The 72,089-nt window shown below is 39.8% G+C and overlaps 2 protein-coding genes and 1 pseudogene across 2 annotated transcripts; 1 reads left to right on the top strand and 2 right to left on the bottom strand.

The window, feature by feature from the left end:
- The first annotated feature begins 28,456 nt into the window (after positions 1-28,456).
- On the top strand, positions 28,457-48,153 carry DR1 (down-regulator of transcription 1). Its single transcript, XM_045897171.2, has 3 exons — positions 28,457-29,411; positions 37,620-37,783; positions 46,111-48,153. Exons 1-3 carry the CDS (start codon positions 29,192-29,194, stop codon positions 46,252-46,254), a joined length of 528 nt encoding a protein of 175 aa, XP_045753127.1. The 5' UTR covers positions 28,457-29,191; the 3' UTR covers positions 46,255-48,153.
- An 822-nt stretch (positions 48,154-48,975) lies between these two features.
- On the bottom strand, positions 48,976-51,380 carry LOC123860312 (eukaryotic translation initiation factor 2-alpha kinase 1-like; annotated as a pseudogene).
- Positions 51,381-58,761: 7,381 nt separating this feature from the next.
- Positions 58,762-59,604, bottom strand: LOC123860311 (small ribosomal subunit protein uS2-like). The gene has a single exon (XM_064587533.1). It carries the CDS (start codon positions 59,602-59,604, stop codon positions 58,762-58,764), a length of 843 nt encoding a protein of 280 aa, XP_064443603.1.
- Between the last annotated feature and the right edge of the window lie 12,485 nt (positions 59,605-72,089).

Genomic DNA, 72,089 nt, shown 5'->3' with positions numbered 1-72,089 from the left:
TATCTGGTCCTGACAACAGAAGATCAAACTCAGGGTCAATGCTTTCTTTTCCTTATGGCCTTTCATTATAGCCTTAAGTGATTCCATTCATGCACCCATACCCACACTTCTATCTCTGTTTCCTGTCAATAAAGTCTAGGTGTTCTGCAAGAATTAAATACATAGTTTAATATGCTTCTATCCAGGGGCGCCTGGGTGGCTCAGTTGGTTAAGCGACTGCCTTCGGCTCAGGTCATGATCCTGGAGTCCCTGGATCGAGTCCCACATCTGGCTCCCTGCTCGGCAGGGAGTCTGCTTCTCCCTCTGACCCTCCCCCCTCTCATGTGCTCTCTCTCTCATTCTGTCAAATAAATAAATAAAATCTTAAAAAAAAAAAAAACTCTGCCTCTCTCTCTCTCTCTCTCAAAAAAATAAATAAATCTTTAAAAAATAATAATAATAATATGCTTCTATCTGCCCTTCCCATCAGCAGTCTATATCTTTTGCAAGAATTAAATATGTGCTTGTCAGGGGCGCCAGGGTGGTTCAGTCGGTTGATTTCACTTAGGTCATGATTTCAGGATCCTGTGTCTGGTTCCCTGCTCAGCATGGAGTCCGCTTGTCCCTCTCCCTCTGCTCCTACCCCCACTCGTGCGCGCTCACTCTCTCTCTCTAATAAATAAAATCTTTTAAAATAAATAAATAGATAAATATGTCTTTGTAATTTTCTATATTTGAACAAAAAGTTCTATTCGAGGTATATCTGGGCTGCAAAATTTATTTTCTTACTCAACTTTTTAATGATGTTTCCTTAAAATGGCTTTTATGACACTTTTTCATTAGTTCATTTTTTTTTTTTTTAATTTCACAGAGAGAGACACAGCGAGAGAGGGAACACAAGCAGAGGGAGTGGGAGGGAGAAGCAGGCTTCCCGCGGAGCAGGGAGCCCGATGTGGGGCTCAATCCCAGGACCCTGGGACCATGACCTGAGCTGAAGGCAGACGCTTAACGACTGAGCCACCCAGGCGGCCCTCGTTAGTTCATTTTTGTTAGCGCCCATATACCACTCCTCTAGAATGTTGTGGTGAACTAGAGCTGAATTTATGAAGGTGACGAAAAGAGTAATTAAACAAAGAACTACTTCTGACGGATGAAAGCACTGTTCATTATTTTCCTTAGAGAAATGCACATCCATACACAGCACTACAGCTTTTGGAAACCAGATCAACCTGCTGGACACGCTGAACTAGTTCTAGACTATTCCCCAAGTGGAAAGCAACATGTGTGATTCATTTCTGAGACCTCTCAGAAAGCCAAATGTGTTCCATGTGATATCGCATGTCAATTACTTCATTCTGGTTTGTGAATTCCTTGCCTTTTTGTGGTTCACGCGTGTGGCGAAAAAACCAGAACAGACACGGACAAGCACCAGTCAGCGGCCAGGCGCCCTGCAGGGCCCTCGAAGGGCGCCTCGCACCTAGCCCAGACAAGGCCTTTCAGGAACAAGCCTCTACTCATCTGTGTGTCTCCAGACCAAGAGCTCTAAGAAATGAATCATTGCTCAAACGTCTTTTAGCCTCTGCCTGATCTGGAATCTTGATTAGGGAAAGCTTATTTTTAGAGTTGTCCATATTTGGTCAACCACGTGTGCAGGAGGAAAGAACACAAAATCACTCTGCATGCGGGTCTGTGATTGTTCTCTCTTGCTGAACAGCAGGTGGGGGCTGGGACTTTCCCTGATCTACTTCCTTACCTCCAAGCAGATCTGGATGTAAACTATTCCTAGATTAAATAAATAATAGTTTAACTAATTCTTGCGAATCTCCAAAGAAGATTCCGTGGTTTGTAGCAGTTCTTACTCCAACCTGCCAAATATAACCTTCATTTTCCCAGGCCATACTTGGGGGCTTTTGAGTATGTTGATGACAAGATGGGTGGTGTTTGGCTCTAAGTTCCCACTCTGGTGTTCTTATAAGAACACCTGACTTCCTCTCATTTTCTTGGCCCTCAAGTGGTCTCTTGGGCCCTGGGAGCTTTTTCCTTGCTGCTCCAGGATCAGCCTCCTGCCAAGGCTGCAGCCAGAACTCTGCCAGTCTTTCCCTACCCCTGCTGGGGTCCGCTCAACCCTGATGGGGGAGGGGTGGGGACTCCTACCCCTTTCCTTCTGGTGATCAATGCAGATCTTTCAGCACAAAACTAGCCCTCGGGCTAATGCAGTTTAAGCCCCTCAGAGGCAGCTTTCTCTTCAGACTCGCTGTTCTTTTTGTTAAGGACTTGAAACAAGTTTTCTCAGACACTAGGCCAGAAAAGCATTAATTTGTGTCATAATAAGCAATTCACAGGCAGACAGCTATATCTCTTGGGTTCCTGATGAATCTTAAGGAGAATTTCCTGCCTTCTGAAGCAACCCCATCCTTTCCCCCCCAAAGATTGTTAGAAAAGGCCTCTTTCTTCTTATTTGGTTTAGGAAATAGAATGAGGGTATTTTGGGGACTGGCCATCGATCCCAAATTCTTGTATCGTTTCCTCCGGAAGGCTTTGAGGCTTTGAGACGCTTATGCAAATAATACTCTCTTACTCTGACATCTTAGACTTTACCAAGTGAACTTATAAATTACACATCTTTCTATCCCCTATTTGACCAAGGTGGGCCTTGTCTACACAGCATCTCCAACACTTCCCAAGTGTGATGGAATTCCCAGGGAGCTACGGTATATGCCTCTGCCTCATTCCACACAGTGATGCTTGGCACCAGCTTCTCCTTTCCACCAGTTTCAACTTACTCCAGTCCTTCCATCCTCCAAGCAACTCCTACACATCGTGATTACAAAGCTCTGAGATATTAAAAAGAACCACCACCACTTCACTGAAAACACACACACACACACACACAGGTTTTGAGCTCTTGGATTTAAATTATTCCAAAGATGGGAAAATGTTTGCATGTTTGCTTTGGAGACAAAATAGGCAACACTTTCAAGTCAATGTTCAGAACTACTTTCCTATTGTGTATGAACTGCATACAAAACAGGCTTTTAGAGTTTGCCACCACCATAATCCAAGCCACCATCATCTCTTGCCTGGACTCCCAAAACAATTTCCCTACTTCCGCTGTTCCCCCCCTCCAACGTTCTCCACACAATCTCCAGTGCTGTTTTAAAATCAGGTCCTGTCACTTCCTTGTTTAAATCCCTTTGATGCTGCCCATTTGACAAAGAATAGAATCCAAACTCCAAACGCTGGCCTCCAGGGCCCCGAGGGGCCTACCTCTCCAAACTCACCTCCTGCACTCCCCATCCCACCCCCGGCCCCACTCTGCTCCAGTCATACAATGCTCTCTCCCTTCCAATGCCCCCAACAAGCTCTTTCCTGAATTAGGACCTTGTACTTGCAGCTCCACTGCCTGGAAAGGCTACTTTCCTGGTTCAGTCCACAGCTGGCTCCTTCCCACTCTTTAGGTTTCAGATTAAATGTCGCCTTCCCGGATGGGCCTTCCCTGCCCATCCTATTATGATAATGATAATTATTATATTGCTACTACTTCTGTGGTCATAGCAGCCGTAGTGTGATTAACACTGACAATAGATAAGAAGAATAGTACGTCGTCCTTATTATTCTCTATCATTGACCTTTGTTATTTCCTTCAAGACTTTCTTGTCCTTCATGACTTTCTATTTGTTTGTTGGCTTCTCAACAGGATCAGCATTGTTTGCCTTGTTCACTGCTAGGTCCCTATCTCCTGGTAGAGTGACGGGCATATATACTAGGCGATTAGTAAATACGTGTTGAAGCAATGAAGTTTGAGGATTAGAAAGTAATTTAGGGGGCGCCTGGGTGGCTCAGTTGGTTAAGCGATTGCCTTTGCTCAGGTCATGATCCTGGAGTCCCTGGTTCGAGTCCCGCATCGGGCTCCCTGCTCAGCGAGGAGCCTGCTTCTCCCTCTAACCCTCCCCCCGTCATGTACTCTCTCTCTCTCTCTCTCTCATTCTCACTCTCTCAAATAAATAAATAAATCTTTTAAAAAAAAAGAAAGAAAGAAAGAAAGTAATTTAGAAGTCATTTTATCCATCTAGTCCCTAACCCTAGTCCAGGGCTTTATTTTCAGCCCTCTGTCATGCAGAAGTTACTTTAATTGTGGTGTTTACGCCAGGGGAGAACAAAAAGAGAACAGGGAGGAACTGTTTCCCTTTCCCTAATTGATTTTACCTTACTTGTTCTGACATCAGCTTGGTGCTTTTTACCACATAGACAAATAGTCATATGAGTCATTTATTCTTAGCTAAACAGCTAATCATGTGGCCACTCCTTTGTTGGGGGGGCGGGGGTTGTTATACTCGAGTGGGTCCTAGACTAATTGTCATCTAGTTGTTCATGGAATCTTAAAGAGTTTGTCTATTAAAAAAAAATATCTCTAATTAGCCCTTAATGAAATATTTTCCAAACCATGGGCTTAGACTCATTAGTGAGTAATGATACCTATTTATTACATCACAACTGGCACTTGAAAAATAAAATAAAAAATACAGGAGTGATGGGGCGCCTGGGTGACTCAGTCGTTAAGCGTCTGCCTTTGGCTCAGGTCATGAGCCCAGGGTCCTGGGATCGAGCCCCGCATCGGGCTCCCTGCTCTGCGGGAAACCTGCTTCTCCCTCTCCCACTCCCCCTGCTTGTGTTCCCTCTCTCACTGTCTCTCTCTGTCAAATAAATAAAATCTCTAAAAAAAAAAAATACAGGCGTGCTTGGCATATTGTTAAGATAAGTACTGACTGGTGAAACTTTTGTTTCAATCATACATATGATCGTGTATACGTGTGTGTACTACGTCTTGAAGTAAAAGAGATTTCTTATCGTGGGAAATAAACAGCAACAACAAAGCCTGAAGGCCACTGCTGACATGAACACTCAGTGTCTTATGGTAGAAAGGGAGCTATCTGGCAGTCCTAGGATGGCATTTGGGTTGACCTTCTGGGCCCTCTTCCGCCAGAGCACTGAGACTGTTCAGGACTGAGGGGGATGAGAGTGATAATTCTGCCCTACTTCTAAATGAAAGCACTACCTTATAGCCTGGAAACAGAAAAATGTCATAGCAATGCGGGGACCACATCAGCTATTTGAAATAAACTATAAATACAACAAATACAGTACTATTTTCCTTATTAGTTCTTCAGTACTTTTCTTCTGTATTCCTGTATCAGCATAACTTTGTCTTAACAGATTATGGCAAAAATGGCCAGAAATCTGGTAAGAGTTGGGTTGGGAGGGAAATGAATGAAGAGACTCAGGAGTTAGGCCTCAAAAGAACATTGTGAGTTCTCCTTTTTGTGCCAATTTTCTTCTGATGGTTTCTCCGTTTACAAAGAAGCAGGAAGCAAGATCATCCACTGAGATTGAGGATGGAGGTTAGAGGAGAGGAGAAGGCAGAAAGCAGTGGGACCATGAATGCATTAAAGAAACATAACATGATTATGAGCAGCACTAAGGGATGTGTATTTAAAGTGGGTCTAGGGGCGCCTGGGTGGCTCAGTCAGTTACGCTTCTGACTCTTGGTTTTGGCTCAGGTCATGATCTCAGGGTGGTGAGATCCAGCTCTGTGTCAGGCTCTGCACCAGCGGGTGGTCTGCTTGGATTCTCTCTCTCCCTCTCCCTCTGTCCCCCCACCCCACCCCGCTCTCTTTCTCTCTCAAATAAATAAATAAATCTTTAAAAAAAATTAAAGTGGGTCTAGCGAGGACAGTACATGTTCAGCTGGGGGATGCAAGCATGAGGCAGTCAGAGAGTTGAATTTAACCACGGATGAAAGATTAAGTTTTGTTTAGGGAGATTGAATAGCATAAACAAAGTTTGAGTGCCTAGAATTATATGATGTGTAAATATACTTAAAAAAAAAAAGCTTCTAGGAATCAGTAGCAATTCATTTGGCTCCAATGTCCACCCAGAAAGCTGAGAAACAGCCTGGCACTCTCTTCCTGCAAATGAAACAGGTAGCACCCCACACTGAATTAAAGAGGCTTACTGGAGGTCTCCCCAGGTCTTCTGACTTAGCTGTGAATCTCCACTACAAGGATCATTCCGGTATCTAATTGAGCCACCTGTTTTCATGTTTTACAATGTCAGGAGGGCCTTTTATTACCACCATGGCCAGAAGTAGCTGAAAAAGACTGAGTCCCCACTATGAAGTGAGAACCATAAACAGTTCACTAGACAGTTAATTTCAGCAAAATTCCAGAATATGTCAACAAACCATAATTAATATTCAGTGGGGGATTTCTATTTCTCTGCAGTGAGAAGGCAGTAAAGCTATGGATTTATCTCTAGTCTAATATGATGTCTTCTTTTCTTGCATTAATCAAATCCAGACTCAATTAATCCTCTTCTGTGTAATCCCCTCTGTTTTTATCTTAAGACATCCCACCTTAAGATGTGTACCTTGTTGAATCTGTCTTTATAACCATCTACAAAAAATGCTCAGTCTCTACTTCGTATTCATTTACAATAACTTTTGTCTTTCATTCAACGAATCCTTATCAAACGTATGTTATACGACCAGACTGTATCTGGCCCTGGAGATGAAAAGTAAACCGGGTAAAATTGTCTCAGCCCTTCCAGAGCTTTCTCTCTTAAAGAAGCAGTCACAGTGGGTTGTGATGAAATATAGAGTTGTCAGATAAAATACAGATGTTCAGTTAAATTTGAATTTCAGAGAGATAATAATGTATTGGTGTAAGTATATCCCATGGAATCTGCAACCCTATAGAAGTTCAGGACAGAAGTTTTTAACCTAGTCTAAGGGGATGAGAAAATGCTTCCTGAAGAAAGGGACATTTAAACTGGAACCTAACTTGTATTTTATGTACCAAGTCCTTATCAGTGCTAAAGTAGGATCCATTTCTCTCCGCAAAATGCCTTGCCAATTCTTGGGGTGTGGCCATTGTCTCTCTCTCTCTCTCCAAAGTGTTTTTCCCATAATGTGAGGAGAAGGTCTTTTAAACTCTTCTCTTTTATGTAAAAAGAACAACTTTCAAATTGGAGTCTAAGTTGAAAATTCTTTGTCCTCATTTGACAGAAAATGGCTGCCCTGTAACTTCCTGTGTGATGCTATTAAGTACTCTTCTGGGTTACAGTGGCTCAAGGTCTTAAGGTTTTATCACTTATTCCCATACCCATTTAGGAAACACAACCTATTTATTGATGGTATAATTTTCAAAATGAATTATTTATGTATATTCTTCAAATAGAGTACTTTTTGGATTTAAATAAAGAGGACTTTAAAAAAACATATATATATATAATGGGAAAAATATATATATAGGTGAGCCTGCGTGGCTCGGTCAGTTGAGCGTCTAATTCTTGATTTCAGCTCAGGTCATGGTATCAGGTCATGAGATTGAGCCCAGCATCAGTCTCCGAGCTGGGTGTGGAGCCTGCTTAGGATTCTCTCTCTCTCAAAAAATAAAGGATTCTCTCGGGCGCCTGGGTGGCTCAGATGGTTAAGCGTCTGCCTTTGGCTCAGATCATGATCTCAGGGTCCTGGGATCAAGTCCCGCATCGGGCTCCCTGCTCCTTGGGAGCCTGCTTCTCCCTCTGCCTCTCTCTCTCTCATGAATAAATAAATAAAATCTTTAAAAAAAAAAAAAAAAAAAGCTTAAATTAAAAAAAAAAAAAAAGGATTCTCTCTCCCCCTCTCCCTCTGCCTCTCCCTACCCCTGCTCTCCCTCTCTCTCTCTCTCTCTGAATAAATAAATAAATAAATAAATAAATAAATAAATAAATAAATAAAATATATATGTGTGTGTATAGACACACACATATTTTTTTTTAAAGATTTTATTTATTTATTTGACAGAGAGAGAGGGAACACAAGCAGGGGAAGTGGGAGAGGGAGAGGGAGAAGCAGGCTTCCCGCCGAGCAGGGAGCCCGATGTGGGGCTCAATCCCAGGACCCTGGGCTCATGACCTGAGCCGAAGGCAGACGCTTAATGACTGAGTCACCCAGTTACCCCCTTACACACACTATTTATACGAGAAATGCTATCCCAGGTTTTTCCTGGCCTGAGTCTCTTCTGTCATTCTCTATGTGTCTTCAGGGCTATTTCTGACTAATGTGCAGTGTAAGAATACTGGCTGTTTCTGGGGAAAACAACAAGCAAACCAACCCTTACTACTTCCCAATAAGTGGTACTGAAAATACTAGAATATACTTCTATGTTTGTCAGTGACTAGATTATTTCAATCAGCCCATTTATAAGCATTCAAACTTGTTAACCACCAAATCAGTTGGGCAAGATGTGAAGGTGGTGAAATCAATTCTTTTGAATAAACTCAATCATTGTCACCTGTAGAAAAGGTAACTGTTTACATTTTTAGGGAAAGTTGTCACAGACCAAAAAAAAAAATTACCAATACCTCTCTCAGTTCTCTTTTAGTCTGATCTTCAAGATCAAGACATGCATCAAGAAGGCCCATCTATGTAACTGCAGACCATCATATCCCTGGCTGCCCCTCAGCTCATTTACTTTCCCTAAGGGAGGAGATCAGTCCTGCCAGGATCCACAAGACTATAGCACGGCCCTTGTGTAGTGGACACATTTTGGAACATCTTGGTGGCTCACAATGAACCTTTAACTTTCCCTCACCCCATGGCAGCGTCTGGCCACAGTAACTGGACTGGGACTAGGCTGCTGACTCATGCTGAGCAGAGCCCCTTCGCAGGGAATTTGGAAGTAGGGGTGGGAGAGAGAGAATGAGTCTTTCCACGTGGCTGGATCTGTAAAAGTAAATTTGGGAGCTGTGGCTGCCATTTGCCAGCTACCATATGCCTCGAATACCTGAGAAAACTAGATGCTGAGAAAAACAGGGAAGTGAAAAACAGTGAGTTCTCTGAGCTCTGCTGACCTTCCTGTTCCAATTCCAGTCCTGACACCTGGCTGCTTATATTCCTTAGCTCAGTGACGCCTGTACTTTCTTATAGTTTCCTCTTTTTCTACTTAGAGTAGTTCAAGTTGGTTTCTACTATTTGTAAACATAAACATCCTGAGGAGTCATATGGTGCCTGGGGGGCTCAGTCAGTGGAGCATGTGACTCTTGAACTCAGGGTTTTAAGTGTGGGCACCACATTGGGTGTAGAGATGACTGACAAATAAAATCTTAAAAATAAACCCCCAAACACAGAACACATCCTGAGGAATCCTGAGGGCTGAGTGTTCTGCCCTACAAACCCCATGGTGAGGCGTTGTTCCTCCAGGCATCCTGTGGTGGGCACACTGCTCTTTCCTCGCTCCTTATCAATCCTGTTGGGCAAGTCAGATGAGAAAATATGCATGAAGTAGAATGAGAAGAACCGGACAGAACTGAATTCGGATCTAACACATCATTTATTCCCTGTTGGACCTTATAAATTCCTTAAGCCGTCTGAACCTCCATTTATCTATATATTAACACCCGCTTTGCAGGGTTGATTAAATGAAATAATGTATGTAAAGATTCTAGGAGAGGATAAGCACACAGTATGCACTCTGTGTCTGACGGCTACAGATGGAATCATGGCATGGTGACCTATAAATATTCTGGCTCTTGGCCCAGTAGCTGAGGCGATGCTGTCACTTGGAATCCAGGGACATGTTTAAGTGGCTCCTTCACAGTAAGCACTGAGATACTTAGATGGTTTTCAATTTTTCTGATATTAACATTACTTTGTGATGAGCATCCTCACAACTAAATCTTCAGGCACATAGTTTTTTATTTTCTTAGGACAAATTCCTCTTAAGTGGAAGCACAGGTATGTTGTTTTGGTTCTTGATGCATATTGCCAAAATTCCTTCCAAAAACCTGAACCTAGTTACACCTCCGCCAGTGGTGGATGCCCAGGTAGCAGTGTAGTAGACAATTAGCTGTCCCCCAAATCCATCCTCCCTTTCTTCCATAATAATTGAGCTTGAGTAGAGTACATGGTTGCCTAGGCTGACTGCATTTCCCAGCTCCCCTTGCCACCACGTGTGGCCCTGAAACTAAGTTCTTAACCATTGGATCATGAGATTTGCAACTTCCATACCTTTTACTTAAAAGGAAACTGCTTGCCCTCCAGGGCTTCTCTTACTCCCTTCTCCCAGGCTGAAACTCAACCCCACCTTAGACATGTAAATGAGGACAACACCCTAGGGGATGGCAGAGCAAAAACACTGAAGGACCTTGGGATCCGACACGACTTCATGGAGCAGAAATCCATCCCTTTAGTAGCCTGGAGCGCTCACCTCCAATTTGTTACACGAGTGTCTCTTTCCTACAAAAATCTCAGCCTGTATCTTTTTTTTTAAGATTTTATTTATTCATTTGAGAGAGAGAGAGAGACAGAAAGAGTACAAGCAGGGGGACAGGCAGAGGGAGAGCGGGAAGCGGGCTCTCCATAGAGCAGGCATGGTCCCAGGACCTGGAGATCATGACCTGAGCTGAAGGCAGTTGCCCAACCATCTGAGCCACCCAGGCGCCGCTTAGCCTGTATCTCAATAGCATAGAGGGGGTTAATACATTTTTATTAGTAATAGACACATTGGAACACTAATCAATTTTCTACAATTAGCAGGTTATGTATGACTATTATCTGTAACAGCCCTACTTACATGTTTCAGTATTTCATTTTTAAATAAGGATTATTTATATCTGCTTTAAGAAAAATTTCCATTATTACAAAAGTGCATTAGGTTTTAGTGCCAATCACTCTACCCGTTGTTTTCACAAGGTTTCTTCAGTGTTAATGCATAGTGTGCCTTTCCTTACAGTGAGCTACTGAATTTCAGGTATATTATTTTTTTTTTAAAGATTTTATTTATTTATTTTAGAGACAGAGCACAAGAGGGGGGAGCAGGAGAGGGAGAAGCAGACTCCCTGCTGAGCAGGGAGCCCGATGCGGGACTCAATCCAGGGGCTCCAGGATCATGACCTGAGCCGAAGGCAGTTGCTTAACCAGCTGAGCCACCCAGGCGCCCCTCAGGTATATTATTGACCCAAGCAGATTAAAGCATATACTGTGGAGTTCCTTGTTTATTTCCAAGTATGAACTCACTGTTGATCATCTATAAATATTTTGTAGAATTACAGGTTAGACTTCTAGAGAATTACAGGTTAGACTTCTAGAGAATTATTTATTTAGAGATAGCACAGGAGTGAAGGGAGGGGAGCAGAGGGAGAGAGACAAGCAGACTCCCTGCTGAGCACGGAGCCCAACACAGGGCTCAAAACAAGGCTTGACATAGGGCTTGACTAAGAGAATTAAGTTAGTTGTACAATCCACAGTGGACCGTAGTGACCATATTCTAATTTTTATGAAAGGAACTCCCTTGCTGTTGCACTGGCCAGATGTTAACTACCTCTCTCCTGTGGAAGCTTGTGGAAGTGTGTAACATGTTACACTGATGCTCTATCATCATACATTTGTTGGATTACATATGAGAGCTTCTAGATTATGTGGGGGGGATTCTAGAAATAAAGTGAACATTAAGGGGATTCATGCAAACTATTCCTAAAGAGATGTTTAATATTTTCTTTGCTCATTAAGTAAACATCAAATCACTCTGTGATTAACACCTTCTTTGCTCCCTTTCTCTCAAGGATCACAGCTCTGTGCTGTCTACTGCTCCTGTCTGAAAACAGTTGCTTCATTTATTTTATCCAGTTTTATGGTTTTTTACTGTGGGAGGTAAATCCTTTATTCTGTTGTGGCTGCACCCAGATATCACTATGAAATTTTGAATCCTCCTTTTCTACCTTAATGCCATATGATGAAGGTTGTCTTATATTAAGTAAACATTCAGGAATCAACATAGTCCGAAGAACTGGGTTATATCGTTGGCCGTTCTTCAATTGTAGTTCACTGATCCTTCACCATGAGGTAACCACGGTTCTCTCCATTTTTCCATTCTCCTCCCTCATCTGCTGCTGCTTCTAACTCCCTTTTCATCTCTTCTGTACTGCAGAGCTTCTGCTTCTCATTACTTTGGTCCCTTGAAGGCTTATAACAGTCTCTCTCTAAGAATCTTTTCCGCTCCCACTTCTGCTCCTCCTACCAACTACTAACCTGCCCTCTGTATCTCACACTGGAACTCTTAAATCATCTGATCACTACCCTGCCCCAGTCTGGCGGAATTTTTTGGGCCAAGGCCTTTTTCCTAGCTATGGCAGGGAAAGCTGCTGAAAAAGAGAAGTGGACTGGTCACTCTGTGCGGAACATGGCCACCCCGGACTTATTCATCAGGAGACATGGGAAAAGTTCTGCTAGAAGGAGCAGTCAGTATGGCAGTCACTGAGATAGGCCCTATAGTGGTGATTTATTCACAAATCTCTCTCCTTCTAAATGTGACTTTTTGAGGGTAGGAGGCATGTTTTAGGTATTCTTTAATGCTCAATGCCTCGCACATTGCTTGGCACATAGTAGGTTCTCAATAAATTTTACTGAACAAATGAATGAATTGATGAATGGCTATCTTGGTTCCTCAGCCAGACTGTTGGCTCCCTTGATTGGCCCCAGAGTTTAACACAGAACCTTAAAATTAATAAATTACAAGACTACCCTGGGGATTGTTTTAATAAATGCTGATTTTAAAAAATAATTGAAGTACTAATAGAAGGGTTTTGTGATTTTGCTTTAATGATTTTAATTCGTGTTCAAATCAATTTTTAATCTGTTTTGGAGTGACCTGGGATAAGAATTTGTCTTCTCATGCATCTTGAATACTCCCCAATTAAAATTTTAAAAACACTAATTTAGATTGGTTTTCCTTAATTTGTCGGAATATTATTTTACAGCACTTCTCTGCATAATGAAAATTCTTTTGTGCAGATAGCAGGCATGCCTTTATTTGTTGACTTTTCTGTGAGCTCATTTTCTGTGAGTCATTGACCCTGAAGCTACAGTGGGGGTGGTTTGTACCACGGAGAGAGCGTAATCATCTCCATGGTAACACGGAGCCTTCTTGCCCACTACTTCTTCCCACATCTTTGTTATATTTAAAGGAGGAAATCATTATTTACTTTAGATTTGATGTTCTGATGTTTTTCAGGACACAAATTCCTAACTTCAGCATCGTTGTGTATAAAACATTCCCATAGCAACAATAAAAATAGTGATTATAAGTAATACCTTATGAAATGAAAAATGATCTGCCAATTCTATAGCATTTTAAGATTCAATGCTTTTTTCTCAATTTTGCATCCCAATTACGAAGATATTGGAATGAAACTATACTTAACTAACTGGCTAATTGATGATTCTTACACATTATGTAAAGGCAACCACTAAGTAGCATTATATGTTTAATTTGAAAATATGTTTAAGGGCGCCTGGGTGACTCAGTCAGTTGAGCGTCTGACTCTTGATTTCAGCTCAGGTCATGATCTCATGATCTCAGGGTCCTGGGGTCAAGCCCTATGTCAAGCCTTGCTTTGAGCCCTGTGCTGGGCTCCGTGCTCAGCAGGGAGTCTGCTTGTCTCTCTCCCTCTGCTCCCCTCCCTTCACTCCTGTGCTATCTCTAAAATAAATAAAAAATAAAATCTTTATTTTATTTATTTATTTTTATTTTATTTATTTATTTGACAGAGAGAGACACAGCGAGAGGGGAACACAAGCAGGGGGAGGGGGAGAGGGAGAAGCAGGCCTCCCGCTGAGCAGGGAGCCCGATGCGGGGCTTGATCCCAGGACCCCAAGATCATGACCTGAGCCGAAGGCAGACACTTAATGACTGAGCCACCCAGGTGCCCCAAAAATAAAATCTTTAAAAGCAGAAAATACGTTTGCTTATAAAAAATAATTCCTGTTCTTTATAGTTAAATTAGAAAATAATGACAGGCAAAAAGAACATTTAATAATGTAGTAATCTCCCTTCCCCATAGTTTATTATGTCTTTCCAATACCTTTCCATTAAGTATATCTGTGGGTGTGGTGGTGGCGGAGAGAGAAGGATAGAGAGATAGAAAGATGCACTCCCACTCCCCTAACTCTCCACTCCCCAGCCAATACATTTTGCTCTGTATCCCAAGTTTTTTATTTAACAGTATATTGTGGTATGGAATTGTTAAATCACTAGTTGGTACACCTCAAACTAATAAAACACTATATATTAACTATGCTGGAATTAAAATAAAATAAAATTTAAAAATCACAAAAGCAAAAAAAAATAACCAATATATTGGTGAACACTTTTTAAATATACGGTTGGCCCTTGAATAAGACAGGTTTGAACTGTGAGAGCCTACTTATATGTGGATTTTTTTTCAGTAAGTACAGTAATATAAATATATTTTCTTTTCCTTGTGATTTTAATAACATTTCCTTTTCTCTAGCTTACTTTATTGTAAGAATACCGTATATAATACGTATAACATACAAAATATGTGTTAATTGACTGTTTATGGTATTGGCTTTTGGTCAACAGTAGGCTATTAGTAGTTAAGTTTGAGGGAAATCAAAAGTTATACATGGATTTTTAACTGCATGGGGTCAGCACCCCTAACTCTCTCATTGTTCAAGGGTTAACTGTATTTACTACACTGTCATTTTTATTGGTTGACTAGTGTAGATGTTTTGTTGAATGAATTTAGCATATTTTATTTAACCAATACCCCTTTTGTTGGACATTTTAATTTCTTCAGTTTTTCACCAATATCAAACATAAACCCCAAAAGAAAAAGGAGATAGAAAGAGAGAGATAGGGGAGGAGAGAGGGAGGGGAGAAGCAAGGAAGGAAACTGCAATAAACATCTTGTGGAATATATCATTAGTTACTTCCCGAGTGTATATTTCCTTAGCATTATTTTGAAGTTGACTTGCTGGTTAATAGGTATGCATTTTTCAGACATTTTGTCAAAGAGCAATTGAGAACAGATGTAGTGTCCTCTCTAACCCTGGATATTATCTTTTAAAATAATCCTTATCAATTAGATAGGCAAAGTTAGCATTATAATAGACATTTTTTATTACTGATGAAAACGAAAAATATTCATCTTTAGTGACCCTTTTTAGTCTTTCTTTTCTATTTTACCTGCAGAAGTTCTTTACCCATTTTTCTATTTAACTTTTTCTTGTTGATTTGTAAGACTTCTTAGCCCTTTGTCCCTCCCCGCCCCTTTAATGTAATCTCTACCCACAATGCAGGCTCAGACTCACGATCCCAAGATCAAGAGTTGCATGTTCTACCTACTGAGCCAGCCAGGCAGGCACCCCACATTTTCCTCTTTCTAGTTTGGCATTTGTCCTTTAATTTGGGGGTAATTTTTTTCTCTTCCAGTTTGGGATTTGTCTTTTTATTTGTTGGTGACTTCTGAAATAGTTTTTAGTTTTTTACGTATTTTATTTATTTTTTTATAAGATTTTATTTTTATGGACTATCTACACCCAACGTGGGCTTGAGCTTACAACCCCGAAATGAAGTGTCGCATGCTCTACCAACTAAGCCAGCCAGGCGCTCCATTTTTTTTGAGGTATTTTAAAAATCAATCTTTTGCTTTATATTTAATGCAATATAATTCCCATTTCCAAGATTATATAAGTATTTTTATATTTTCTTTTAATAATATTATGATTATATTTTTATATTAAAATCTTTAATCCACCAGGAATTTATTTTGGCACAAGGTATATGTTTTCTTTCCTTCAAACAATTGGGCACTGGCTCCTTAACTTATTGTATAATTTATACTTTCCTTACTGATTAAGAATGCCACTTATTGGGGTGCCTGGGTGGCTCAGTCGGTTAAGCGGCTGACTTCAGTGCAGGTCATGATCCTGGGGTCCTTGGTTGGAGCGTGTCCTGGGATCGAGCCCCGTGTCCTGGGATCGAGCCCCATGTCCTGGGATCAAGCCCCGTATGGGGGCTCCCTCCTTAGTGGGGAGTCTGCTTCTCCCTCTCCCTCTGCCCCTCCCACAGCTCATACTCTCTCCTTCTCTTAAATAAATAAATAAATAAATAAATAATATCTTTTTAAAAAAAGGAATGCCGCTTATCTATCTACTTGGGTCAGAATAACTTTGAATTTTAATGTGAAAATATAGAGCTTCTTGACAGATCTAATCATTTTCCCTCTCAACCAGCAATTGTATGGAAAACGAAGAGATGGTATTTCAAATGCCAGAAAGATACTGAATGAATCTCTGGTTTCTTTTTTTTTTTTAATCAGAGAATGTTCAAAGTATTTTATAACAATATCATTGCTAAGGGGCGCCTGGGTGGCTCAGTTGGTTAAGCGACTGCCTTCGGCTCAGGTCAAGATCCTGGAGTCCCTGGATCGAGTCCCGCATCGGGCTCCCTGCTCAGCAGGGAGCCTGCTTCTGCCTCTGACCCTCCCCCCTCTCATGTGCTCTCTCTGTCTCAAATAAATAAATAAAATCTTTAAAAAAAAATAAAAATAAAAAAAATAAAAAAAAACAATATCATTGCTAAAATCAATTTATGCTGTTGAGTATTTTAATTTAAATGTCTTTTTAAAAAAATCTAAATATCTTACCTAAAAACTTATCTAAATATCTTAAATTTTTTATTGCTATCTATCTGGGCTGTAATGACATATTTTATGATCATATTTTGCTCAATAAGCCAATAAGATATTCTTAATGTATTATGCATGGTAAGTGCATAAATGTATATATTTATCATCATCATTCAGAAGCTAAATATTATTTATGAATGTCAAGTGCTCAACAAATTTCATATACATGGGTAACTTTCTATAAGGTGTTCACAGATCTTAAATGTATTGGTTCATGTTTTTCCAATACAATCAACATAATTATACCGTGGAAATTGAAATCAACTTTGCTACCTTTTAAATTGAAGTTGCAAACACATAGAGAAGCATCCGTGTAAAAGTTGGATCTATTTTTGTGCTATAGATGTTCCTTTGGTCTGAACAAAAAAATTCACATGCACACACACACAAATCACAATACATATTTCTGATTGAACCAATGAACCTACTTTTAGTTTTGGTAAAGATGACAGGTTTGATGGTAAACACTGTCAACTGGGATTTACTTGGAAACAATGACTTTTTCAACTACTTTGCCTGTCATATAGCCACAATTAAGTCAGTTATGATCAGGTGCTCCTGAAAATACTGTAATTGGTCATTTAATCCATGTAGGATCTCATTGGGTAAATGTTGGCTTTAAACATGACAGTGATTTAGGTCATATTACATAACCACAATCATAAGGATGAATCTGCAGAATTTTATATTATATATTTTATATATTTATATTATATATTTTATATATTATATAATTTTATATTAGGTCACTTCAAAGATGGAGATATATATATATATATCACTTTTCTTCCCTTACGTATATTCTAAGGCACTTTTAGAGATATTTTCATACATTTGATAAATGTTAAAAATGATACTTGCTATCAAACACCAAGATTAAATCCTGTGTGTGAGCCTGACTGAAAAAAGAGCTACATAGTGATTACCAAGAAAATGGTCTGTGAATTGTTCGGGCAGAATGTCTAAAGCCTGTTCTTTTCCCAGTGCTCATTTACAGTGAAGAAAACAAGCCAGGTGCCAGGGGAATTTAGCCTGAAAAAGGCTTATTTTGCGCTCCCTGAGAGACAAATTTGATTTTATCTGTTGGCTCAAATTACAAATTGTGGCTGTTCTCCAAATCAGGACTTGAGGATTATTATATTTTTTTTTAATGAATGTTTCTCATTTCCTTCCCTTTAATCATGCTTTCTATGGAGTGTTGAGAATATCTACCACTCCAGCTCCACAGGTCTCTCACAGATCGTTTCTATTTTACCTACTCTAACTTTCTGTTCCATGACAAGAATCGCTCCACTTTTCATATAAAATCCAGATTTCCGGGGTGCCTGGGTGGCTCAGTTGGTTAAGCAGCTGCTCAGGTCATGATCTCAGGGTCTGGGATCCAGCCCCCCATTGAGCCCACATGGGGCTCCCTGCTCAGCAAGGAGTCTGCTTCTTCCTCCCGCCTTCTCTCCTCCCCCCGCCCCACTTGTGCTCACCCTCCTGCCCTCACTCTCTCTCAAAAAAATAAATAAAATCTTAAAAAAAAAATCCAGATTTACCTGCCAGTCTTAAGTAGGTGATGATGCTTTCCCTTGGGAGTTTTCCTGATTTCACCCCTGTTCCTTGTCTTTCTCCCTTTCCTTTGGATTGTTCCAGGCTTGGAACAATCTTTCCTGACCTGTCCTCTTCAGTTCACAATCTTCGTTATGTTCCCTTATGTCACTCCTGGTGTTCATAATCCAAAGTGAGGGAGGCAGATCTGTAGACCACACATTGCTATTTTCATTTAATGGCTTAGTTCAGATCCTTTTTATTGAAAGATCCAGGAACACAGGAATTATGCCCATCTTATGCACCACTGTACATCCAGTGCCTACCATGGTATGCTCAATACATTTTTATTGAATTAATAATAATGGCCACTGGGGCGCCTGGGCGGCTCAGCCCCTTAAGCATTCGACTCTTGATTTTGGGTCAGGTCATGATCTCAGTGTCGTTAGATAGAGCCCCACATCGGGCTTAGCACTGGGTGTGGAGACTGCTTATGGTTCTTTCTCTCTCCCTCTCTCTCTGCCCCTCCCCCCTACTCTCCCTCTCTAAAAAGAAATAGTAATAATAATAATAATGGCCACCATTTTACAAATCTACTTATCAAATGATAAGTATTGTGCCCTGCACAAGGCTATCTTCATTTTACAGATGAAAAGACTTAGAAAAATTAAGCAACTTGTTCTTGGTCACAAGGCTAGCTAAAGTTGAAGAGCCAAGACATGACTTAATCCTGGGTATAAAAGGCTGAGCGCCCAGACTCAATGTGCACACCGAGTGCAGAGGCAATATAATGTAACTATGGAGAAGGGTCGTTCTAGAGCCAGACAGAGTTAATCTAAACTCTCTATGCTTCGGCTTCATCATCTGTAAAACGGAGACTATTTATGGAACTAAATATACATCGGTTCCCTGTCCTTCCACCTCAGCCTTGTCTCCAGTCTGCTGCATTGTCTTTGTTTGGTTTGACACAATCCACGCTGATGATCACCAAGGACTTAGACCTCCAGAAATGAAGGCTTAAATCACCCTAGTAGGCAAAATCCTCAGTCAGCTGAGACATTAGCTGCAAGCAAGGAAACTTGGAATGGGCCAGTTATACTCTCATTAACAGTAGCAGGAATGAGTAGTCTGCACATATATTGCTGGAATGTCTGAGACGAAAATATTACTCTATTTTTTCCCTTTTAAATGAAGAACTATCCTTGTTTTCTTCTTCCTTTCTTTCTGTAGCAACCATTGCCACCCCTGTCCCCAGCAATTATTTACAGAGTATACTGGCATAATTATACTGACCATTTAGTTGTTGTATTGCAAGACCATGAGGAACCACACCTGAATGAGACTGTGCTAGAACTGAAAGAATGGGCATTTTACACCCAGAGATCAGGACCAGGAAAACAATAACCCCAAGACATTCCTTCCACCATTTGGAGGTATCTTTGGGCTTGGAAAGAACTTGCCCAAAGCTTTTGTACTAGAATGGCTAGATCACAGAAGTTGGAGGCATTTTTTTTTCATTGCACATGTGGGGAAAGGCAAAGAAATAATAAAACACAACAGATTCCCCTTAGACCAGCCACAACAGCTCATAGGGACACCTCCCTCCCAGCATCCCCACACATAACTTGAGTCTAGTCATGGCTGAGGGATGGGGGCTAGAAATCTGACCCAAACTGGCCAAACAGACTTGCTCTCCCGGAAAACTGAAATTTTGAGCTGAGAATGCAAAGAGACAGGGAGTTGTTTACAATCCACCAGGAAGAGTTTTTGGATTCCTACTACTGAATTACCCTGGTTATACGATCCCCAAAAGTCTGTACGATACCCTGATATCATTCTGGTAATGTCAACTAGCTGAATTCGTTATTTGTAATCAGAAGAACCTTAACTACTATACTTCCCTGAATAGCTTTCTCTCATGCTACTTCTTCATATGTTCCTTTCCCTACACCCTCAACCAAAATGTCAAAGTTCACCAAGAATGCCACAATGTTTTAGTTCACTGAGCTTATCCTATTTCCCTGAAAACCTGCTCAAGGATTACCCCTCTGTGATACCTTTCTTTCTTTTCTTTCCTTTCTTTTTCTTTCTTTCTTTCTTTCTTTCTTTCTTTCTTTCTTTCTTTCTTTCTTTCTTTCTTTCTTTCTTTCTTTTTTTCTTTCTTCTTTCTTTCTTTTCTTTCTTTCTTCTTTTTTTGTTTCTTCTTTCTTTCTTTCTTTCTTTCTTTCTTTCTTTCTTTCTTTCTTTCTTTCTTTCTTTCTTTCTTTCTTTCTTTCTTTCCTGCTTTCTTTCTCTTAAGATTCTATGTACTTGAGAGAGAGAGAGCACGAGTGCAGGAGTGGGGAGAAGGGCAGAGGGACAGGAAGAAGCAGACTCCCCGCTGATCAGGGAGCCAAAGAGGGGCTCCACTCCAGGGCCCTGAGATCATGACCTGAGCCGAAGGCAGGTGCTCAACCAACTGAGCCACCCAGGCGCCCCAACCCTCTGTGATACTTTCAATCATATCACTCCATACTTAAATCTGTTTTGACTTGGAAGGCCCTCCACTGTGCCCATGCAGCCTATTATGCCACAGTCATGCACTTACCATTCTGCACTGTAGTCCCTGGTTTACTTGCCTGTCTCTCCCATTAGATGGCAAGCTCCTTCATTGAAGGGGCAAGTTCTCATTTGACTTTATTTCTTTGGTTCCTTGTTACAGTGCCTGACACATAGGAGACCCAGTAAGTAAATGGATAAATGAGTAAAAATTTCTGTTTCATCATGAGAACATGTTCAGGCTCACCTACTTGAAGAATGTGAGAAAAGATGGAAAAGAGTCAAGGCCTTTCTAGACCTAAGGACAGACAGCTGGTCCCCAAACATGAGCATTCAGCCAAAATCTACCTACCAAACCCACAGCTGACTCAGAAAATGAGTGAGCCCAGCTAATTCTAGAAGAGCTACCCAACTAACAGCGCATTGACTCCTAAGAAATAATAAATGGTTGTTAGGCCGCATTTTTGTAGCAATAAATAACTGGTACGATATTTGTGAGTTAAATTTCACCTGGGGATTACCAACTTGAGAGCTTTGCTAGCTAAACAAGAGATTTAAAATCCAAGGACTGCTTTTACGAGTCCCACTGTGAATGCGAAGATTGGATAAATTTATAAATCAGTAGAAATGAAATTTCTCACTACTTGCTATAAAACACTATAAAAACTAATTTAGCATTTTTAAAATACTTTAAAGGAAAATCAAAAGTAAAATTACCAATAACCTCTCTATTCCAACATGCCTATGTTAATTTTTCATGTTTCTTTTCAGCCTTTACCCACATGCATATGTATTTTCATAGAGTTCTAGTAACAACAATGTTGGATTTTGTTTTAATATTAGAAGGAAGTACCATATTCATACTTAATTATTATTATTTTTAAAGATTTTATTTATTTATTTGACAGAGAGACACAGCGAGAGAGGGAACACAAGCAGGGGGAGTGGGAGAGGGAGAAGCAGGCTTCCCGCGGAGCAGGGAGCCCGATGTGGGGCTCGATCCCAGGACCCTGGGATCATGACCTGAGCCGAAGGCAGACGCTTAACGACTGAGCCACCCAGGCGCCCTCATACTTAATTATTTTAATGATTATGTAATAGCTCTTCAAACAGTTATACTATAATTAATAGTTTCTCTATTATTAGGTTATTTTGTTGTTGCTGCTGTTACCAACATTGGGACAAATACAGCTTTTTTTTCTTTGGTATTTTTATTTTCAGTATGAAGGCTAGGATGGTGTCTTTCTTGTTTATTGCCCAGGTTCCTAGTACTTAGCAAAGTATACGGTGGACACCTAATAAACATTTGTTGGATAAAAGCAATGTATGAATGAACAAATGGGATTTACAGAAATAGGCTTCCTAGTTTCACTTGCTTCAAAAGTTTTTTAAATTGACTCATCACGATTAAATTAGTTTCAAAATTCACATCATTTTGAAAGAAAAAGTTATTTGCATCATGTTTTAAATGTATCACTTATAAACAAAGGGATTTGTTATTCACCCTAAAAAGTTTGAGTTAGTTGCAAAGTTGACCCATGGAAATTTATCAGCTTTAACTGAATAGACAAAAAGGACTTCCAAGGTTTCTGTTCATGAACTGCTTGTACAAATATCACTAGATGAACACCATCTATTCCCAGTCTTCATTCCTTACTCTGCAACACTAGACACTTTTTTTTTTAAGATTTTATTTATTTATTTATTTGAGACAGAGAGAATGAGAGAGAGAGAGCACATGAGAGGGGGGAGGGTCAGAGGCATAAGCAGGCTCCCTGCCAAGCAGGGAGCCCGATGCGGGACTCGATCCAGGAACTCCAGGATCATGACCTGAGCAGAAGGCAGTCGCTTAACCGACTGGGCCACCCAGGCGCCCAACACTAGACACTTTTGGCTACTTCTTACTTTTGTCAAATTCGGTCAGTTGTCTACTGGTTTATGTGACCGTGAATTTATACAACTTTCTTGCGATGTTTCTGACCACTCCTTTGCCCTTGCCTGTGATCATTCTCTAAAGATTTCCTTAGTCTTCTGCTCATCTCCTTTTGCAATCACTGTCTATTTTCACTCGCCTATAATCTTGTATTCAATTTCTCTTCTCTGTGAAACGTGCCAGAGATGTGTATCTAATCTTGACCTCTCCACTGGAGCTTTTTGAAGCTCATCCACCTCCATTTCCTAACACCTTATTTTGCTTGTATTTTCCATCTACCCCTCTCCACTGGCTATTTTCCCTTGAACCTCATGTGTCTTCTAGCCTTTGCGACTCTTCCTTGACCTTGCTTCTCCCTCAAGCTGTCATCCCATTGCCCTCTTTCCCTTTACCAACAAATTTAGAAGGTGTGCTCTATGCTCCTTGGCTCCAGTTCTTCACCTCATTCCTCTCTTTAACTGTTTACGTGTTGACTTCTGCTCTCTCCTATTGGCCTTTTATTTCAATGACGCTACGTTTGATCCCCTTCCAACAATGCCTCTCTGGCATTTCACACTCTTGGAACTCTTCCCTCGTGGTTTCTTTAAAAAAATTTTTTAGGGGCGCCTGGGTGGCTCAGTCGTTGGGTGTCTGCCTTCAGCTCAGGTCATGATCCCGGGGTCCTGGGATCGAGCCCCGCATCGGGCTCCCCGCTCCGTGGGAAGCCTGCTTCTCCCTCTCTCACTCCCCCTGCTTGTGTTCCCTCTCTAGCTGTCTCTGTGTGTGTGTCTCAAATAAATAAAATAAAATCTTAAAAAAAAAATTTTTTTTTTAAATTTATTAACTGATTTATTTTTTAGAGAAAGAGAGAGAGAGAGCGAGAGGAGGGCGGAGGGAGAGGAAGAGACGGCGAATCTTTTTTTTTTTTTTTAAGATTTTATTTATTTGACAGAGAGAGACACAGCGAGAGAGGGAACACAAGCAGGGAGAGTGGGAGAGGGAGAAGCAGGGTTCCCGCTGAGCAGGGAGCCCAATGCAGGGCTCAATCCCAGGACCCTACGATCATGACCTGAGCCAAAGGCAGACACTCAACGACTGAGCCACCCAGGAGCCCCGAAATGCAAATCTTAAGCAGGCTCCACACCCAGGACAGAGCCCAATGCTGGGCTCTATCTCACAACCCTGAGATCATGACTTGAGCTGAAATCAAGAGTCAGACACTTAACTGACTGAGCCATCCAGGCATCCCCTTCATGGTTTCTTTTGCAGTATGCTTTTTGTATTTCTATCAAGAATTCCCTGAGATAATTGTCTTTTTTCGGCTTTTTGGTTTTGGACACCTTTTTTACTCTACCACCCTTAAAAGACTTTGCCTACTTCTAGAGTTAACAAATACTTATTTAGTGCCTAACATGTGCTGGGAACTATGCTGGCCCTGGGGATGCAGAAATGAACAAACCAGACACTCGCTGACTGTACTATTTACTTCTCCTACCTCACTGCAGACGCAGTCCTATAAATTCTGTTTCCAAATGCCTCTGATTTGTTTCCTCTATCTTATTATCACTGAATCTCTTTGTTCAGGTCTACATCATTATTAGCTTGTTTTTGAAATAGCCTAGTGACTAGTGTCCTGTCTCTCTCCATTCCAGTCCATCCCACATGATATCCCAAACTAATATTTTTAAACATTTATGTCATGCCTCTTCTCAAAAATGCTCACTGGCTCTTTCCACTGTCTACAGAAGAAACTCCAGACTCCTTAAAAGGATGTTGGAAAGACCTTAGGTTTTGGAGTCAGAAAGCTTGGGTTGCATTCCCAATCTGCCATTTACTTACTCTGTGACCGTAAATAATCTTGTTAAGTTTTTATTTTCCCATCTATAAGATGGGATTAATGACTGGTGATGAAAACCAAATACATAAGAAAGTGCTTTATATTTTTTAAGTGCCAGAGTGAATATGCTTTTTTTTTTCCTTTCTAATTTGGAGATAGTTACCATATTGAAAATGGCCTAAGCTTCAGAGTTAAATAACAACCTATTTTCAAATTCCAGCTCCATTACTGTGAGACTTTGAACAAATTAGTAAATCTCTCTAAAACTCTTTTCCTATATGTCAAAACACCTTTTTGTATGAATACCTGAAAATTAAATGAAACAGGGAATATGAAAACTTTTAGCAGATAATCTAATCTCAGTTTCTGAGGTTAAAAATCTTGTAACTGTATTTGACTAATCTGTTTCCTTGACTATCTAGGAATCAAACTATCAGGTTCTCCCAGCTCTTTCTGTGAAATAGTTCTTGGAATCACTTTTCTTTTCAATCCCATTATGATATTCCTTCAGTGTAATGATGATTATTTTTTAACAACTGCTACCATTTATGAACGTTGCAGTTCTGGGCTAAAGACTTTGTATTCATTCTGTCATTTGATCTTTAAAACACCTTGTGAAGCAGCTATTTTTATCCTTATTTTATAGATCAGAAAAATCAAGGCACAGCTTAAATACACTGCCTATATTACAGTTAGTTGAGTGGCAGAGTGGGGACCAAACCCAGATCTGAAGCCAAAGGCTTTGAATGAGTTGGGCTTTTTCAAGTTGAGTATAACAGAAAATAAGGACTTTTAGAAGACTATTATGAAGATATACAGAAAATAAAGAAGCACAGGAGACTGTTTCATGGAGTCTTACTGTCTATTTTGAAAGCAGAATACACTAATATTCTAGCAATCCAGTTATTTTGTTGGGCTCTCTGACGTGTTTGAGGTCCTAAAGCTTTTCTCCTTGCTTCTCTTGCTGTTAATACTTCCTAACTTCTGCTGCCTTATGTGTTTGGCTGTCTCACTTCTCTCTCACTAATGTATAACACAAATGCTTTACTCCAATTAAGGCGATCCCCTCACTGTTCCCAGAACAATTTCTGTCTCTACAACTTTGTTGTTGCTTTGAACACACATACTTCCTCCCTTTCTCTCCACCTGTCAAAAGCCTATCTTTCAAGACTCCTTCATTACTTCTTCCCAACAGCTCCACTGGATTCTTGAGTGATTACTATATGTTAAATCCTTTTCCTGACCCATGATGAACCCGTAACATGAGCAAGAAATAAACCTTTTGAGATTTGGGAGTTATTTATTCTTGCAACATAATCTAGCCTATCCTGACTGTTACATGGAACTCAGGAAAGTTATTTAGCTTCTCCAAGCTTCACTTTCCTTATCTGAAAAATGGAGATTAAAACTGTATCTAGCAAATAAAGTTGCTCTGAGGATTAAATGAGATAATACAGATAAAAGTACTTAGGTTAAATACAGGTGAAAGCACTTAGCACAGTGCTAAGGAAGAAGTACATAGTAGATGTTATTTTTTTATTTGCATTATCACCAATTAGCAATTGGTCTGTTAGCAATGACAAATGAACATAATGGAGAGTGTTGTGTTTTTTTTAAATTTTATTTATTTATTTATTTGACAGAGAGATAGCGAGAGAGGGAACACAAGCAGGGGGAGTGGGAGAGGGAGGAGCAGGCCTCCCGCAGAGCAGGGAGCCCGATGCAGGGCTCGATCCCAGGACCCTGGGATCATGACCTGAGCCGAAGGCAGAAGCCCAACGGACTGAGCCACCCAGGCACCCTGTTATTTGCTTTTCTAAACGTTAAGCTTCAGATTACAAATGTTATAGATTATTGTCAGTAATTTTAGCTAAAAACCTGGGCAGCTATGAATGAACACGTTTTAAGATAACTACTATAGAGTTAGGCTACTTCATTATAAGAAATAGCTCTGTTGTGTTTTTTTCATATCATAAATCTTGAAATACCATGAAAAAAAATGTTTCACATATATGCACTCTTAAAACTCTTAAGCTTATTATGGAGACATTATCCTTGTTTTCAAAAGCCTATTTACACTAGGGATATATTGTACTATAAATAACAATTTAAATATGGGATCCAGGTTAGCATATTTCATGACATCTCACACTATTTTTAAAAAGATTTTATTCATTTATTTATTTGAGAGAGAGAGAGGGAGGGAGAGTGAGAGGGGAGCGGGGAGGAGCAGAGGGAGAGGGATAAGCAGACTCCATGTTGAACGTGGAGCCTGAGGACGAGCTCGATTCCACAACCCTGAGATCATGACCTGAGCTGAAATCAAGGGTAGGACGCTCAACCGACTGAGCCACCCAGGCACCCCAACATCTCACGCTATTAAATTTAATTAAATTTTCTCTCCAGCCGTATTATGTATGGTTTATCATTGGTTGAAGGCTGCCCAGACCTGATAAAGATGATAATAATGAACACTAACATCTATATTAATTCATCATAATGTTAAAATTGCTTTTACATACAGTCTTATTTGACTTTGAATCCTGTGAATTATATAATATTTCCATTTCTAGTTGAAGAAAATGAGGCTCAGTGACCTGTCTAAAGTAACAAAAACCTGGGACTGTAACCTAGGTCTCTTTACTACATATTTCATGCTTATGCCACCACAGAACCTGTAGTAATAAACTATTACTGGAATAACAACTTCACATGTGCTCTATAGATCTATGTTATCATTAGCCTATAAGTCCACATAGCATAAATGTTACATAAAAAAGCAAGATTATCATTATGACATTTTTTTCAGAAATGAGATTTGGGTCAGCAACAATGTGATAACTCTGGGAACATTTTTTGCTAGCTAGCTTTTTCAGACTAATACACTCGGTAAGACCAAGATAAACTTAGACAATATAACTCTTTAAACGGACAGTAAACTTACAAAAACACTTCATAAAGTGCCAACTGAACCAAGAATTTCAAATTCCTATCTTGAAAAAAATTAAAAATATGGTTTTATCAAAGAAATTTTGTTTTGACTAAACTTAGAAAAACAAGCATCTATACTTTACAAATTAAAGAAACCCGTACTGGAGAAATTGCTAAACCAAAAAAGTGTAGTTAACTAAGATTTCCTCCAGGTGCCTCATCTAGGTCTTAGACGGAAATAAAACGTTTTAAGGAAACATTTCAAACAAACCAGTTGCTGTCCAATGTATCAAGAACAATGTATCTAAAGCGCCCAAAGTGACCTAAACGGGATCCTTTACTTTTTAGAAATTGCAACACCCCACTCTTCACAACATAGCCTCTTCTTCCAAATGACAGTACGGCAAATTTTGTGAAGACCCTGACATATACTACAAGTCGCCCTGGAGAGAAGCAAAGATGAGAGTTGCTTGATACTTTTACTTTTTCCCCCACCCTTTCCAGAAGCCAACGTGCAATACAACATGAAAAATGGCTAAACTGGAACCTCTTAACGTGGCTCATTGTACGCTACTCATTTCCACTACGTTGCATCTTCTAGTTTCTGGCTTAGTTATTAGCAAGCCACTTCTCTGAATGTTTCATTTCCCATTAAACAAGGAAATGGGTAAAGGACCATAAAGAGCTTTGATCCGCACAACGTCTATTAGATAACATCAAAAGCCTTTCTTCCGGACGATGGAGACCGGCACACAACGTTCTGCTTTCCCCTCTCATTCCCGAACCCGGGCCTCTTTCTTTCAATCCCAGTTTGCGCTCTTTAAGGATGGCAAAGAGTGTTCCTTAGACGAAATCCAGCGCTCCTATGTCCTCACACAAGGCCGGGAGAGGGTTTCGAGGCCTCAGCTGGTTGAGATGGTAGAGGGGACCCACCCTCGCCCCATCCCCAGTCGGCGCCGCAGCCCCAGAGCAAGCGCGTGCGCAGGGGATCTCCGGTACCACGAGGCGCACGCTCGCCCGGCTGCGGTCCCAGCGCAGGGGTTGGGATTCTGAGGCGCGTGCCGAGACGACGGCAAGCGGAAGCTGCTGGCTGCGAGGACTGGCTGTTTTCGCCGGGGCGGGTGGGGGAAGGGCTGCAGCCACACCCGGAAGTCGGTCTGCGAAGGGTGGGGGGACGAGGAGGGGGTGAGGCTTCCGGTAGCGCAAAGGGTGTCGGGAGAGGCTTCCAGCAAACCTGCTTCCTTGGCCTCTGGAGGGACCACCGTTGCCGCGGATTCGGCTTCCACGATCTGCGTTCGGGCTAAACGGCCACGGCGGCCGCTACTGTCGCTCCCCTTGTGCCCGGCTCTGTCTGTATTCGTTCCCAGGCGGCCGCCACGGTTCCAGCAGCGGCCGCGGCCGACATGTTGTGAGGCGGCGGCGCGGGTGTCTGAAGGATGGTTTGGCAGAGGCGGCGGCAGCGGCTGCTGGCGGCGGCGGCAGCGGGGGCTCCGGCTCTTTAGAGCCAAGCCCGCTGGGTGTCCGCCCAGTACCGCGGTGAGGCCAGTGCCCCTGGACCTTGCCTCTGCTCCGGCGCGGTTGGGGACCGCGGTTAGGCGACAGCGCCCGCTCCTCTGAGGGGACACGAAGGTGGTTCCCCAGTGCTCAAATTTCTGGACCACCTTTGCTTTCTCCTCTCCGACCTGGGCAGTGCTGTCCCCGTAATCCTCAGCGCCCCGACCTCCTTCCCAGTCTCGCCCTAAATCTCTCACACGGGTGTTCCCCCACCCTCACGAACCGGCTCCTCCCCACCTCCCTTCATTTTCTGCACCCTCTTTTCTTGGCGCTCCTGGGATCACACTTTTGAGGGCAGCCTTTTGAAAAATTCGCGGAATAGTGCACCAGAGCTGGGGAGTTTTTAAAAGTCGGGGCGCGCGAGAGAGGGAGATACGATGGCTTCCTCATCTGGCAACGATGATGATCTCACTATACCTAGAGCTGCTATCAATAAGATGATCAAAGAGACTCTCCCCAACGTCCGGGTGGCCAACGATGCCCGGGAGCTGGTGGTGAACTGCTGCACTGAATTCATTCACCTCATATCTTCTGAAGCCAATGAGATTTGCAACAAATCGGAAAAGAAGACCATCTCACCCGAGCACGTCATACAAGGTAAGTGGTAGGTGTGGGGTTTTGTTTAAATGAGGGTCGGGGACAGCCTGCTAGTCGCGTGACCCGTTCATGTCAAAGCATTCATTCCTCTCCCCTGATAAGTACTGGCAGACGGGGCGGGGGGGTGGGGGGAAGCCACGCGGGCGTGGAAGCAGCCGGTGCCTTAAGAAACTCCTGTGTAGTATTGTGGTGCTTTTCATCCAGCGAGTACAAGTACGGATTGCAAGCGTTTAGGTCAGCTCACATCCTCCAAAGAGAAAGTTAGTTGCCGTCTCACTTTACGGCCAGGTAAGCCGAAGCAACAAGAATTTTGCCTGCCTAAAGTTGAACCCAGACATCACAACTGAGAAGTTGTCTGCCTAAAGTGGAACCTCGACCGTGACAACTGAGAAAGGAACCCAGAGTTCTCCCTTGGAAAGTGAAAATTCAGACAGGAACTTCAAGCGAGAGAGGCAGCACCCTTTCCCCACCCGACCTTTTTACCAGTGTAGAGGAAAAGATAAATTTTCTGAACACGAGTAAAAGAATTCTTGACATAAGTGTGTTCAACATTGTAAAGTTTGGTGATGTTGAATAAAGACAGTATATTTTCTGCTTTAAAAATGGTTCAGTGGGGGGCACCTGGGTGGCTCAGTCGTTAAGCGTCTGCTTTTGGCTCAGGTCATGATCCCAGGGTCCTGGGATCGAGCCCCGCATCGGGCTCCCTGCTCAGCGGGGAGTCTGCTTCTCCCTCTCCCACTCCCCTTGCTTGTGTTCCCTCTCTCGCTGTGTCTTTCTCTGTCAAATAAATAAATAAAATCTTTAAAAAAAAATGGTTCAGTGGTCCTCCCATTCATCAAGTTAATAAAACTCTCCAGTTCTATACTGTAAGAAAAGGGCAGATGATCTTTATCTTCTTTCTTCTTTCCTTTTTCCTTCTTTTTTCTCTCTCTTAGTTTTTCTTTTGTGTAGCTTGCTTTGCTCTATGGAGATAAATTTTTAAAGCTTGGATTGAAAGGTTGTAAGAGATTTTTTTCATGGAACATTTCCCTGTCCTTTCCTGCTGCCATTCCCATTTAGATGTATACACCTAAGCTTTTATTGAACAGCATTTCCGAAAGTTTCAATCGTTTCTTATCTTGGAAAGGATTTAGTCCAGTAGTAGGGATTTGGGGGACTACATTTTGATAGTTTGTTTCAGGCATAGGGAGACGTATTTACTAGTCCTAATTTTTTGAGAGCACTTACATATACTCTTATGAAAAAGTTGTATTCGATTTGAGGTGACTATTTGCCTTTTATAAAATTCTAACAATTTGTTATTGCATTTCAAGTCAAAAAATCATGAATAATCATTTTAGTAGGCAGACAGTTGTCTACCATTTTATTTTTTATAATTTAACTTTTTAAAGGTGACTTTCCTATTATTCTGAAGTAGAGAACACATCTGCTTGTATTCACCATATCCAATATTTTACTGTCAATATTGACAAAAGAATTAAATGATTCATTTTTGGTACTTAATGATGTGTGGAAGGTAGATTTAAGTATACTCTGCTATTTCCACTTCAGTACATGAGGAGGAAAAAAAATCTCTAGGAAAAATGATACTTGATTTTAAAGCTAGTATTTTTTTCTACTTGTTTGGTGTGCTGAGTACTCTGGCAAGTACAATGAAAGTCAAGTTCTCTATGTTTTGTGTTTTATTTTTACATTGTATGTACAATTGTCATAAGTCTTTCATAAGATTATCCAACACAGATAGCTACAATTTCCTTTTACAACTCATAAAAAAGAAAAAGAATCTTTTATCAACATTGCCTTTCTAATGAAAATTGCACAAGATTTCTAAAGGATCTGCCTAAACATTTGTTTACAACACAGAAGTGGGGTCATTCCAAAAATCTAATAACACATTACAATCTGTCTTCTTGGGTAGTTTATTCTTTTCTAGGATATATTTAGATTTCTGATTGACATGATGGAATAAAAGTGCAGCTGTAGCGTGCACTATGCTAAATAGCTCAACTTTGGAATATGCTAAATTCAGTTTAAGGTGTGAGTCAGAAAGTTCCAGTGAAAGCATTTTCCTTTGTGTACTGAGGATGATTGATTAATTTTTTTAAAAAATCATTGGGGGAAAAATAAATCATCCATTGACCTGTTATACTCTTACAAATTTACCCGTTTTTTGGGTAACATTGCTGTTGTTAAGTAGATAAGGCCCTACCATTTTTGCCCCCAGTTCTCTCCAGTTAGGGGCATAAAATATATACATTTATCATCTTGTATTAATCTCACATTCCTTAATCATTTTAAATAATTTTTGTCTTGAGTGGTTACATTTTTAAAAAGAAATCCTTAGGGTGTGTATTTTTTTAGGTGTTTAACAGATTAATTCTGGAAAGCTTGCTAAATCATGGTAGATAACGACATTTTTTTTTGGTATGTAGGATTATTTTGTAAGCACTGATTATTTTGGTATGTAGGATATATCCAAGTGGAATAATAATGTATATTTAAAGTTGTATGAATCTCACATGTTGAAGTTTAGATTTTCTAGTAATAAGTTTAATGAACGAGATTTTGCTTTAGGACATGTCATTTTTCACTTGCTACTTTGCTTTACCTTGTCAGAGCAAATTAAGCATTTGAGGCAGTTCTGTAGAATGCAAGTTACTAAAGTTGAAATAATTTTATTGCCAGAAAATCTTTGAAATAGTTAAATTCAAAAAAAATTTCTAAATGTTATGTTTATTTTAAGAAAGTGGACTTTGTATTGAAGATCACAGATACACAAAGGGGTTCTAAGCTATAAAAGGTGTTCCTTTTATGTCATTGCTGGTTTCTGTGAACACATATTCTTTTTTTTTTTTTTTTTAAGATGTATTTATTTTAGAGAGAGTCGGGGGGAGGGGGCAGGGGGAGAGGGAGAGAGAGAATTTCAAGCCCCATCCTGGGGCTTGATCTCAGGATGCTGAGATCATGACCTGAGCTGAAATGGAGAGTCAGATGCTTAACCGACTGAGCCACCCAGGCACCCCTGTGAACACATATTCTTAAATGAATTTTAACATAGTCTGTTGTATTACAGAAAGAGCTGACATTGAGTTAAGAGTGGCAAGTTCTACACTGGAAAGTCTTTGGCCTTATGCAAATCTGTTAAAGGTTTCCCCATTTATGTATAAATAATACCTAATTGTTTCAGGTATTACTTGCATTTATTGAGAATCAGTTGAGGTTGAGACCCTTAGATGATATGCTCTAATAAATAATAATTTTTAAAATTATAATGGTACTGATTGAAACATAAAGCTGGAAGTCTGTTATGTTTAATCTTACAGCATGATGCCATTTGTTAAAGCCAAAGTGTAAGTAAGGATATTTTGAGGGACTTTTTTTTTTCTTCATTTTTAATCTCCTGATAAATTCCCCACCCCCACATTTATAACAATAGTAACTGAAAGTAGTGAAAGTTTGAAAAAGTCTCTGAAGATTTGCTTCTTCAGAAATTGAGTTTCTCCAAGCTATCTGTGTTAAAGGATTTTTAAAAATTCAGTCCCTCTCACACTGGTACTTTTGTAAAACACAGTAAAAATGGATCAGTAGATAAACAAAATTTAAAAAAGACAAAAGTTCAATTTTTGTTGTTAGATTTAGTAGACATAAAATTACTGTCAAGTTGCTATGAAGATTCTTTTTTTTTCCAGCTTTACTGAGATATAATTGACATAACATTGTGTAAGATTAAGGTGTACAACATAATGATTTGATATATGTATATATTTGTGAAATGATACCACAGTAAGGTTATCTAACACATCCATCACCCCCACGTAGTTACAGTTTTGCTGTGAAGGTTCCAAAATGCTTACTTTGATTTTCATACTTAACCCATTGCAGACCATTATGAGCAGTTCTGGTACAAGTTCACGGACCATAGTTTGAGTAGATTTGCTATAAAGCCTAAACCACAGTCTATTTTAGAAAGTGGATGTGAAGCAGTTTTTAAAAATCAGAGAATCTGAGTGATTGCAGAGAAGTTGTAATAATAAGGAGAATGATACTGTATTACCTAAATAATCATGCATGCTCATATTTTTTTCCAAAGGGACACATTGTATATGGCATTGTTCTTTTCAAGTTGGCATTTTATTATTTTCCTTAAAACTGATATATCTTTCATTTTTATTTTCCTTCTGCCACCCAACAATTTCTTTTGAATACTACTAGGTACTTGGCACTGTATTAGATACTGCTAAGGATAGAAAGATGGATGATGGGGCGCCTGGGTGGCTCAGTCGTTAAGCGCCTGCCTTCGGCTCAGGTCATGATCCCAGGGTCCTGGAATCGAGTCCCGCATCAGGCTCCCTGCTCGGCGGGAAGCCTGCTTCTCCCTCTCCCACTCCCCCTGCTTGTGTTCCCTCTCTCACTGTGTCTCTCTCTGTCAAATAAATAAATAAAATCTTAAAAAAAAAAAGAAAGATGGATGATATTTGGTTCCTGCTCTGCTATCAGTCTCTCATTATTGTCCCAGATTCCCAGGAATAGTGATCCATAGAGGACATGGTTAAGGGTCTTCAGAAACCTTTGCCAGGCTCATGAGCCAAGAAGTCACATTGGCCTATATTATCCTCTAAATATATTTGAGTGAACTACATCACCCCCCTGCCCTTAACATATAAACAAAAGAAAATAGAGAAATTTGAGAACGCTATTTTATGTATTTTAATTTTTTAATGAAAAACCTGCATTATACAGGTCACACAAAGTCTTGTTATAACAAAACTTTCTAAGATTATATCACTTTTATAAAATAAGATAAGACTATATTAGAATTATTGTTGCTGGATGGAAGTTTTACCTTTCTTTTTTTAAGTGTTTGTCTTGTTAACATCTGTCTTTCAAATTGAAAAATGTGCCAAGTGTTTTTTTCCCCTAATATACCATGCACTTTTCTGGGTATAGTTTTAAAATACATGGCAGAAGGTAGCAGACAGATCTCTGAGGAGCAAGTGATGTATGTGTTTTACCCACAATTTTTTTTTTTTTTTTCTTTTCTGGCTTTTACTCTCAGATCCCTAGAGCCAGGGCCGTAACAGTCCATTAAGTCTCTTTACACAAGCTAGAAAAAGGCACTTTTTCCTTACAAACCTTTACTACTATCTGCCAGAAAAGTGCCATAATAAACATACAAATCTATGTTTACAGTAGGAATGGCCCTCCTTAGATATGGTACTATTGTGCACTAAATAACCTGCACCACTGCAAATGATGGCCCTGCTTATGAGTCATTTCCCTTATCCTTTAAGATTCTCCTTTGTGTAAAATGGGAATGAGTATTACTACATGGTAACAAATGATGTAAAACATCTCCTTGTTTAGAAGATACTATAACCACTTACGGCTATCTGTTAGCCAAAATGTATTTAAAATTTGGATTAAAGTCAGTATAGTTTTTGAAATTAAATTTATGGCTCTTCCCGTTGAGCCATTTTATTGAGAGTACAGATTTGTATATGGAAGCTCTTTGAATAATATTAAATATTAACCTTGGATTTACTTGCAAATTTTTTGAAAGCAGTGCTCTTAACCTTAGGTGTTTTTAAAGGTGAATTCTTTGTTTTCTTTTTAATTTTTAATTCAAGCCATCCATGGTTAAAGGTAGTTTGGATTGGATTTTTTTTTTTGATGTCTAGTCTAGTAATTCATGATGTTTTGAAGAGTTGTCTCCATTGTGTTGATTTGTTAATTTTATAAATTTTAATATTTTATATTACAAATATATTCGTTCAACTTGAATTTAGTGTGATACTGCATATCTCTACATTTATTTAGGTCCTGTACACTTATCAGGGCACTCTTTTATTTTTTTTTAATTAATTTTTTTTTTGGTAGGGCACTCTTTTAAATGTAAGAAAAAAAATAAAGATGAGTAATACATAGTCCAAGTGGTTAAGCTAATCTTATGTGCTAGACACTGTTAAATGCCTTAGATTACTTGTTTATTGAGATTATTCTCACATCCAAAAATAATAAAAATATAATAGTGAGTACTTTATTTGCTCATTCTATGGGCCATCCTCTGTTCTAAGCTCTTTGTTTATATTAATTCATTTATTCTTCACAGTAACCTGATCTGATGAGATAAAGGTACTGTTATTCTTGTTTTAGACGCACAGAGGTGAAGGAATTTATCTAGGGTCACACAGCTGATATGAGGCAGAGCTGGGATCAGTCTGTCAGCCTTAGGGCCTACATGCATAACCACTATAACTGCATATGTTTTAGGAAGATATAAAATAGATGCTATTCTCAGAGAAGGAAAACTGAAGCTTGGAGATATGTATTGAAGGTTATATGAATATATTGACAACCAAATTTCAAATTCTAAGATATCTGTCTGATTTTACAAGGGGGAGATTACTTCTGTATAGAAGGATCAGGCAAGCTTAATTTGAAGATGGAGTTTGATTTGAGCCATGAATGCATTACCATCAGGATGAATGTGGGAAACTGATGTCTGCTGGGAAACACTGAGCTGTCAGATTTAGCATAAGTATGCAGGGATTTAATGGCAGAAATAAAGCTGGAAGGTGGGGCTACATCCTGGAGAAACTTGGTGTACACTAAGGAAATAAGACTTTCTTCAGAATGTGGGAGGAAACCATAAGCCGTTCTTGGTTTTGGTATCATCTCCAGCCAATATTACTGAAAATATACTGTTATGTTCATGCCTTTAAAAAGGAGAATAAAAGAAAAACTTCTGTCGTTGACGCTTAATAATCCGTCTGTCAATTCAAATAAAAAATGCAGGTTGCCTAATCTTCACTTAATTTTCCACTGTACCCCAAGCTCCTTGAGGCCAAGAATTAAGTGTATTTTGATATACAGAACTCAGAGTAATGCTTTATTGAAGTTTTTTGGAGGGTGAAAAGGGGCAATAAGTTAATATACTTAAAGTTCAAGTAATAGTACTATGCTTTTTGGCATCAGATTATTTCTAAAGAAGGTTGATGCAAACAGCTTAATATTTGAAGTAATTAAAGTTATTAATCATTTCAAAATGTCTTAAAAACCACAGCTTACACAGGGGGGAATGTGTATTCATAAAGGTGTATTTGGTATTCTCCCTGAAGAGCAAATCCCTGATGTTAGAATTCAGGGTATCTTTACTGAGGGCACTCTGGTTCATCATAATTGTTGAAAAACTACAAGAACTGATGAACTAAGTTAAGTTCATTTACTATGTTTTTCACCACCTATATTTCATCATTGGGTCAGAAAACAAAAATGTCAAAAAAACACACAAAAAACCAAAAATGCCTTTGGAGATATCAACAGATAGTAAACTGTAAAATATAATTTTAATTGCTGTGAGCCAAAAGGAAACTTAATGCTTTGTCTTGATTACAGAAGGCATTTAGAAAGTGCATTATTATAAAATTTTCCTTTTAAGCGTGAAAAAATAAAGGGAGAGAATTATTTGTTAATACTTCTATCCTTATAGTTTTCCTTTATCCCAGTTTTCTGCCACATCACTTGAAATGTTTTTATAGTGCTTCCTGTTAAATTTTATTTTCAAGGGAAACTTGTTGGCTGAATATAAATGCTGAATTTCATAAGTTATTTCCACCAGTATTTTTTAAACTTGGCAGTTTGAGTGTCTTTGCTAAAAATAGTTTTCTGTTGATATATTGTACAAAAGAACTTATCTATTCTTTCATCCTATCCTACTGACACTTAGAACATGTGTTACCAGCCTAGTTTTTCTAAGCCAAATGGCACAAAATATGTTATTAACAAATAGATTCCAAATATTTCCTTTTTTTGTATTCTTTGAAAAAGTGACTGAGTTAATGATGTTTGATTTACAATGAGTGGTATAGGAAAAATGTTTTCTTATTAAAAACACATATTCTTACATTGGACTTTTTTTTCTCACAGGAAATGCTTTGGTTTTTAAAAAGTTAGAAAGAAAGGGAAAAGGAAAGACCTATGCTGTTAAATGTTCCTCAAGTTTTATCTAATTTGCAATTTAATATTAAGAAAGTTGATAAAATGGATCTAGCCATTCAGATAGTTGCTGTCCAACTATAAAATAGGTAAAATTATTACAAGACAGCAGCCCCCTCCCCAAAAAACCCCCACAAAAGCTTAGTGTTCCATAGATGGGGGAAAGACTAAATTTTATCACTCTTTCATGTTTTCCTATTTTCATTTCCCTAGCACTAGAAAGTTTGGGCTTTGGCTCATATATCAGTGAAGTAAAGGAAGTCTTACAAGAATGCAAGACTGTAGCATTAAAGAGAAGAAAGGCCAGTTCTCGTTTGGAAAACCTTGGCATTCCTGAGGAAGAATTATTAAGACAGCAACAAGAGTTATTTGCAAAAGTAAGTAATGCATTTTAAATTATTTTCATCTGAATCCTACCCTGTTTGCTAACAGAAATCATACTGGTTTCTGAAATCATTTCCTAAATCAACATACATCCCCAGAGGATTTTCTTTCTGTGGCTGATTGTTTGATCATAGAGTCTGATGTTTAGATCTAACTAACCAGTTTGACTCTGTTTGGCCAGTTATTTACTTCTTATAAAAGTATATATTTGTAGCAACCTGTTTTCTAAGGAGAATAACTCCAAATAACTACTGAGATTTTACTTTGATGGTTTTTTGGGTTTTTTTTCCAGACAAAATACCGACTTAAAAGCATGAGAAGTATACCTAAACATTCTTAAAATTTAAAATGATGGACTGGTGAGAAAATACTATATCAGATTTTATAATGAGTAGCATATGAGGAAAATTTGATAAACATCTATTTTATAGTTAAATTAAGTTTTTTTAATTTAAATTCAGTTAGCCAACATATAGTACATCATTAGTTTCGGATGTAGAGTTCAGTAATTCATCAGTTGCTTATAATACCTGGTGTTCATCACATCACGTTGCCCTCCTTAATGCCCGTCACCCTAGTTAAATCAAGTTTTTATTTTTATTTTTATTTTTATTTATTTTTAAAGATTTTATTTATTTATTTGATAGAGAAAGACACAGCGAGAGAGGGGACACAAGCAGGGGGAGTGGGAGGGGGAGTGGGAGAGGGAGAAGCAGACTCCCTGCCGAGCAGGGAGCCCGATGTGGGACTCGATCCAGGGACTCCAGGATCATGACCTGAGCCGAAGGCAGTCGCTTAACCAACTGAGCCACCCAGGCGCCCTAAATCAAGTTTTTAACACACCTTTGAAACAAACATTCTAGGGACATCTGGGTGGCTCAGTCGGTTTAGCGTCTGCCTTTGGCTCAGGTCATGGTCCCAGGGTCCTGGGATTGAGTCCCACATTGGGCTCCTTGCTCAGTGGGGAACCTGCTTCTCCCTCTGCCTGCCAATCCCCCTGTTTTGTGCTCTCTGACAAATAAATAAAATCTTTAAAAAAAATAATAAAACAAACATTCTAATCCTAAAAAATTTTGAAGGGCTAGTAGAACAGAGAAAGGGAGAGAACTTTTTTTCTCTTATTAAAGTTCTAATTACCAGTTTGTGAAGGATTAGCACCAAGTACTAATATTCCTCTATTTTATTTTTTAATATTCCTCTATTTAAAAAATAAATAAAAAAGGAAGAGAGAGGATGAAGTTCTTTTTTCCCCACTAAGTTTTGGCCTCTCATTTGAGATTGTAAGGCAGTTTTGGTTTGAATAGAAAGGGTGAGATTTTGTACCAGTTATTGTAGTTACCAGTATTGTATTGTAGAACTGGGAAGTATCATTTTAGGTAATCTCTTCCAGATTGGCACCATACCTGATCTCTTTGTAGTAATAACAATCAGTTGGGTTTGAATCAAAAAGCATTTGAATTTTAAGTGTTGTCAAGTACTAGGCACTAGAAACCATTTAAACTAATAAGAAAAATAAAAGTTTACTAACATTTGAGTTCTAACCATGTATTAATCATGTTGCTAAGTAATTTACCTGTATTTTTTTAATCCTCACAACCACCTATAAGTACTAAAGAGTTACTAAAAGCTTTTGAAGCAGGCGTAAACACAAGCAAACAATATATAATCCATATGAATATGAGGTTATGAAGAAAGATGATTTAAAAAAATTAATGGCTATTATTTATAAATTCTCTGCTATTGTAGATCACCTGAGAGTTCCAAATTAGATTTTTTTTTTTTTTTTTAAAGAGAGGGAGAGAGGGTAGGGAGGGGGGAGGGGGAGGGAGAGGGGGAGGGAGAGAGAGAGAGAGAATCTTAAACAGGCTCCATGACAGTGCGGAGCCTGACTCAGGGTTCTTTTTCACAACCCTGAGATCCTGACCTGAGCCAAAATCAAGAGTCAGATACTTAACCGACTGAGCCACCCAGGTGCCCCCCAAATGAGATATTTGATGAAAAGAAAATGATTCTCTGCTAGATACTTTTCATACTTTGCAGAGTTTTTATAAGTATGAGTAAAATAAATAAATTAAATTTTACTATACCCATTTACACATTAAGAAACAGATTTGGAGATGGAGAAACTTGATTGAGATCATTCATTCATTTGTTCTACAGATAATTACTGAAGTCCTCACTACTTACCAGACGTAGTGCTGAATTCTAGGCTTATAATAGTATACAAAAGAGACATGGTTCTTGCTATTCTGAAACGTAGTTTACTGGAAAGGATTGAGTTAAATAAAACAAATAAGTTCATATAGTTAGGAAGTATTGGAGTCTAAATTCAAAACTCCCATCTTCTGACTCCAAAACTTGCTCTTTCTTCATTACCATTGCTAATGTTCTAGCCTGTATTTTGTCTGCTTAACTTTATTTTGGAATATTTTTTTTTAAGATTTTATTTATTTATTTATTTATTTGATGGGGGGGGAGAGAGAGAGAGACAGTGAGAGAGGGAACACAAACAGGGGGAATAGGAGAGGGAGAAGCAGGCTTCCCATGGAGCAGGGAGCCCAATGCGGGGCTCGATCCCAGGACCCTGGGATCATGACCCAAGCCGATGGCAGACGCCCAATGACTGAGCCACCCAGGCGCCCCTGTTTTGGAACATTTAAGTGGAACATGCCTTATCCTTTCCAGGGCAAAAAGAAGAATGAAAGAAATCTGTCAAATCTGTCTTTACTTTTCTATGCTTGTCATCTGTTTTTTCCTCTTCCTTATCTCCCTTCTTTCTTACCCTCATCTTGGGGTCAAGATCCCTTAGTATTTTTTTGCTCTTGTGAGAAGATCAGCAGAGAGAGAAAATTATAGCACCTATCTAGTACTTCTTCCTCAAAGCACAAAGCAATTAAATCCTAAATATGAAAGGAACTGTTAAGTAAATATAATATCTTTTTCATTAGTTTCATTTCATTTCATCTTTTAGACTTTATTTTTTTTTCAAAGATTTTATTTATTTGACAGAGAGAGAGACAGCCAGAGGGAACACAAGCAGGGGGAGCAGGAGAGGGAGAAGCAGGCCTCCCGCAGAGCGGGGAGCCCAACGTGGGGCTTGATTCCAGGATTCCGGGATCATGACCCGAGCCAAAGGCAGAAGCTTAATGACTGAGCCACCCAGGCACCCCTCATCTTTTAGACTTTAAATACTAACACAATTGCAGCCTCATTTGAAGCTGTCTTTCAGCTGTTAGCAACAAATATTTGGAAAGGGGAAACCATTAATATACTGAAATTAAGGTTAACTGTAAATTATAAATGAGTTGTTTTAGTATTTGGGAATGAGATTCTTAAAACATAGGAAAACTCTCCAAAAGAAGAAGTGAATTAGGAAATATATATCTACTCTCTTTCACACTCCCATTTTAGAAGAAAAATACTTGGGGTACATTGGATAAGAGGCAAGAGGGGAAAAGGAAATTAGAAAAAGTACCACTGAAAATTCTAATTTGTGAAAATGAATATAAACAAAATCTATCAGTCAGCAAAGATTTTAAAGGCACGGGAATGTTTTTATGTCCAGACAGAAAAGTGTGGTTGCTAATATGGGGCCATGGTACTTAAAAGTCAGTTAAATTTTAATTGTAACCAGTACGTGTCTTTGCAGATCACTGAATAAACACGAGATCAAGCACCTTTTGCAATTAAACCTGTGTAGACACCTGAAATTATTTGAGTTTTTTTTTCCGTGCTATGAAATTATACCTATTTATAGTTGATTAAGGCACAGAGTAGGTATTCTTAAGTTTATTAAATTCAAATATTTGGTTTGACCTATAATTTTCTTATGAACTTTTTTTTAAAAGATTTTATTTATTTATTTACTTGGGAGAGAGAGTGTGCAAGCAAGTGAGAGAGAACACAAGCAGGGGGGAGGGGCAAAGGGAAAGGGAGAAGCAAGACTCCCCACTGAGCAGGGAGTCCAATCTGGAACTCCCTCTCAGGACCCTGGGATCATGACCTGAGCCAAAGGCAGATGCCTAACTGACTGAGCCACCCAGGTGCCCCATTATGAACTCTTAAAATGTTTTTCATGAAGCATTCTTAGTCTGTTTTACACTCCAGGTATTCCTGCCATAAAAGCATATATGCCTGTGTGTTAGAATAACTATTTTCCATACTTTTTAAAAATAAAAATGAATGAAAGTAGTGATTAGAATATCTGGTTTTTTATTTCCTAAACAAAAAAAGTTTTTTTCTTGTAGGAGAGGTGTGATAATAGGTACACTAACAACTATAATATGAGGCTGACTGTTTGATGAGGAAGGTATAGAGATACCAAGTACGGAGACATCACATTAGATTTTGGCAGTGTAAGAGTGTGCCAGTTATTTTGCATGTGAGTGCTAATACAAATTTAAACCTAAGCCGACTTCACATGTCTCCTTATGAATATTGACAATGGAAGGAATACCTTGCCTGTAGTATAATATCAGTTCTGGACTGAAAAGCTGGGGAAGAAACTTAATTTTCTTTTTTGCATAACTCAGAAAAACAGCTAGTGTGCAGTTTTCTTGTTGACCTCAGCAGATGAACTGAGCTGATAGTGTTAATTCAGATTCAAGATTATCTGAATCTTAATTTGTGTAGATTTGTGATCCACATGCAATATTAACTAAATTGGATAGCTTTTGGGATGCCTGGGTGGCTTAGTTGGTTAAGCGTCTGCCTTCGGCTCAGGTCATGATCCCAGGGTCCTGGGACAGAGTCCTGCATCCGGCTCCCTGCTCAGTGGGGAGTCTGCTTCTCCCTCTGCCTGCCACTTCCCCTGCTTATGCTCTCTCTCTGACAAATAAATAAAATCTTAAAAAAAATAAATTGGATAGCTTTACATTTTCACATGTGTACATAGGCTCTCCCCACCCTTTTCAACATCCATTAGTTATTGAACTTTGTAAACTGGCATTGAAACATTACAATGTTTTGTTGTAGCATTTGATGGAGAATCTTTTATATACACGTAGTAGGTGAAAAATAAATCAAATTGCAAATCTTTTTTTTTTTTTTTTTGAGCTTAAACTATATACTAAGTTGTTGGTCCAAATTGAGTAGAATAAGTTAAACTTAAATTGCATTCTGTTACCCAATCTGAGTGTATTTTTGTAAGCATAATTATGTTTAAATAAAATTTTAAAAAGAAAAAAACATCATGCGCCAGTTACTAAACAATTTTCTTAGCTTGAAACCCACCTTTCTATGCTTTGATTTGTGACCAAGCCTAGTATTCTGCAAACCGAGTTTCTGCTTTTCTTGCGTACTTCATTATAGACTCTGCTGCCACTAGGGGGTTCTGGAGGGAGATTGCCAGGTTGGAGGAGGAAGGCAGCACTTGGGCTCCTTTCTTTTACTAACTGCTGGCTTCAAGCTCTTTTGTATCACCTACCAGTGCTTCTTCACTCTGGCTGCATCAGTTTTTTTTTTCCTGTAGCAGGACCTGAATCCAGTTTGCAGTTTCTTTAATACTTACAGAACCAGCCTAAACATTCACCCTCTTCCTTAGGGATGTGGGTATCAAACCTTGGGGCACTCTACCAAGCTCAAGAGATGCTTACCAGCCAATCTATGTCCCTTCTTCAGAGGTCTGAGTTTCAGTTCCATGGATTGTTCCTTTAAGCTTCTAAGTTTTAAAAATTCCAGCCTCTTCCTTTGTTGCCCCGGTTTTAGGGATGGTGGCTGGTTTTGATAGTTACCAGTTGCATGATATCTTAGTGTTGTTTTCTTGCCTTTTCGATGACGTAGTTACCAGCTTTATACTTCGTTAACAATCCTTTATATTTCATTTTCTCTGTTCCCCTAACTAGTGTGACTTCTATCTCCTGATTAGATCCTGAATGATACAGTTAGGAATCAGGAAAAAACTTAATGGATAAAATAGTATTTCAGTATGAGTTGAAGGAAGAGTGGACTTCTGTGAAAATTAGGAAATTTCAAATAGAGTGAATATCAGCATGAGTTAAGGTAGCAAAAATGGGAGGGTATGGTGTATCTGGGAAATATTTTATGTTCTAAGTTTTTTTGGAGTACCAAGTATATATTACAGAAGTTGATTTGGGAGATAGGTTGGGGCAGGCAGTAATTTGGAGGACCTTGAACTCTAGGCTGAGAAATTGGACTTAATTGGTATAACAGATGATTTTTTTTTTTTTAAGATTTTATTTATTTATTTGAGACAGAATGAGAGAGAGAGAGCACATGAGAGGGGGGAGGGTCAGAGGGAGAAGCAGGCTCCCTGCCCAGCAGGGAGCCCGATGCAGGACTCCATCCAGGGACTCCAGGATCATGACCTGAGCCGAAGGCAGTTGCTTAACCAACTGAGCCACCCAGGCGCCCAACAGATGATTTTTTTAAAGTATAATAATGGCCTTATTAGAATTCTCATCTAGAAATGTTTGGATAGCAAATTCATGACAGATTATTAAGAAAAGTTAGGAATGCACATGGTGAAATCTTAATGTTAGAGTTATGCTGAGTATTACCATTTCCCCACAAAATATTCATTCAGAAAATACTGGAGGCCTATGTGTTGGAAATGCAGCAAAGAGTATGAAAATATTCTCTAGTCTCAAGTCTAGTGGAGAAAAAAGATAATATGCTCAGATAATTAAAGAATAAAGTAGATAGGTGTGGGAATGCATAGAGAATTATGGCATATGAAATAGAGTATTCAATATGACCTAGAAGGGTCAAGAAAGACCAATTTCTGTTTTAAATGATAACTAGGAATTGGCCATGCATAAAGGAAGGTAGAGGATATGAGCCAGGCTTAAGGAACAATTCTGAGAAAAGGCAGAGAAAGAGAAACAGCATTGTTTTGGTAGAATCCAATGACAGGGGCGCCTGGGTGGCTCAGTCGTTAAGCATCTGCCTTCAGCTCGGGTCATGATCCCAGGGTCCTGGGATCAAGCCCCATATTGGGCTCCCTGCTCAGCGGGGAGCCTGCTTCTCCCTCTCCCACTCCCCCTGCTTGTGTTCCCTCTCTCGCTGTGTCTCTTTCTGTCAAATAAATAAAATCTTTAAAAATATATATATACAATGGGAAATTATATGATCTTTTCAAGAACAGATTCATGTTTTCCCTCTTCGTGGGATTTTTCTGTGAGTGGATGAAATTAAATAGGGAAAGAGCTTTAGCTGTTGCAACGGTGTGTGTAATGCATATGTATGTATCTTAGTTTCTAAAATTCTTTATTAAGAATAAAGCTTTAGAATATAAAGCTTTATTTATTTATTTTTCTATTTATTTATTCAAAGTAGGCTCCATGCCCAGTGTGGGGCTTGAACTCCTGACCCTGAGATCAAGAGTCTCATGCTCTAGTTACTGAGCCAGCCAGGCGCCCTGGTTTCTAAAAATTCTGTGATGATTGTTGGAGAGGCTATATATCAGATGAATGGATTTTAACTATCTCACTTAAATTCAGTCCTGGATAAGTGCCTTTTCTTTACTGTGTATGGGAAGGGTGTATGTGTGTGTGTATTTATGGGGAGAGGGACAGGAGAAATGTATGTATGGGGTAGGGAACTGTGAGAGAAACTCAAACATCAGAGTGTCTGGGTGGCTCAGTCGGTTAAGCATCCAACTCTTGATTTTGGCTCAGGTCATGATCTCAGGGTCGTGGGTTAGAGCCCCCCGTCAAGCTTTGTGCTCAGGGCAGAGTCTGCTTATCCCTATCACTTTCCCTCTGCTACAACCCCAGGCACTCAAGCCTGTGCGCTCGCTCACTCTCTCTTTCTCTCTCTCTCAAATAAGTAAATATCTTAAAAAAAAACCAAAAACCCTCAAACATCAAGGTAGCTATTGCATTCATGTATGGTACTTCCCCTTAAGAGTTAGAGGTACTGTACTAGACAACATTTAAACCACAGAAATAATTTTTAGATTGAAAAATGTTTACATGTTAACTGTAAGTTGAGGGGACAGAAGAATCAAGTGAAACAAAAGGAATGAGAAGCAGAGAAAGGAACCAAAGAGAGGACATTGTGATTTTTCTACCAGCTTTTTCAACTTCAGTTGAGCCAAAGGTCATAAAATTATGTGGCATAAAGGGGTCTGTCTGTAAAAGAACCAAGTTTTGGAAACTGTCCTTAGTTGACAGGCAGTCGTCTGTATTTTCTTATAGAGTTCATGTTCTCCAGATGTATAACAGTTATGTAGTGGTTGGAAAATACCCAAATTTGATGATTAAGCCTGTAATTGGCTTAATTTATACTTAACCGAAGTGTGTATGTTGTGAGTTTCAAAAATATATATATTATTTGTTTTTATGTTTTTGGTGTTTAGGCTAGACAGCAGCAAGCAGAATTGGCCCAGCAGGAATGGCTTCAAATGCAGCAAGCTGCTCAACAAGCACAGCTTGCTGCCACAGCCAGTGCATCTAACCAGGCAGGATCTTCTCAGGATGAAGAAGATGATGATGATATCTGAAATTTACCAGCTGAGTTTCTACTTCCTCTATAAATGTTTTTCCCTGCACAAGAAAACAGTGAAAGAAATGCTTACCTGTAATTTTGTATGCATCTTGGTGGACTTGCCATTGGTATTCTAGGGATGTCTGTTGTTAAGTTTCATCTATGGTGTGCTACTCATGTAAAAACTGTCTCTTTGAACTATTGAAAATTTAAGGTTCAGTATAATATCAATTTTGAATTTTTAATGGTGTTTATGAAATTTTAGATAGCAGTGAGTCCTTTATTTGATCAATAAACAGTGTTACAGAAACCGTCAAGTTTATAAAATACAGTGAAATTTATACATACAGAAACTCTAAATCTGCATTTGCATTTCCTCTGCCCTTTTAACTAAACTAAAAATTGGGAATTTTAAATTATTGGGGGGAGGGTGTTGTGTAATGCAGTAGATGTTAGTTCAGGTTGGTGAAAAAACAGTTCAGTTTTGTAGTATCTGAATTTTTTGTCTTTTAAAATGAGTATATATATATATATATGCAGTAAATATATATGCTCAGATAAATATACTTGTTTAGAAAAAATCTCAAAACATTCAAAAACTAGGAAGGAGTATGTTCAATAGTTGTATAAATTCAGTGGGTTATGTTTCTGATTTTGTTTTTGTTTTATGTAGAGGTAAAAACTCCAGTTTTATTATGGCATAATTCATCTTGAGCTGCGCTATTACATTTCAAAGACTGCCCAATTTTGAGGACTGTCATGATTCTTACTATTTCACTCCAATAATTGTTAATAGTATTACTTGCTTAGTCCATCCATGTTTATTGGACCTTGTGAAACAATTGCTTAGGTTCCATTGGTTTAATGGAGATTCATGAATATTCAAACCTTTGCTGGGGGAAAGAAATGAAAGTTAATAAGCATGCTTACTGTAAAAGAGGGATTTTTTGGTAATTTAACTTGTAGTTATAGTTTACTTATTGTTTGTTTTTAGCATTACTTTTACATTTTCTTGACTAGATGGCCTAGAGTGTCCAGTGCTTCCTTTTGAAATGGCATCATTGTCTCCATCATAATTGAGTGATAGCTTTAAAAATGATTGGCTTTATTTTGTTTAAGAAAGCATGTCATAACAGATCAGCCCTATGTGAAACATAAATAGTTTCAACCTACTCATTAAAAGGGAGAAGGTTTACTTTGGTTACAACAAAAATAAAGTAGTGATTTTTATAGGAATCCAGTGAGTTGAGGAAATGGCATATTGTGTATATTTTGGAAACAGAATGAAAAAGCCTCTTAAGATAGTATAAAGTAATCTAAATTCCTATGTCAGTTGCCAAATCATTTAAATTTGTATATTTACCAAGCCCAAGGAAAAATTGTGGCTGCTGGGATTCCAATTTTAATTGAAGAGCTAAATAAGTAAAGTTTATAAGTATTAGATTTCTTAATGATCTTATTTTGCAGTTTTAGAAAAAATGAAATATTAACATATGTTTATTAAATACACTTCCCCCATGCCATGAAAAGGTTAATTTTGCTGGATGTTTTAAGTTGAAGTTGATACTGTATCCTTGAAGTGCTTTGGACAAGATAGAAGGGGTTGTTTTTTTAAAAGTTTAAGTACCAAAGGTAGTCTAGTCTAAGAAATAATAAGTTAATAAGTGTTGGCTTTTCTAATTTGTACTGTAACATCCTTATACTTTCTATTTTAAGATTATCTGTTTCTTAAGTAAACAACTTAGATATTTTTCCACACTTTTTTTTTCCCTGATGCAGAGTTCAGGTTAATTAATATTTTACTGCATCTGATAATGTATTATATGTTTGAAGCCTAGTGACTTTTCATTTTGACATTCTTGTGATTTCATATGCTGTATTCTTCAAGCAATAAAATTCTGATGTGTTTTATAAATTGTTTTTACATTTAATAATCTACATAGATTAGCAGCAGATTTCTGTTATTAACATTTTTACTAATTTTAAGAATCTTAGGCCCAGAAGATATTTTTATCATTTGGTATATAGTACCTGACTTTCTCCTTTATTGTTATTTCAAGAAATGTGGTTTTACTTGTACTTTTGTAATTTACAGTCCTAGGATCTAGGCATAACAAAACTAATTAAGCAGTGTTTTACTTTTATTTTTTAACATTTAAAAGTCACTATACTGTCCGTTGAGATTTTTAAAATCTTGTGGAGAGAGAAACAAATCTTCAGCGTTCTTGAGAAATAAGGTTATTGTTTAGTAAATATTTTCCCCACTTCCTTGAATACATCTCTGTCTTTTTCAGTAGCCTATCAAACTGATAAATGCTGAAAAGCTACCAATTTTTAAAAACTGCATATACCATACATATAGAAAAGTATATAAGTGAGGGTTTTGACAAATTAAACGTAATCCTATCACTGGCCCTCAGATCAAGACACAGCCGTATGAACACCCCAGAAGCCCCTCTTGCCCCTATTTTAACACTACCTTCTTCCTCCCCAGAAGTAAGTACTGTTCTGTCTTCTAAAACCATAGATTAGTTCTGTCTTTTATTTTGTGTAGAGGCAATCATAAATAATACACTTTTTAAAAACTTTTACAACTTCACTTTAATAAGTCTTATACAGGCTTACTAAAGAAAAGTATTATACCCTTTATACCATAATAAAAATTGAAAATTTACATTCCAACTGACTAGCTTAAAGAGTTTAAGACCACTTCCACATTTATAGAGCCTAATTAAGGCTAGACAAGCACATTCCTATCTTCCATGTCATATTTAATCCTTTTGTCCTGAGAAAGGAGGCTTAGCTGTTTCTTTCTTCAATTTCTTTTTCTTGTTCTAGTATCTTTGTAGGGTGAGATTAACATTTCCAGAATTTTGGAAAAGTTCACTTTACAGCAGCTGAACAGAGCAGACAGTCTCTGAGTTGCATTCTTTCTGGTTAAGTGCTGGATACACTTGGCTTGTGTTTTACTGAGGGATTCAAGTATCTGACCAGTTCTTAAACCTGTTAAAACTTATACTTGCTGTATTTCTGTTCCAAACGGCTGAAAGAGCTCTAGTAGGATCACACCCAAGCTATACATATCTGATATGGTGTCACACTCAGGTCCTTCTAACTCTTCAGGTTAAGGGTACTGACAAGTACCTACTCTGGAAGTATGTGTTGGTGTTCTCTTGCCATGTCTATTGATCCAGTCTGTGTTCTTCTGTATGATGTCTGTGCAGGCCAGACCAAAGTCTCCTATTTTTACTTGCTTGGCAGGGCCATGAGGAAAATATTTCTGGGCTTCAGATATCTGTGTATTATTCTCATGTTATGAATATAAAATACACCTTCCTCCAATTCTTGAAAGATTTTTATTGCAACACTGGCCATAACATAAGGACATGCAGATTGGCCCCCACACTCCTGGCCCTGCTTGTTTCTCCCAGCTATCCAGTCCCACAGAGAGAGTCCCACAGCTGGATCTGGATGTGCAACATCAGGTGACACTCCATCAGGTGATGTCTGCCCCAACAAGTTTTAAGTTTTCTTTAGAAGATTCCTCGATGGATATGAAATTCTCTTCAAAGTCGCAATCATGCCTAAGTGGCCGCTGATGTTCAACAATCTGGAAGACAAATCAGCCAAGCCATTTTCTTGGAGTAAAATGAATGATTCAAATTCACTGGCATCTTTTGTGACTAAATTGGTGATATAGTTCATCAGTCTGTTAGTCTGATTTTCAATGCCAGATTCTTCTAAGGATTTTTCTTTTTCTAAGGTGAACTTGGCGAGGATAGTGGATGAGCTGTTAACTTTAATCATTTTTAACATCATATTGATTTTTGTCGTCCTCCTGGTTCCAACCTCACTTCCAGAGATGGCAGCTGAATAGAAATTCTACCTTGCATTTGGGCCACGGGAACATGTTCTATCCAAGCATTATGATGGCCCTACAATTAGGATACCGAAGACCTGCCAATACCTTCACTCACCATAGTACCTTCATGCAATCTGTTTAGTTGCACCCTTAATCAGGATTTTTTTTATTGCAAATTTTTAATTGCAAAATACTGACCATCTAATTTATTCCTGATCTTGTATACTCTTTCATATCTACCTTTTCCTAAGGTGGCAAGCTGTTGTAATTCATTTAAGTAACGTGAAGTTTGTTCTTCAGAGCTACTTCCCTTGATCTGATCTTCTGGATGTGAGAATTATCATCTCAAGGATCCTGAGGAGCTCTTTCTTTAGGTGACCTCATTAAATAAGCAATAGCTTGGGGCGCCTGCTTGCCTCAGTCGGTAGAGCGTGTGACTCTTGATCTTGGGGTTGTGAGTTTAAGCCCCATGCTGGGTGTAGAGATTACTTTAAAATATATTTTTTTAAAGATTTACTTATTTTAGAAAGCAAGAGAGAGCACGCAAGTGGGAGTAGGGATAGAAAGAGAGGGAGAGAAGGTGGATGGGGGCTAGAAGAGGGCTGCCAGCATTCTGGGTGCCTCACAGCCCTGGGCCAGGAAGTCCATGACAGGTGCCATGCACAAGCACATCCTGTTCCATCGCCTTCTGCCTCACGCTCCTGGGTCCTGGAGCTGCTCCCTAGTGTCATGGACTGCAGCCCTGCCTGCCTGCCAATCCAGTGCCACCTCACTCAGCACCCCAATGTACTCTTTTTTTTTAAAGATTTCATTTATTAGAGAGAGAGAGCACAAGCAGGGGGAGTGGGAGAGGGAGAAGCAGACTCCCCACTGAGCAGGGAGCTGGATGCAGGACTCTGTCCCAGGACCCTGAGATCATGACCTGAGCTGAAGGCAGATGCCTAACCGACTGAGCCACGTAGGCACTGACCCCCCCTCCCCTCGCAGTGTGCTATTTTATTTGATCATTGTTATATTTGTGAGTATACTGGTTTTCTGATGCCACTGTAACAAATTACCACAAACTTAGTGACTTAAAACAACACAAATTCATTCTTTTATAGTCCTGGAGATCAGAAGTCCCAAACTTTTCATTAGGCCAAAGTCAAGCTATCAGCAGGGTTGGTTCCTGAATCTGAAGGTTGTAAATGGAACATCTGTTTCCTTGCCTTTTTTCAGCTTCCAGTGGCTGCCTGTAGTTTTTGTGGCCCCTTACCTGGTATTAAAGCCTCTGCTTTCATCATCACATCACCTTTTTTGTAGTCTAATCTTCCTCTGCCTTTACCTTTAGGGCCCACCTGGATGATCCAGGATAATCTCGTTTCAAGATCCTTAATCACACCAGCAAAGCCTCTTTTGCCACATAAGATAACATTCACAGGTTCCCGGAGTTAGATCCTAGATATCTTTGGAGGCCATTATTCAACTTGCTGGAGTGAGATTTACTCAGAGTGTATGTGTTTATAGTCATTCATTCTCACTGCTGAATAGTATTTCATTAGTTTAACCATTTTTATTATATCCAAAATTTTTCCATTCTGCCATTGATGGGTATTTGAGGAATTTCTAGTTCCTGGCTATTATGAATAACGCTGTGGAGAACATTCTTATACATGTCTTTTGGTGACTGTACTTCTGTTGCACTTCTGTTGAATATATACCTGGGAGTGGAATTGCTGGGTCATGGGGTGTGCACATATTTGGTTTTAGTATGTATGTCAATTTTCCAAAAGCTTATTAGATGGCACTATTTTAATATGTACCATTATAATGAATTACTCTAAAGGTCTAGAGGCCTGACAATGTTAGTGAATTTCTCAAAATACCTAAATTTTACCAAATGAGTTATATTTGCTACAGCAGGTCTGTTGTTATTTAATATCACACAAGATGAAAATAAAAGCAAAAGTATTTGTTCTTATTACAGACACAGTAGTATTGTGCACTCAGATTATTGCTCCTCAGAAGAAATGCAAGTTTTAGGTAATCATAAATAGTATGTTGAGTTTATAAATAGAATGTTTAGTTATGGAAAATATATGATTTACATTTTTAATTGAATTAAAATGTTTTTGTTATAACCTTTTTTGGAAATACAGATATTTCCTCATACCCAAATGGCCACGGAAGAATTATCTAATCCAGATGGCATAGACACTGCCTTCCACTGGGCTTCACTTGGATTGTGTTTGTTTCTTTTCTTCTCCTCTGTCCCCAACACCTTGGCCCCCTCTACTTTTTACCTTGCCCCACAGCATAGAATATTATGTGTAGGATTGGCCAGGGTGAAGAGAATGACTGCATAAATAGCATCCTTTCACCTACCCCCACGCATCACCACTGATCCTTCTCCTATTTCCTCAAAATAAAAGATCTACTCTTACATATGTATTTAAATTTGCTTTTTCCCTATACAAGATATAAGTGAAAAGAGATGGTAGGGAAGCAAAGAAGGCAACTTTTAACTTATAATCAATTTCTACCAGAAATCAAGCAACTTAGAACCTTAGAATTTCTTAATTTCTTAGAACTTTTTAGGATTTCTCAACCTCAGCGTTATTGGCATTTGGGGTCAGTTAATTCTTTGTTCTGAGAGGCTTTCCTTTGTGTTGTGAGTTTAGCAGCATCCCTGGCTTCTATGTATGTACTGGGTGCCAGTAGCACCCCCCACCACTTGTAACAACCCCAAAATGCCTCCAGACATCCCTAGATGTCTTGGGAGGGGGTGCAAAATCACCCCTTGTTGAGAACCTTACAACATCTGGGTTTTTACTTTTAGGATAGCGTACTGGGGAAAGACTGAAATTGAACCTCTGTTTGGAAGCAACACATGGTGTAAATCGATAAAGACAAAAAGAAGCAAGGTGATTTGGAGAGAATAGGCCCAGGATTAAAATATATTTTGAGGAAAGTAAAATCTTAAAGGTGGCTCTGACTTCACATCTGTAGATCTCTGTACCCCCTAGAAAGCTGGTCCAGTTCTTAAAAAACTACCTGCTTGGGGCTCCTGGGTGGCTCAGTCGGTTAAGCGTCTGCCTTCGGCTCAGGTCATGATCTCAGGGTCCTGGGATAGAGTCCCGTATCGGGCTCCCTGCTCAGTGGGGAGCCTGCTTCTCCCTCTCCCCCTGCTCATGAGCTCTCTCTCTCTCTCTCTCTCTCACTCACTCTTTCTCTCAAATAAATAAAATCTTAAAAAAACTTTTTTTTTTTTTTTAAATCTACCTGCTCATTGCTTTTCACCCAGAGATCCTAGCCAAACCCAGTTTAAGATAGATCAGGTATACTGTCTCATTACAGTGTATATCTTTTAACAAGTATTTTTTAAATTGCTTTTATTTTTTTAGTTTTAATTTTTTTAAGATTTTTTAAGATTTTATTTTATTTATTTATTTGACAGAGAGAGACAGCGAGAGAGGGAACACAAGCAAGGGGGAGTGGGAGAGGATAGGGACGCCTGGGTGGCTCAGTTGGTTGAGCGTCTGCCTTCGGCTCAGGTCATGATCCCAGGGTCCTGGGATCGAGCCCCGCATCAGGTCCTGGGATCGAGTCCTGCTCAGCGGGGAGCCTGCTTCTCCCTCTGCTGCTCCCCCTGCTTGTGCTCTCTCTCTTTCTCCCTCTCTGACAAGTAAATAAGATCTTTAAAAAAATGTATATATATAATATATACATATATGAGAATAAGCCTTGGAGAAGGTGCTGCCTCCACCTTTATTTATTTATTTATTTTTAAGATTTTATTTATTTATTTGACAGAGAGAGACACAATGAGAGAGGGAACACAAGCAGGGGGAGTGGGAGAGGGAGAAGCAAGCTTCCTGCTGAGCAGGGAGCCCGCTGCAGGGCTCCATCCCAGGACCCTGGGATCATGACCTGAGCCGAAGGCAGATGCTTAGTGACTGAGCCACCCAGGCACCCCCTGCCTCCACCTTTAATGTAAGAATTGTTTCATAGTATTCCAGTCAGGCTGTTTTGGAGGTTGGGCAGCTATAAATCCTTACTTCACAGCCTCTTGATGTTCCCAGCTGAATCTTGCCGTAGCCTCCTAACTGGCCTTGCTGCCAGTCCCTCCTTGTTCTGATCTCTCCTTCACATTGCTAACAGTGTTATTTCTGAAAATACAAATATGACTATGAGACTCCTCTGCTCCTCAGTGATCATAGTATTAAGTCCAAACTCCTAAGCATTACATAAGGTATGTTTTGTAACATGATTCAACCTTTTCTACACTTTCTCAATTAAGCTGGAATATGGGCTGAATAATGCCATCTCTTTTATACTTTACTACCTTTGCATGTGCTTCTTCCCTAATCTGGATTGACCTTTTCTTCACCTGGCAAATGTCTAACCATTCAGTAAGATCCAGCTTAAATTTTAGCTCCTATGTAAAGTTTTCCCAAATGCCTCAATGCCTAGATACTCTCTCTCTGCATATCTGCACCTGTGATACATATTTCTATTTTCAAATCCATAATACCATACTATATTTGTTTACAATTTTTTTTTTTTTAAGATTTTATTTATTTCACAGAGAGAGACACAGTGAGAGAGGGAACACAAGCAGGGGGAGTGGGAGAGGGAGAAGCAGGCTTCCTGCAGAGCAGGGAGCCCAATGCGGGGCTCGAACCCAGGACCCTAGGATCATGACCTGAGCCGAAGGCAGACGCTTAACGACTGAGCCACCCAGGCGCCCCTTTATAAATTATTTGTATTACAGTGGGAGCTGCTAGAGAACAGGGACCATATCATTATTTCACTATCCCTAGCAACTGATAATAGTGAAGTTTTTTGCAGTTGAACTTACAAATATCTGCTTGTGGTCAGCCCTCCTTTCACCTGATGTTCCACAACATTTGCTCCTAGAGCTATAATACAATATACAGTCACTCAGTAAATATTTGATGGTGATGATAACGGAAAAGAAGAAAAATTACATTTCATGTACTATGTTTAAGAAGAAAGGTCCTTTTATTTAAGAAAAACTGTCAGGAAGGGGCCCCTGGGTGGTTCAGTCAGTTAAGCGTCAGACTCCTGATTTCAGCTCAGGTCATGAAAATGGGGTCATGAGATCTAGCCCCCAGTCGGGGCTCAGTAGGAAGTCTGCTTGAGATTCTCTCCCTCTCCCTCTGCCACTCCCCCTGCTCTCTCTCAAATAAATAAATAAATATTTAAGATTTTTAAAATTTATTTGATAGAGAGCACAAGCAGGGGGAGCGGCAGAGGGAGAGGGAGAAGCAGACTCCCCACTGAACAGAGAGCCCAACACAGGGCTCGATCCCAGGACCCCTGAGCCAAAGGCAGACGTTTAACCGACTGAGCCACCCAGGAGACCCTAAATAAATCTTAAAAAAAAGAAAAGAAAAAAAAACTGTCAGGAATATGGTATTTCAATACCATAGCACATAATTAACTAGAAAAACAGAGGGCACTCAAGGTATTTCAAGCAAAGAGTGATATAATGCAAGGAATTAAGTAATAAATTATTGGAAGAACTAGAAGAGCAAAAAGGAAAGTCAGACCATATTGCCCAGTGATGAGGAATTATGAGAACTCCCTCAGAGCCTCCACTCATCTACTGACTTTCACTCATGCAGGAGCCCTGTTACTGCATAAGAAATCACTTAAAACTCAGCAGCTTAAAACGACAATCATATTATTAATCACAGTTCTGTGAATTGGCTGGACTCAGCTGAGTGGTTGTGCTTCACATGCTGTTTGAGGCTGCAGTCATCTGAGGGCTCAACTGGAATGAAATGTCCAAGATAACTCACTCACATGGCTGGTAGTTGGCACTGTCAGGTGGGATCTCATCTGGAGGGGTCATTTGCAATTCCTTGATTCTCCATGTGACTTGAACTTCTTAGAGCATGGTAGGATTCTAAGAAGGAGTGTCTCAAGGGTGTTCCCAAGGGAAGAAAATAGAAACTGCCAGTCCTCTCAAGCTCTGGGCTCAGAAGTCCCAAAACATTACTTCCACCACATTCTATTGCTCAGAGCAATTTCAGGGCCAATCTAGATTCAAAGGGAGAAGATACAGGTATCTCTCACTTTTTCAAAAGTTCAAGTTACGCCACTCACTTAAGAAAGACCTACATTGGGGCACCTGGGTGGCTTAGTCAGTTAAGCGTCTGCCTTCGGCTCAGGTCATGATCCCAGGGTCCTGGGATTGAGCCCCGCATCGGGCTCCCTGCTCAGGGGCGAGTCTGCTTCTCCCTCTCCCTCTGTGATCTCTCTCATTCTCACTCTCTCTCAAATAAAATTTCTTTTTAAAAAGACCTACATTAGTACCTATTTTCACTAACCAAAAGAAATCTGAAGGGGCTTTTTGCTTTTACAAAAAAAAAGATGAAAAGGGAAAATAACATTCAGGGTTTGTTTGGCAGAGAGCCCATATAGAGGCAGGGTGCACACTGAGCAGCAGAGTAGCATCGCTAACTCCTTCCCGGGGAGTTAGCCTCTCAGCATCAAGTTGCCATGGCTTTGAACTGAGTCTGTGAGCATCTCTGCTTTATCGTGATTTATTTTGTTCATCTGTTAGCAAGATGTGTCCCAAGGTGTGAGAAAAGCCTAAGAAAGGTTATTTTTTCAGTCTGGGAATGCTCAAAATTTTTTTTCATCTAAATTAATAGTAATTTCTTCTTTGCCTCATGCCATTTCAGTTTACCAAAGTTTTCATGGAACCGCTCTACTTTCGGATAGCAGGGGAGACCATAAGCATACAGGAAGAGGATGAATTGTTGGGAGCTATCTTTAGAGACTCTCTGCCATGCTTGTCTTTGCACATGCTTCTTCTTTGCTCTGAAAAGAGCTTACATTTCAGCCCACATCTAGAGCCTTCCCTGATACCTTCAATGCACGGTCAGTAGCCGCTTCCTCCGCATAGTCTGTGCCTGTGGTATATATTTCTATTTTTGTATCTATCATTCCTTATTATAATTTGTTTGCTTACATATTTTTCTGTGAGAGTGTCTAGGGGACAGTAATCATGTCATCATCATCTCCATATCTCTAGTAACTCTCACAGTAAAGGTTTTTGCACCAAGAACAGATGGTGTAGGACACCAGACTAAATTAGTACTGACCACAAGCAGATAATAACACATAATTGAAATAGCTTCATTGTTTAGTCCACTGTGTGGTTGAATGGTGACCCCAAAAAGATATGTCTATGTCCTAACCCCCAGAACCTATGAATGTGACCGTATTTGGAGAAAAGGGCTTTGCAGATGTAATTAAATTAAGGATTTTGAGATAAAATCATCCTGGATTATCTGGGTGGGTCCTTAATCCAATGACAAGTATCCTCATGAAAGACATACAGAGGTGGGGTGCCTGGATGGCTCAGTCGGTTAAGTGTCTGACTCTTGGTTTCAGCTCAGGTTATGATCTCAGGTTTGTGGGATCAAGCCCTGCATCAGGCTCCGTGCTCGGGCGGGGGGGGGGGGGGTCTGCTTCTCTCCCTCTCCCCCTGCCTCTCCCCCTGCTCACATGCTTGCTCTCTCTCTAAAGTAAATAAATCTTTTTTTTATTTTTATTTTTTAAAGATTGTATTTATTTATTTCACAGAGAGAGACAGCGAGAGAGGGAACACAAGCAGGGGGAGTGGGAGAGGGAGAAGCAGACCTCCCGCCGAGCAGGGAGCCCGATGCGGGGCTCGATTCCAGGACCCTGGGATCATGACCTGAGCCGAAGGCAGACGCTTAACGACTGAGCCACCCAGGCGCCCCAATAAATCTTTTTTAAAAGAGATTTTTATTTATTTGAAAGAAAGTGAGCACGAGAGAGCAGGCATGCATGTGCACGATGGGGGGAGGGGCACAGGAAAAGGGAAAGAACAAGCAGACTCTTAACTGAAAACGGAGCCCGAGATTCGAGGCTCTGTCATAGGACCCCAAAATCATGACCTGAGCCAAAATCAGACGGTTGACTGACTGAGCCACCCAAGGGCCCCAGTAAATAAATAAATCTTTAAGAAAAACCACACACACACAGAGGAGAAAACAGAAGCACTGGAGAAGGCAATGTGAACCCAGAGTCAGAAATTGGAATTATGCAGTGACAAATCCAAGGAATGCCTGGAGCCACCAGAAGCTGGAAGAGGTAAGGAAGGATTCTCCTCTAGAGCCTCTGGAGGGAGAATGACTCTGCTCACACATTGATTTTGGGCTTTTGACCTCCAGAACTGTGAGAAAATTAATTTCTGTTGTTTTAAGCCATCCAGTTTGTGGTAATTTGTTATGGCAGCCTCAGGAAATAATACAGACTGTGGGTCAATTCTCTGTTGGTTTGCAGCCAAAGATTAATTAATATAATGATTATTTTTAAGTTCAAGCTAAGCATATGGAAAAAAGGTATTGGTAGTAATTCAGGAAAAGATCCTGGAGTCCCTGAAAATTTTTTCCATAGGATTTCAAACTAAGATTGATATCAGTGTTGTCAGATCTGGGATTTAAGCATATCTCTGACTCCACTTCACTTTCCCCTCCACTCTCCCTCAGGGACTAATGGGTGGTAGCAGAGATGAAAGTTATACCCTCCTTAAGACCATTTTTTTTTTTTTTAGAAACTTTATTTTCCATCAACCTTCTTTCCATTTTGTTTGCCTTTGTGGAAGAGGAAGACCGCTCATGGTTGTTCCCACCCATTCTGTGGCCTGAGCAGTGGGAGCTGCAGACCAGTCTTCCGTGGCCCCGGCCGGGCGCTCCAGTCCTCAATGGGGAACTGCTGAATAGGCACAGAGTGCACCTGCACGCCATCAGCCCAGTCTGTGACTTCAGGTTGAATAGCAGTGAACTCAGGAACTGGAACAGTCCTTTCACCCTGAAAGTCCTCCTCGGTCACAGAGTTCTCAGCAGCGACCTGCCCCTCCTTTTCGATCTCTTCAGGATCTCTGTAGAAGTAGAGATCAGGCATGATCCCCCATGGGTGCCCACGGGAAATGGTGCCACGCATGCACGGAACTTCCCAGGCCCACTGAGTGAGCTCCCTTGTTGTTGCAAGGGATGGCGATGTCCACGTAGCGCAGAGGAGAGTTTGTGTTACCCAGAGCGATGATAGGCAGGTTAACATAAGACGCCTCTGTAAGAGGCTGGTGGTCAACCCTGGGCTCAGTCTCGGCTCCCGGAAGGCTGCCTGGGTCTGGGTAGTGAAGGTTCCAGGAGTGAAGTGGCCAGCAGTAGGAGTGGCTCCGCTAGCAGCAGCAAACGTCAGCACCGCTCCTGGCCAGTATTCCTGGATGAGGATACTGACATCAGCCAGGTTTTTAGCGGCAACCATGGCATGAGCTGCCAGCAGAAGCTTCTCCCGGGTTCTCTTCAGATTTATGATGCAGATACCATCACTTTCCCTTTTGTAGATGTACTGTTCCATTTGGAAGTCAAGGTTGGTGCCCCCTAAGTGGGTTCCTGCTGCAGGGAATGTGAGGACATCCTCCTCCTTCGTTTGCAGGACATCAAGGGCTCTGGACATTGTGAAAGTTGCCCTTTGAGTTATGATGGGAATGCAGAACAATGCCATATGGACCCCTCCCTGGGTAGCTCCTTAAAACCATTTGTGATGAAGTTAGAGTCATCCGTGGTCCAGCTCAATATGGGATTTTTTTTGTTCCTGTTTTTAAATATAACCAAAAGAGACTGCGATTTGAAGTAGCTTCAAAAACATGTAATTTGGAACAGAAAAATAACAAATAAACATTTAAAATCGAAACATTTAAAAAACGAAAAGAATAGAAAGAAAATCAAGACCAGGAAACATTTGGAATAAAGATATGCAAACTATCAGGTCCTACATAATTAGAGTTAAGCTGCAAAATTGAAATTATTAGGGGTCAAAGCAAAAAGAGTTAACAACGTGATTCATGTTTCCTTAAGAAAAAAGATATTCGTTTCAAGAAAAGGAAAGCTTTGCTTTTCCTGGCGCTTATTCTTTAAGAAATAACCATGTAGGGCGCCTGGGTGGCTCAGATGGTTAAGCATCTGCCTTCGGCTCAGGTCATGATCTCAGGGTCCTGGGATCGAGTCCCGCATCGGGCTCCCTGCTCCTTGGGAGCCTGTTTCTCCCTCTGCCTTTCTCTCTCGCTCTGTCTCTCATGAATAAAAAAAAAAAAAAAAAAGAAAGAAAGAAATAACCATGTAGGTTTCAATTTAGATATCACTTCCTCTAAGAAGAGTTTCCTAATGACATCCTCCCTCCAAATTAGGTACCACTACTATGCTTACCATTGTATCACTAGTAAGATCCTTACAAGACTGTAAGTTCTGGGGCGCCTGGGTGGCTCAGTCGTTAAGCATCTGCCTTCGGCTCAGGTCATGATCCCAGGGTCCTGGGATCGAGCCCCACGTCGGGCTCCCTGCTCCGCGGGGAGCCTGCTTCTCCCTCTCCCACTCCCCCTGCTTGTGTTCCTTCTCTCGCTGTGTCCTCTCTGTCAAATAAATAATAAAATCTTAAAAAAAAAAAAAAAGACTAAGTTCTTTGAGCACAGAGACTGATTAGCTTACTCTTGTATCCTTGGTACCTATTCCATTGTCTGGCACATTGCAATATTCAGTATTTGTTGAGTAAGTGGGTTAATGAGACTTCATGAGGGGTGGGTCTAGTTCCCATTTTTTAATTTTTTTTTAAAGATTTTATTTATTTACTTGAGAGAGAGCATGAGAGAGGGGAGGGTCAGAGGGAAAATCAGACTCCCTGCTGAGCAGGAAGCCGGATGCGGGACTCGATCTTGGGACTCCAGGATCATGACCTGAGCCGAAGACAGTCGCTTAACCAACTGAGCCACCCAGGCGCCCCATCTAGTTCCCATTTTAATGGTGCATTAAGTTATGATTCAAGCTGTATGTATGGAGCCCCTCTGGCCCTCCCCTGCTCGTGCTCTCTCTCTCAAATAAATAAATGAAATCTTTTTTTTTTTAAAGATTTTATTTATTTATTTTGACAGAGGGAGACACAGCGAGAGAGGGAACACAAGCAGGGGGAGTGGGAGAGGGAGAAGCAGGCTTCCCGCGGGGCAGGGAGCCCGATGAGGGGCTCGATCCCAGGACCCTGGGATCATGACCTGAGCCGAAGGCAGACGCTTAACGACTGAGCCACCCAGGCGCCCCTAAATAAATGAAATCTTAAAAACAAAAACAAAAAAAGACTTACAGTATTTTAAGGCAAATTCAGACATCATTTCACCCTCACATATTTCAGTATACATTTTTTAAGAAAGGATTTTCCCTAGAAAATAGCTTGGAGTATGTTCTAAGACATGAAGCAGTTAACAGCTTAAAGCCTGTTTAAAATTATTTTACACTACAAAACATCCCCTGTGAACTTAGCATCTGTCCTCTGAAGTCATAGAACAGTGTTAGTAATGCCACATGGAACATGGTTTTTTAAGCAGCACAGCTTCCCGTTAAACCCTCTGAGATGAACCAGCTGAACCCACTTATCAATCTTAGTATCACTTAAAGCGGGACAGCCAGGCAGTATGTGTCTCCCAAAGGGATTGATATGAGGCTGACAACACTGCCTGTGAAGTATTCTTGCTCCCCCCAAAAATTGAATCTTCAAGTTTCTTTTTTTTTTTTAAGATGTATGTATTTATTTATTTGAGAGAAAGAGAGTGCGAGGGGAGGGGCAGAGGGAGAGAGAGGATATCAAGCAGACTCCGCACTCAGTGTGGAACCTGAGATTATGACCTGAGCCGAAACCAAGAGTCAGACACTCAGGCGCCCCTAAATCTGCAAGTTTCTAAAAGCTAACTTTCATTATAGGAAATAGAGGAGGTAAAGGAACAAGAAGCAAATAGACAAATCCAGAATGTGGTAACTTCAATAGGACAACTGATCTGGTTTCTGCAATCAAGTCAATGTTATCAAAAAGAGGTGAGGAAGAAGAGACTGCTCTAGATTAAAGAGGCATAAGAAACAACCAAATGCAATTAGTTTAAAGATCTGATTTTAACAAACCAATTATAAAAAGATAATTTTGATATAATCAGGAAAATCTCAATAAGATCTGGGTATTAGATGATACCAAAGAATTATTGTAAGTCTGGTTGGGTGAGTTTCTCAGTTTGGGTTCTCCCAGACCCAGAGATAAAGATTCAAATACAAGTAGTATATTTGAGAAAGGATCGCAGGGAACACTGGAAGAGGAAGAGGAAGTGAGATGAGGAAGGAATAGAAGCTAATAAAAGCTGCACTATTAAGCAACTTAACCACTGTGGGCCCGTGGAACTTAATCTCACTGGTGTGCTTGGGGAAATAGTGTGGACTATTCCTCGGAGCTAATCCCCACCCCCAGACCAAGGGACCTGGGTTCCTTATATACCAGCTCCCGTCAGGCATTGGTTCAGCTGTGCCCATGGGAGAGGGAGGCAGAGTGGCTCTCCAGTGGCCAGAGAAAGCCCTCAGGCCAAAAACATACCCTGAAATGGTAAGGGCCGAAGTGATGTGGGGAAACGCACCAACACTATTTGCTACAATGTGATAATAGCGTGGTGGTAGCATAAAAACATGTCCTTTCTTAAAAAATGTATACTGAAATATGTGAGGGTGAAATGATGTCTGAATTTGCCTTAAAATACTATAAGCCTGATGCGGGACTCCATCTTGGGACTCCAGGATCATGACCTGAGGGCCTTTTGTTTTTGTTTTTAAGATTTCATTTATTTATTTGAGAGAGAGAGCATGAGCAGGGGAGGGCCAGAGGGGCTCCATACCAGGTCCCCGAGAGGTCATGGCCTGAGCTGAAGTCAGACACTTTCCTGACTGAGCTACCCAGGTGCCCCCTTAAAATACTTTAATAAGAAGAAAATAAAATGGACAGATGAGGAGCGCCTGGCTGGCTCAGTCAGTGGAGCATGCGACTCTTGATCTAGGGATTGTGAGTTGGAGCTCCACGCTGGATGTAGAGATTGCTTAAAAATAAAATCTTTAAAAAATAAATTACTTAAAACACATAAAAGAGACAGATAAAACAAATATGGTAAAACGTGATAATTATTTAAATCAGTCATGGATACGTGGAAGTTAATTATGCTAACCTCTCTACTTCTGTGTTTATGAGAATTTTTTGCAATAAAAGTACTTTTAATGTACATTTACGTAATGAAGATATGTCAGTTGGGCTGCCTGCCGTAATTGGATATAAATCATTTCATTTAGAGAACATCTGTCAAAAATAATGTTTTTAGTTTTAAAGATTTTATTTATTTATTTGAGAGGGAGGGAGGGAGCATGAGCGGGAGGAGGAGCAGAGGGAGAGGGAGAAGCAGACTCCCCTCTGAGCAGGGAGCCTGACGTGGGGCTCTGTCCGGTCCGGGACTGTAGGATCATGACCTGAGCTGAAGGCAGCTGCTTAATCGACTGAGCCACCCAGGCGCCCCATCTAGTTCCCATTTTAATGGTGCATTGATCGACCCAGGCGACCCAATAATGTTTTTAGTTTTAAAATAGTTTACTTTAAGCTATTCTTTCTAGTCATAGGTTTGGCCTAAAATGTTTTTACAGTAGTACAAGCTGGCTGGGATCTGGGAGCTACCTTTTAATTGCTCTTTTGGGATGGAGCCAATCAATCAGTGAACCAGACCAAACACATTGTACAGTTGGTCCAGCAGCCCAGGGCTGCTGTGGTCTTACTAGGCTGGTGTGTCAGGAGTGCCCACCCCCCCTCTGTAATTGGGTTTTCCAGCATCTGTGAGGCACTCTTTTTCTCAGCTGCAGACACAAAACTGCCTGCTTACACACAAAAGGAAACCCAATACCAGCCCAACAGCTGTAGTCTTTGGTTCTCCTTGCCTTCATTGACACTCTTGGATTTAGACTCTTCTTGCCTTCCTGGACTTGTGACACTCATGTGCACAGATCTGATGAGAGAATATTCAAACACTTTTCCCTGTGTCAAGAAGTCACTGAGCCTCAAAGTTTGCTTGCCTACATCAGCACTATCCACTGTGCCCAATGACTTCATTAGACTTTTAGGGTTGGCCTTTTTACATGCTCCCCAATACCACTTGGCACTGTTTTTAATTATTTCTTCGTATCTGTTATGTTAATCCCTTGAGAAAGGATTATAGTAGGTGGCATTTTCTGTAGGTGACTAAACCCTGACATGACTACCCTAGGCAAAAAGAAGAATTGATTGACTCATGAAACTAAATGACGATGACAGAGGAATTGTTAGCAATATGAACAGAGGGAACTAGGATTTTTTTATTTGTTATTCTTGGAATCAAGATTTGGGGATTAACAGCCTAGCTTGCCTTTTACCATCAAACCAGAATCACTTCCCCTAGTACCTTTACAGTACCCTCACTGGCAGCCCTGATCAGGTGCAGCTCAGCTCCATAGGCTGCTCTTGGAGACTAGATTTTCTTTCTTTCTTTTTTTAAGATTTTATTTTATTATTTGTTTATTTTTATTATTTATTATTTCTTTTAGAGAGAAAGGAGAAAAGAAAGAGAGTGCGAGCGGGGGGGGGGGGCAGAGGGGGAGGGAGAGGAAGAATCTCAAGCAGACTCCACACTGAGTGCAGAGCCTGACCCCACAACCCCAAGATCCTGACCTGAGCCGAACTCGAGTCGGCCACTTAACCGACAGTCACCCAGATGCCCCCCTGCTTTTCTCAATTTAATTTTTAAAAACATTTTATTTATTTATTTATTTGAGAGAGAGAGAGAGCAGGAGAGGGGCAGAGGGAGAGAGAGAATCTCAAGCGTGGAGCCTGACGTGGGACTAGATCTCACAATCCTGAGGTCATGACGTAGGCCAAAATCAAGAGCTGGGCACTTAACCAACTGAGACTAGATTTTCAGGTGAGCAACTGCGTTCAGCTGTAGCCAATACTTCAAATACTTACCACATGCCTCTTACATGTCAGGCACTGTTAGGTTCTGTAGTGAGAATATATAAAGGATGTGGTCTCTGTTCTCAATGGGAATCTCAACGTTATTATCACCTCGGCTACCACTTTAAGGAGACACCACTTCATCTGTTCTCAACAATCCCACTCCACCTTGGCTCTTTGCAAACTGGGGATCATAGTTATTTTTTTAAAGATTTTTCATTTATTTATTTGAGAGAGAGAGCGTGCATGCACACAAGCAGGGGGAGCAGCAGAGGGAGAGGGAGAAGCAGACTCCCCACTAAGCAAGGAGCCTGATGCCGAACTCAATTCCAGGACCCTGGGATCATGACCCAAGCCGAAGGCAGATGCTTAACCAACTGAGCCACCCAGGCGCCCCTGGATCATGGTTAGTTTTAATATGTTTTGCAGTACAGTGTAATTCTAGCCAGGCTATATTAAGATTATGAAGTTTCTTTAAACATTCGTTACAAACTCTAAGGGCTAAAATGAACAGAAGATTTCCTAATTTTCTGCTAGGCATTGATTGTGTTTCCAGCCAAATTTTGAAAAGAAATTTATTTTAAAGATTGTCATTTTTAGGTTTTATTATTTTAAGATAATATGCTTTTCTTTTTTTTTTTTTTCAGTTTAGGCAAGCTGTTTTCTGTTTATCTTTTTTTGTTTGTTTCTGTGTTAGGCTAGGTTTTGTTTCAGTAACATCCTCAAAATCTTAGTGGCTTAAAACAGCAAGAGTTTTACATTTCTTACTCATGTTATATGTCCATATTAGGTCAGTAGGGGCTCTGCTCCATGTTGTTCTCACTAAAAGATGCAGATTCACAGAGGCTTCACTATCTGAAAACATCACTGGGAACCATGGCAAGGGGAGGGAGAAGGGCAAATTGTGTAACATCTTTTGAAGTCTTCCTCTTGGCACTGGTGCTCATGACTTCTAGGCAGTTTTATTGGCCCAAAGAAATCACATGGCCACTTACAGTTTCAAAGGGGCAGGGAAGTGTAGTCCTACCATGTGCCTGCAAGGAAAAAAAATCAGAAATATTGGGGAGTAGCAATATTTTCTTCTGGTCACCAAATATTAATTTAATTCTCCCTCATGCATGCAAAATATGCTCACCCTCTTCCCAAGGTAGACATCCTCAAAGCTCTATCTAGCCGGGGCATCCAGATCAAAACCCAGAATCTCCGAGTGATGTGTAGTCACCTCTACAATAGGTACAGATGTGGTTCCTTTTGGCATAAAAACCTATGCCTGAAAACTCAAGTTATCTGTCCCATGGAAAAGATAACCACCGTAAAGATCCCCTTCAGGAAGGAGACATGTAGCAGAGACAGGCACCAATCTGGGGCAGTTCTGAAATTCTGTTTGGCAGCTCTTTTGAGGATCTTATATCACCCTGGGGAATGAGGAATATTTCTTCATGAGCCCTGACTCTGCCCCCTAGCAGTGACCCCCTTGTTCATTGTTCTGCATTACTCCTGATTCTTTCTGTGGATGACTTTTTCCATCATTATCCTTGGCCACATCTGGAATGGGTGTTGGGGGAGATATGCCCTCCTCCTTTCTTCCCAGAGATATTGGAGTTCTAAGGGTAAATACTCATGATCTCTTTTATTTAGTCCAGTGTAGTAATTATTTTCAAACTGCAACTCTCTCAGAAACTTAATGAAAAGGGAAAGAAACCAAAACTAGTCATTTTCATCAGCTTCACAAGTCAATAGTCACCTTCATACTTCCTTCCAAGGCATAACTCTCATTTGGTATAATTCTTTGTTTTCTAGCCCCTATCTGTATTCTATCTCTCTCCCTCCCTCCCTTTCCCTCTCTCTCTCATAGTGATTACATAGGTTTATCAGACTTGATGTGAGAGTCCCTTCCCCCCTTAGTCTCTTTTCTCTGAGCCATATATAACCTTAGTTGGTTGGACTTTTGATCTGGGACCTATTCATCCATTCAGAGTTTTAAAAAAGTGGTGAAACGGCCATTCTCTTAATTTGATGCATTGCCTTCAGGCTGAGTTCTAGTTATCCTTTGTCATTGCAAGCATTTCTCAGTTTTCTCTTTAACTATTTGAAGTTGAAAAGTAGTTGCCTATTTCAACCCCATGAGTCCTCAAATTGGTGATTCTTTATTGTCTTCATTCTTGCTTACAATCAATTCTTTTTTCACCTCATATCTTCTTTGGAATATCTTGTCAAATGCAAGCCAACAGGAATAAACACAAAACATTCCTTTTTTTTTTCTATCTGCTGCTTAAGCTACAAATTTTATTATATGACCTGTCTCCCAAATGAACTGTAGGAAACAGTTTTATGAAATGGTTTTATCACCTCATAACATAGATTGCTATCTTTCCCTCCTCTGAAAATGGTCTTCTTGCTACCTGTCATCTGTCTCTTAAATATTTTAGGTTCTTGTCATGACAGCACCTCACTTTAGATAACAATTTCTACCTTCTATCTGTGATCTAGATTTTGCTGCAGTAACAACTCTTGAGTTCCCAGTGGTTCAAAATTATAAAGATTTATCTATCATTCGCGCTACCTGTTTTCACAGTATGGAGCAGAGCCACTCAAATAGACATGTAGCCTACTTCTAAGTGTTCCCAAAGACATGATGCTTACCCTATGAGATACCCAAGACTTTCCCAAGGTACACAGGAAGGATAACTTTTAAGGAGTCAATTTCTTTTCTTTTCTTTTTTTTTTTTTTTAAAGATTTTATTTATTTGACAGAGAGAGACGCAGCGAGAGAGGGAACACAAGCAGGGGGAGCGGGAGAGGGAGAAGCAGGCTTCCCATGGAGCAGGGACCCGGATGCGGGGCTCGATCCCAGGACCCTGGGATCATGACCTGAGCCGAAGGCAGACGCTTAACGACTGAGCCACCCAGGCGCCCCAAGGAGTCAATTTCTAAATCTTCAACTAATACACACACTTTTTTTTTAATTTTTATTTTTTAAGGATTTTATTTATTTATTCATGAGAGACAGAGAGAGAGAGGCAGAGGGAGAAGCAGGCTCCCAAGGAGCAGAGAGCCTGATGCAGGACTCGATCCCAGGACCCTGGGATCATGACCTGAGCCGAAGGCAGACGCTTAACCATCTGAGCCACCCAGGCGCCCAATATACACACTCTTTTTAAGGATTGATCTGCCTGAATATGAGCTTGTGATGGAAGTGTAGATTCTCCTTTCTCACATCGCCTTTCACAATTTTTTTCTTAGTCTATAAAAATAAACCTTCCTCACATCCCAAATTCTTCTAGATGCATTTCCCGAGGTATTAAAAACTTCCATGCCATAGGGGCACCTGAGGGGCACAGTGGGTTAAGCTTCTGACTCCTGGTTTCGGCTCAGGTTGTGATCTCAGGGTTGTGAGATCAAGCCCTTCTTCAGGCTCCACGCTCAGCTCAGAGTCTGTTTAAGACTGTCTCTCCCTCTCCCTCTGCCCTTCCCCTTCACGCTCTCTCTCTAAAATAAATAAATAAATCTTTAAAAAACAAACAAACAAACAAACAAAAAACACTTCCATTCCATAGAAAGGGAAAACTTGAATATGGTTGTTGAGAAAGTGAATGACGGGGGAGCAAATCCTTTAAAAGTCAGGTGGTTTCAATTTTTTTTCTTTCCAGAAATTTGGAGAACTTAATTGAGTTGTCAGTGGAGAAATCAGCAGAAATTATTATTAGTAGTAGTAGTGAAGATTTTATTTATTTATTTTGAGAGAGAGAGAGAGAGTGTGAGGGGGAGGAGGGGCAGGGGCAGAGGGAGAGACAGAGAATCTCAAGCAGACTCTGCACTCAGCATGAAGCCGGATGGAGGGCTGGATCCCACAACCCTGAGACCATGACCTGAGCCAACTGAGATCATGGCCTGAGCCAAAATCAAAAGTCAGATACTTAACCGACTGAGCCAGCCAGGCGCCCCACATAAAAATTATTATTTTTTAGAATTATTTTAGTTGGGGGGTGGGGCTGGAGAAGAGCAGAGAAAGAAGAGAATCCCAAGCAGGTTCCACGCCCAGTATGGAGCCCAACACGGAGCTCAATCCCATGACCCTGATATTATGACCTGAGGTGAAATCAAGAGTTGGAAGCTTAACTGACTGAGCCACCCAGGCACCCCTAAAAATTATTTTTGATGATAGATTATGATATGATTTTTTTTCCCTGTAACTCAAGTTCAAAGAATTGAGTGGCATTACTCTGACAAAACTTCTTCCATTCCCAGCTACTTATTTATGTAAACAGGTTTCTCAGTGCTTACATCTATTAAAACAGAAAGCTAAGAATAGAACTAAGGCTGAGGGGCAGCTGAGTGGGCTCAGTTGTTTAAGCGTCTGCCTTCGGCTCAGGTCATGATCCCAGGGTCCTGGGATCGAGCCCCACGGTGGGCTCCCTGCTCAGTGGGGAGCCTGCTTCTCCCTCATCCTCTGCCTGCCGCTCCCTCTGATTGTGCTCTCTCTCTCTCAAATAAATAAATAAAATAAAAATCTTAAAAAAAAAACAAACCCTTGCTGAATCTTCTCTCATTATAGTAATAAGTTATATTCATCCATATAAAAAAATTAAAATGGCCCATTCAACTAATTAAGAAATGCATTTCCAATAAAATTGGACTTGTATGTTCAATAATTACTTATCGAAATGTGTATATTTATGATTACTTATAAATATTTTCACTGTCTTCATAAGTTTTATACTACTGATCATTGGAATTATAAATATATACAAAAGAATTTTTTTCAACATTTAGAGCCTTACAATCAGAGGAAACATGCCTTTTGTAATGAAAGTTTTCATGCTTATTTTTATTGCAAAGTAGTATGGTAAGACAAGCCATGAAAGGGGCGCCTGGCTGGCTCAGTCAGTAGAGCATGCGACTCTTGATCTTGGGGTTATGAGTTCAAGCCCCACACTGGGTGTAGAGATTATTTAAAAATAAATAAATAAATCAGCTTAAACAACAACAACAAAAAGAACATCCTTACTCTTAGAATACGCTTGCTGAACTATTTAGGAGTAAAGTGTCATGATTTCCGCAATCTATTTTTAAATGATTCGGAAAAAAAATAAACTACACCCGCGCAAAGAAAGTATGACAAAATGTTGACAAATGTTAAGTCTAATTCCAGGTAGATGCTAATGGAAGGTATATGGTATTGAATTGTTTTTTGGTTTTTTTTTTTTTTCATTTTTCTGTATACAGGGAGTTTTTCCTAATAAGGTGTTAATAAAAATGATAAATACCCATAGTTATAACTTTCAAATTGGAGGCATTACAACCCTACGTAATAGTTTTCTGCAGGTTAACAACACCATAGTTGTATGCAGGTGTCACTGATTGCCACTATATGCCATTTCAATGGCAGGTAGTTCGACTATACATATTGCATATACATATGCATATACATACATATATACATATTTTTTATATCATAAATACAGAGAACAAGCTGATGGTTGCCGGGGTGGGGGAGAAAAGGGAAATAGGGAAAATGCGTGAAGGGGAGTGGGAGGTATAGGCTTCCACTATGGAATGAATAAGTCACAGGAATAAAAAGCACTACATAAGGAATATCCTCGATGATACTGTAATAGTGATATATCAGGACAAATGGTAGCTACACTTGTGGTAAACATAGCGTAATGTACAAACTTGTTGAATCACTATGTTGTACAGCTGGAACTAATGTAGCACTGAGTGTCAACTATACTCAAATTTTAAAAAAATGGAAAAAAGAGAAAAAAGAAAATACAACAAAATAATTATTGAAATATATGAGAAAAAATTTAATATTTAAAATAGCAATATTAAGATTATTTTGCACTTAAAATTGCACTTACAATGAATAAATTATATTACCTAGAAAAATTATGTGAAATTTGTAATTCTATTACGATATTGAACAAATGAGATTCCTTTCCATTTTCTTATGTATTAGACTGTCAAATTGGGCATGACAAAGTTATGCATTAGAGGCATGTTTATTTTTTGTGTAAACTATGAATAAAAATATGTTTTTACATTAAAAATAAGCTAGATATGACATGTCCGGAATATAGTAAATGCCCAATCTATGTTTGTTGAGCTGGTATGATAATGGAAAGAATGCTAGATTGGGCATAAGGAGTACAGAATTTTCTAATCCTGGACCTGTCCCTATTTAGCAATAAGACCTAGAGGAAATCACTTATCTTTTCTAGATCCTACTTTCCTTATTAAAAAAGGAAAGATTTAGATAAGATGGTCTCTATGGTGTCTTTATTTTTTGTTTATTTTTTTTTTAAAGTTTTTATTTATTTATCCATGAGATACAGAGAGAGAGAAAGGCAGAGGCAGAGGGAGAAGCAGGCTCCCCGCAGAGCAGGGAGCCCTATGCGGGGCTCAATCCCAGGACTGTGGGATCATGACCTGAGCCGAAAGCAGACGCTTAACCAACTGAGCCACCCAGGCGCCCCTCTATTGGTGTCTTTAAATATTTTAGCACATGAAAATAAATTTCCTTAAAACTTGGGAAACTTTTCATTTCTATAAGATGTTAGAAATTTGAAATTTTTTATCCTAAAAAGAAAGCTGGGCTTAATGAAAAACCCGGAGCAATATAGTGATGCCTTGTAGTTAATCACGGCTGACACTTACTTAGCACTTCCCAGCTTACCAATTGCTTTCACACATATGATCTCAGAGTCTATCTGACAGCTCAGACACTGATAATAAATGTCTGGTATTATATGTAATTTATGAATTTATAAGCTGAAATTATCTGATCAAATGTTCTCCAGAATAGGATAAAGATCTGTAGTCAACTAGTGAAAAGGGGGCAATGTGTCATGTATGATAGAAAAAAGAGCCTGGCTCTCCTTCCATTGTGTGTAGGAAAGCTTATTATGGATATATCTATTATTTAACAGAATGGTAGCCTGCAAATGGACACTTAAATGGAAATAAAAATTATAAACCTACAAGTTCTGATTCAGGAAGAAACTATATAGGTCAAAATAGCATTTGATGAAAAGGCTTGCTGGGAGGCAGCACAAAGCAATAATTAAGAACTTGGATTCTAAAACCAAGCCTACCTGTATCTAAATCTCAGCCTGGTC

This window comes from Mirounga angustirostris, unplaced genomic scaffold (genome assembly GCF_029215605.1).
Source record: "Mirounga angustirostris isolate CCGP_5_RB_7025 unplaced genomic scaffold, mMirAng1.0.hap1 SCAF_4, whole genome shotgun sequence".
NCBI classification, from domain to species: Eukaryota; Metazoa; Chordata; class Mammalia; order Carnivora; family Phocidae; genus Mirounga; species Mirounga angustirostris.
Note: the sequence above shows the minus strand (reverse complement) of the source record. Positions and strands in the feature narration are given on the sequence as shown.

Coding starts and splice junctions, on each gene's coding strand:
- LOC123860311 (XM_064587533.1), bottom strand. CDS start 59,604: ATGTCCAGAGCCCTTGATGTCCTGCAAACGAAGGAGGAGGATGTCCTC.
- DR1 (XM_045897171.2), top strand. CDS start 29,192: ATGGCTTCCTCATCTGGCAACGATGATGATCTCACTATACCTAGAGCT. Junction 29,412..37,619: donor ACCCGAGCACGTCATACAAG/GTAAGTGGTAGG, acceptor TCATTTCCCTAG/CACTAGAAAGTTTGGGCTTT. Junction 37,784..46,110: donor AACAAGAGTTATTTGCAAAA/GTAAGTAATGCA, acceptor TTTGGTGTTTAG/GCTAGACAGCAGCAAGCAGA.